The 62,177-nt window shown below is 36.6% G+C and overlaps 3 protein-coding genes across 7 annotated transcripts in view; 2 read left to right on the forward strand and 1 right to left on the reverse strand.

Moving 5' to 3' along the window:
- The first annotated feature begins 30,733 nt into the window (after positions 1–30,733).
- Positions 30,734–47,370, forward strand: LOC126692628 (uncharacterized). Of its 2 annotated transcripts, XM_050388297.1 has the most exons (15): positions 30,737–31,153; positions 31,514–31,641; positions 31,747–31,879; positions 35,731–35,887; positions 35,973–36,051; positions 36,402–36,442; positions 36,591–36,707; positions 36,867–36,947; positions 40,606–40,668; positions 40,749–40,800; positions 42,505–42,579; positions 45,535–45,582; positions 45,770–45,805; positions 45,894–45,968; positions 47,045–47,370. In XM_050388297.1, the coding sequence occupies exons 1-15, from the start codon at positions 30,994–30,996 to the stop codon at positions 47,111–47,113; spliced, it is 1,314 nt and encodes a 437-aa protein (XP_050244254.1). In that variant the 5' UTR covers positions 30,737–30,993; the 3' UTR covers positions 47,114–47,370. The 2 variants fall into 2 exon arrangements, with proteins under 2 accessions (XP_050244255.1, XP_050244254.1); XM_050388298.1 differs by lacking the exons at positions 31,514–31,641; positions 31,747–31,879 and having other exon boundaries at positions 30,734–31,153.
- Positions 47,371–48,133: 763 nt separating this feature from the next.
- On the reverse strand, positions 48,134–53,378 carry LOC126692629 (bifunctional protein FolD 1, mitochondrial). Of its 4 annotated transcripts, none has more exons than XM_050388301.1 (6): positions 53,172–53,378; positions 52,684–52,910; positions 49,903–50,219; positions 49,124–49,360; positions 48,876–49,043; positions 48,134–48,441 (listed from the first exon to the last, which is right to left on the reverse strand). In XM_050388301.1, the coding sequence occupies exons 2-6, from the start codon at positions 52,886–52,888 to the stop codon at positions 48,271–48,273; spliced, it is 1,098 nt and encodes a 365-aa protein (XP_050244258.1). In that variant the 5' UTR covers positions 52,889–52,910; positions 53,172–53,378; the 3' UTR covers positions 48,134–48,270. The 4 variants fall into 4 exon arrangements, with proteins under 4 accessions (XP_050244258.1, XP_050244257.1, XP_050244256.1 ...); XM_050388300.1 differs by having other exon boundaries at positions 52,684–52,938; positions 53,172–53,377; XM_050388299.1 differs by having other exon boundaries at positions 52,684–52,946; positions 53,172–53,376.
- An 8,724-nt stretch (positions 53,379–62,102) lies between these two features.
- The window catches only part of LOC126692631 (protein SCARECROW-like), a 4,534-nt gene continuing 4,459 nt past the window's right edge, over positions 62,103–62,177 (forward strand). The window contains exon 1 of the mRNA XM_050388303.1: positions 62,103–62,177. This exon is cut by the window's right edge and continues 2,677 nt beyond it. The gene's annotated coding sequence lies outside the window, so the exon portion shown is untranslated.

Below are 62,177 nucleotides of genomic sequence, written 5' to 3' on the forward strand. Positions count from 1 at the left end.
TGTAGCATCAGTGAACTGATGGGATTCCAGCAGAATGCCAGCGGTAGAGGCTAGTTAAGTTTGCCCCTTTTATCATGCATTTAAATGAGTTTAAGCCTTGGTTAATAGTTGTAATAGTAGTTGGAATATAGTATTTATTCAGAAGTAAAGTAATCATGTACTTAATGATGTAAATTTAAAGATATGGAAGCAAAGTCACTTATCTCTGATGGTTCACAGCCCAATTGTGTAGCATCAGTGAGCTGATGGGATTCCAACAGAATGCCAGCGGTAAAGAGACAATTTGCCATGATAACTTCAAGATTGAGGGGGAAAAATGGGTGCAATTGGAGGCCAGCTGTATGTAGGGGCTAGTTAAGCTTACTCCTCTTATCATGCACTTAAATGAGTTTTTCCCTTGACAATACTCTTTTAATTGTTGTGAAGTTATGAATAGTATTGCCTTCCATGAGAAGAGCTTTTGTATGGAGTATTTGTGCCTTCTAAGAGAAGGGCTTTATGTATGAGTGTTTGATATCTCTTGAGAAGTGTGGAGATGGTAAAAGATATAGATGTGTTATGGGATGTAGTATTTGTGATATGTGTGATATATGGAAGTATGAGAGGTATGGTGGTTAAAGATAGTAAAAATATGAAATTATAACTGTTGGAGAAGTTGTAGAGATTGCTTTCCAAGAGGAAAGATTTTGTAAGAGAAGAGTATGGAGATGTATTTAGGTATTTGGAGATAGGAGTAGTAAGATAGGTGTAGAAGAGTATTGAGATGTGTTTATGGGTAGCAAAACAATGGAATTTTAGAGTGAGAGAGTATGAGAATAGAGTTTAGAAGAGTTGTGGTGTGTTATATGTAATGGTGTAGTAAGCGCGTATGATATTGTGTGAGAGAAATGGAGAAAGAGATCTTTAGAGATAAGGGCAACAAGATATACGTATTTTCAGAATATGGAGGGTGAGATAATGAATATAAGAAAGTAATAGTATTGTAGTGTGTTTAGCAAAGCTGTTAGGATTTTTTGCTGGGATTGTGTGAAAGCTTATGAATGGCATTTATGAGCTAAGGGCTGAAGAGCTTAGTTCCTAATTTAGAAACTAAAAAAAACTCAGAAGTTTAGAACTTCATTAAGAGCTTCAGAAGATTATTAGAGGGAGAGAGAATAGAGAAGTTTTTTGAGAGAGTTGTTCTTCTCCATTGGTGTCCCTCTTGAGTTGTTGATGAAGGGTTCTATTTAGCTGAGTTTAAAGGGGTATTTTAGCAAATAATATCAGCCAAAATCTGTCCCAAATAGTAATAAATCTTCAAAGAATCCATCTTAAGATTTGACCAAAAAATGAATGTTTAGCTTTAAGGTATTCTTGTTGTTTTGGATAAGAGCTGTTGGGGAAAGAGCAACAGAAAAGGAAGGTATTTTAGCAAAAGAAATGTAGTTTTAATAGTTGGTTTTGGTTTTAGCCAAATGTGAAAAAATCAGTAATGTTCAAGCTACTGGGTCAGCTGTCACAGCTATTCTAAAAAGGCTGTCCCAGCTGTCAGGAAAAGATGTGACAACTATCATGAGACAGTTGTCACAGCTATCATAAGACAGCTGTTTGCTTTGGGTAGAAGCCAATGAGGTCAGATGGGTGATTTCAGACTATTGGAGAGGACATTCAGCATTTATTGGATGGATTTGACTGAAAAAATGTAAGATCTCTTTGAAGGGTATCTTGCTATTTTGGGTATAACAACTGATTGCTGGGATTTCAACATTAAATGGCTGATAATATCACTTCCAGCGAGGTGTCAAGTGCTGAATGCATTGCTGGGGTTCAGTTGGAAATGTTTCCTTTTCAAGTGTTTGTGTTTTTGGTCCAAAGTTCCATTACAACAAATTTCTAGCAAGTAATAGAAGGTTTGGTAGAAGGCTAAGGAAGTTTTAGGAATTTGGTCAAGGTCTCATTGTGTTGTGACATAATCTTAGTGAACAAGAAGAGTATTTAATGCTCTGCTCTGGCAACTGGCAGAGGCATATATGGTTTGATTGTGGCAAACAACAGTTGGGTATAAAAGATATCATGAATATTTTGTATATAGTTAGAGATTAAAAATAGCCAATCAGATTAGGCCATGTGTTTGAGTTGGATTTTAGCTGAAAGTAGTAATGAGATTTATGCAGAATAATATGATGAAGTTTCTAAATTTGTATAGCAACAGTTGGGGATTGAATGAACAATTATCTTCCCAACAGTTAGATGACTAGAGATATTGAGTATTTGTCACATGATGAATATTAAATTTTAGAAAAAGAGCAATGAGGAATTCTATCATTTTAAGTGCTACGTGATAAGAAATGCTTACCATATGTTACCCGTTACACATGGACTCGTCAGAGTTTAGGGAGTTGGAGAAGACACACCAAGCAACATGTTTCTTTTATCAACTTTAAACCGCTGGAGCTTTACTAAACATACCTCCTGGCCCTCCAAACCACGACTCCCAAAGTTTCCCTAAAGAGACTTATGAGCTTGGGTCATAAGTCGAAGATGAGATGACGTACCTCGGGTTTTGTCGTCATTTTGTGTAAATATGGGCTCTTGCTGAAGAAGCCGCTTGCCATGAGTGTAAGAGAGGTAATATAGGCCGTGAGCTTTGATTCATTGCTTAAGCTCAATCCATATGTTGATGTTGATAATGTCGTGGGGTTATGATCCCAATTGATGAAGAGGAAATGTGGACCATAAATCTACCTCTTGAAGTAAGGATCTTGCGGGTCATGTGAGCCCAATCCATGTAGTTGAATGAGATATGAGCTTATTTTAAACTTTAAATAGATTTACCTAAAAAATCAATAATATGTTGATGTGGCATGGGTTGCCAATGAAGTAATGCCACGTAGGCCGAAAAAACGGTCCTCAACACCTATCTCGGCCACCTATCATATCCAGTCCTAGGACGGATGAAGTCTTGTTTTCTTATATTGCGGTGGACCCTCACGCTGTGAGTTTGGTATTTATATGGGTTGACAATGGAGTACAACAACCAGTCTATTATGTGAGCAAATCACTACATGAGGCCGAGATTCGCTATCTACCAGTGGAAAAGGCCATCCTGGTAGTGGTGCATGGTACAAGAAAGTTTCCCCATTACTTCCAAGCACATACAGTCGTCATCCTAACTCAACTTCCACTTAAGGTCATACTTCGAAGTGCTGATTACATAGGAAGGATTGCAAAGTGGGGCATAGTTCTAGGGCTTTTGACATCAAATACATGCCTCATATTTCTGTCAAGGGTCAGGTACTGGCAGACCTCGTGGTCGAGTTCACTGAACCCTTATTATGAAAAACATCAATGACACAGAACATGGATGGAAAATCGGTTGGCACAATCTCCTTGCAAGAACCTTTATTTTGGAAGGTATACGTTGATGGTGTGGCAAATCAAAGGGGCTCTGGGGTAGGGCTAGTTCTAATCTCGCCCAAGAAGCTCACCATAGAAAAGTCACTAAGATTGGGCTTCTCAGCCACGAATAATGAAGCTAAGTACGAAGCCTTGCAGGAGGGAATGTCCATGGTTCAAAGAATGGGAGGAAAGGCAGTAAAGATGTTCTCAGACTCGAGGTTGGTCGTCAACCAGGTGAAGGGAGAATTAAAAGCAAGAGATGAGAGGATGCAAGGATATTTAAGTCAAGTTAGACATCTGCAATCAGGATTTGAATCCTTCTCTCTTTTGCACGCCCCCAAGAATGAAAACACTCACACCAATTCCCTAGCCACGCTGGCGACCTCCTCGGCACAGAGCCTACCTCGGGTTATCCTTATAGAAGACTTATACAAATCCATGGAGGTAAAGGGATAAGCGGTTCATGTTCACCAAATCAGGGTAGAGCCTAGTTGGATGGATTACATATCTGAGAAAAGACATCTTGCCTGAAGACAAATCAGAGGTTGAAAAGAGAAGGAGAAATGCGCCTCGTTTCTGGTTGTCCGAGGACCAAAAATTATACAAATGCTCTTTTTCTGGACCATATCTACTCTGTGTTCACCTTTAAGCGATAGAGCTACTCCTCGAGGAGCTACATGAAGGAATTTGTGGAAGCCACACAGAAGGCAAATCTTTGTCTCACAGAGCCATCACTCAGGGCTACTGATGGCTAAATATGCAGAAAGAAGCACAAGAATATGTGAAGAAGTGTGATCAGTGTCAAAAGTTTGCACCAAACATACACCAGCCTGAAGGAGTTCTTAACCCCCTGTCTAGCCCCTGGCCTTTTACTTAATGGGGCTTAGATATAATTGGCCTTTTCCCCAAAACAGCAGGCAACAAGAGGTATTTGTTGGTCGGCACTGACTATTTCACTAAATGGGTTGAAGCTAAACCTTTAGCAAATATTAGAGATGTGGATGCTAAGAAGTTTATTTGGAAAAACATTGTTACCCGGTTCGGGATCCCTTATTCCCTCATCTCGGATAATGGTCTTCAGTTTGACAGTAAGTGCTTCAGGAGATACTACTGTGAGTTGGGAATTACAAACATATATTCTACCTCAACTTATCCTCAGGGAAATGGACAAGTTGAGACTGTTAATAAGGTTATAGTGAATGGACTCAAGAAAAGGTTGGATGATGTGAAGGGAAAATGGGTGGAAGAACTGCCACATGTCTTGTGGACTTATCGAACCACGCCTCGCAAATCAACAAGGGAGACCCCATTTTCGATGACTTATGGAGCCGAAGCTGTTATTCCCTTAGAGACAGGCTTCTCAACACTAAAGACCAGCTCATTCAGTCCAAGTAATAACAATGAGTTGTTAGAAAGGAGCTTGGATCTTATCGAAGAAAGAAGAGAAAGTGTAATGATCCAATTGGCATACTACCAATACAAACTCAAGCAAGGTTATGATGCCAAGGTAAAGCTAAGGCCATTAGTGCCTGGTGACTTGGTATTAAGGAAAGTTCTGGGCACTGCAAAGAACTCAGCATGGGGAAAGCTAGGACCCAATTGGGAAGGACCATATCGTATCACCTTTATGGCTGGTATAGGGGCCTATTTCCTTGAAGACTTAGATGAATGTGTACTACCGTGCCCTTGGAATGTAAACAACCTGAAAATGTATTATTATTAATGAAAATTTCCTTTATCAATAAATTCTTTTGTTATGTAAAAGCATTGTGCTTCATGTTACTCAATCTGTTCAAGTATTAAATAGAACCTTAGTCCTACATGGCTCCTCGGACCGTAGGTTTAGGGGAGATTAATTACTTTTGACATCTGTTCAAGTATTAAACAGAACCTAAGTCCTGTATAGATCTTCGGACCACAGGCTTAGGGAAAATTAATTACTTTTGACATCTGTTCAAGTATTAAACAGAACTTAAGTCCTATATGGCTTCTTAGACCACAGGCTGAGGAGAAATTAATACTTAAGGGCATCTACATAAGTGTTTAAATAGATCCTAAGATATGTCAGGTCTCTTGGACCAAATGTTTGGGTGAAATTAACACTCAAAGGTACCTATACTAGCGTATAAACAAAACCTAAGTTGTGTCAGGTCCCTCGGACCACACACTCTGGGGAAATCAACATTCTGTAACACCCTTTTATTTTTCACCAAAAGTCAAAACAGATCCAAGGTTATGTTTACATCCTCGGGTTGAAATCTTTAAGCAAATTTAAACTTATATTTATTTACATAAATGATGAGCAAGATGCATGCTGTCTGCCTCTTTTATTTCTTCTTACATGACATAAGTTTATCAATGTCAACCTTCATTACGTAAGATTCAATTCACAATACAAACACTTAATACACAACTTTGCTCCTGGCACTTAACCAAATTACTTAGGCTATTAAGTAAAGTATTATTGTTGGCTTTTATTGAAGGCACAGTAACGGTAGTTCAATGCTATTTATAAAAATAGTAAACTTTAAAGTGCATAAAGTAAAAGAATAAAAGATGGAATGAAGAACATTCTCATTGAATGACAAAGAAAGTACATTGTACGCATTGACATAGTGTCATTTACAAAAAAAAAAAAAAAAAAAACTACAAAAGGAATTAGAAATAGAATCCTAAGTGCTAAACTTTAGTAGTAGGGGCAGAAGGATCTTCCTTCTGGCTCGGTTGGGAAGTAGGAGTGTCCTTGCTCTTGAGGTTAACTTCTTGAGTCTTGACCTCCACTTCCTTCGCCTTGGCTACTGCTTCCTTATCCTTGGCAGCATCCTTAGCCTCGGTGGAGGGTTTTTTCCCTTTGCCCTTACCTTTTTCCTTTTCCCCTTTAGCCCTCTGGCTTTGGTCACCAGCCTGACTGGATCCCTTCGAAACTTCAGGAAGAAGAAGGGCATCTGGAATAGCCAAAGGCTGCTCGGAAGATTCTGGAACAGGGGCAAGAGGAGAGGAGGTAGCAGTGGGAATTTTGCAAATATCCAGATGGTAATATACACTCCCGAGCTGCCTCCAAACAGAATCTGCAGGAACTCCTGCAATGCTAAGGGCCCTATCCCATGTCAGGTTACAGTAATCCCTGCACACCTCTGAAAGCTCCTCAGCGAGCCTTATCTGCATCTCCTTCACGCCAAGCAAATATGAAGCCTTCTTCTCAGCCTTGGTTGCTTCCTTGGCCAGTTGAGCTTCTTCCTTAGCCTTCTGCAACTCAACCTTAAGATCTGTGACCAACTGCCTTTGTACGGCCATATTTATCTCGGTCAAGTGCAGTTTCTGACACTGGTCCTCAGCCTGCCTTTCAGCGGTTTTCAAACTAGCCTCAGCACTTGAAAGGGCTTGGTTCGCCACTTTAAGCTTCTCAAATAGCTCAATCTGCTCCTGCTTAATAGCCCCCAGTGATTTCTCAACATTAGCACAAGTGAGGGCCTTAGCATCGGCCTGTTTATGAGTGTCATGGTACCACTCCTCGGTCACGAAAACTTATTGAGTAATCTGCCCAAAGACCACAAAATAATAATAATAATAATATGAGTAAAAAATGAAAGCATGATTTAACCTCTAAGTTCATAAGTAGATAGATTGTTTACCATAGCAAAGTCCCTCTTCAGGGAGAGAAAGAGGTCATTTTTCGTAAAGCGCCTGTAAGCTTCCATATCCTTAGGAAGGAGTAAGGGCTGTTCCAAGGCTTTAGCTATATACCCCGCTCGACCCCTTTGAAATTCTCAAACAGAGGCGTTCCAAGGGATGAGAGTTCCATCCACTTCCAGCCAAGGACTCCATGTGCATTGTGTCATACACACATCAGCCCTATTTTGTTCTTCTCAACTGTCCACGGATCAGGATCTCTTATCCCAAGCATTTGGGACCACTTTCTGTTGTTTCATCCCCTTCCGATGACACACCTCGCCTTCCTCAAGCGCCTTGAATGGCCTCTTCTTCTTCAAGTCAGGATTTGGCTTTAGTCCGAGGTCAGTGGGGATCTGAGCAGAAGGAGGGGGAAGTTTGGAGGGATCTTGGGATTTGGTGGCTTCTTTCGAGGTTGATCCTTTACCTCTAGAAGCCATGAGTTCTTTTAAACTCTTGTTGCCCTTGTTCAACACCATACTATCTTCCTCTTCTTCAGAGGAGCTGTCTGGGCAAGCAATCACTAAAATAGGGGTATGAATACCGGAATGCCTATCTACTTCGCCCTCGACATCCGAGATGGTGATTAGAGGAGCCTTTGGATTCTCTTCCTCCTCAAAATGGAATTTATCTATCTTATCCTCTAATGATAGACGAGATGAGGCAATCTCTTCCTCGGTTATTGCTGCTACTTCAGGAAGAATCCGTGGAAGTGGCAGTGCAACTGATGGAAGAATCTATGGAATGGGGAGGAGTGCAATTGGTTGAAGATCATCTCGCGCTAAGAAGTTTGGCCACAAAACATCAATTCGAGCCAATCTTGGATCACCCGCTCTTATAGCGTTGCCAACGTCTTAATATATCTCCAAGATTGACTGGAAATCTAAAATTAAGTGGACGACTCGAAGCTACTTATCTTCACTTATGAAAATCTTGGATCTCAACAAATAATTAAAAGCGGCAACGTTGGTAAAGCTGAGCCTAGACGCTATGTGCGTCTTATCTGCAGAGGTAGCCAAGAGACAAAATATGGTTAGAAAGCTAAAATTCATTATCAAAAGAAAGCAAGATGAAAGAGAAGTAACAACATGGTTAGGGTCAAAGAATCTAGATTTCTTGCTACATAACCTAACTCTAAAGTATCCCACCTGGCTCTCCCTCTCGGATGGGGCAAGGAAGACCATCATGCCACACTTCCGAAGCTATCAAATAGTCATCTTTCATACCCTTGTTAGATTTAGGTAGATATGATACTAATTGACAATGTCCGAGTGGGACTTTAGATAATATCCTGCATTTTTGAGGGAGTGACACTCATACATGTGGACCACGTCGTGCCAGGTGAGTCCTAAATTTAGATGCTTATTGAGAGCATCAACACTACCCAGGACCCTAAAGAGGTTGGGTGCGCATTGATGGGGGCATATCCTATGGTTAAGGAGATAATCTCGCGTTATCCTACCCATGGGGAAAGTCATCCCCCCTTCTATGAAAGCTATCATAACGATGATGACTTCCCCCATTTCTCTGTGCGACATATTTGCTCTAGAGAACAATAACGCAGAGCGACCTCTTGTGGGATGTGGTATCTTTTCTTAAAGGCCTCTATTTTAGCAGGGGAGTTTACTAAATGCTTGAATCTACCCATCCGGACAAATTAAAGGACCGACTAAGAAATGGTAGGCCAAGAAAACGAGCCAAGGAGAGAAAGAAAAATTCAAAAGATAGAAACTTACAAGAACTAAGATTTGCTTAAATATCTGAAAATTTTTTAGATAATTTTTCAATGGTTACTCAAAGAAAAGGTATGGGAAATCTAGTAACTTAGAAAGCTCTGTGAATTTGAGTGCTTGGAATCTCTGGGGAGTTTGAAGACTTATGAAATAAGGAGAAAGTGATTTCCCTCAATGCTTTATATAGAGGGAGAAAATAAGTGGGAATACTCCTGCTCAAAATTCTAGGAAAAATGTTAGCCACTTAATTGACACCTCACTATTAGATGCGGGTAACATAAAGCCTCCTGGAGTAATTAATAATGCCTCGTGGGCTACAAAGCATCAGTGACAATTATGAGGCACATAAAACTGCACTCTCGCACGTGTGAATCAAAAAGATCAGTTGATCTTATCTCTCAAAGATCAAAATCCCACTTTTTCTCCTCAGATGGGAGGGAAAAACCTGAATTTTGAGGGGTTATTATAAGGTTAAGGGTCCAAGATCGTATATTAGGCCTTGGGTTTTGTCCGAGGACATTGATAGGTCCGAGTAAGAGCAAATAATTATTAGATGTTTCCAGTTAAAGTCTCACAAGTAGGGAACAAGTGAGAGGATTGTCCGAGATGAATATAATTCAAAGTATGTACTCCATCAATTAGAGTGATCTTCCAATAAGCTCCATTGATAGAGACATGTCTTATGAACATACGAGAAGGAAGAAAACCTAAAAATATTTAAGTGAAAGCTGCCACCATTGCATTAAATGCACTGCAGCTATTTATCTGGTTGCATTTATGTGGAAAATACCTCTGAACAGTGCTACCTTGGCTACCACAACTCACAGAAAACCAGAGTGGGTGTTTGATGGGACAGGTACTCAAGTAAGGGCTCGGATGATCAATAGGTGTAGGATGAAGATGGTCCAAAGGAGGATATATAATGTGAAAGACTCTTCATGAAGGGGGATTGGAAAGAAGAGGAAAGAAAAGACTATGGCAATCTAAATGATCTTGGTATCCAATTGTGATTAATTTATAGAAGGAGGACCTCCTCGGACTGAAAATATATTAAGATCAAGTCTCTTGTTTGTGTTTTACAGTCATTCAAATTAAATCTATCCGTTGTTCAATTCATTAGGGCCTAGTTCTTCAACCCACTCTCTACAAATTTATTGTATTGGGCTCATTGGGCCAACAACCCATACGTTTTGGGCTTGGACTATAAATTGAGACCTTACACCACTCTACAATCAGTATTCATTCTCTTTATTAGCATTTTATCATTTATGATACCATTATTATGAAATCAATTCTTACCCTCTTGCTATTTTCTTCTCCTTTTCCTCAGCAAATCACAAATACTGAATTTCTTACACTATCAACCCCCCTAAATGATCAAATAAAATGAAGACCTACTCAATTTCTTGCCTCAACACTATATAATATAAATTAAACATCCAAAAGAAGAAACAAACACAAAAGAGAAGATAAAGAAGAAACTGAAAATCCAATAATACCCAAATACAAACACATATTCAACCCAAAAAAAAAAAAACTATAATTAAAAAGAAACATATAGAAAAAAAATTACCATGAAGTACTATGTATGGAGTGTGAAAGTGGAAAAGTCATGAAGACCAAGATGGCAATGGAGGCAATCATTGGTAAAGGAAAAGCCATGAAATTAATGGGTTTTTCTTAAAGAGGAGAAAAATAAGATCCAAGGGAATAAATTTTAATGACTTTAGGAACCCCTAGGTGTTTTTGTGATTGGAAAATATAGAAATACCAAATTAAAATGAATAGAAATTATTAACCTTTAAAAAAATATATAGAAGAGCTTCTAAGCACACGTGTGCTCAAAGGCTAGTATTTCTTTTTTGGATTGATTCAGAGGCTATTATTCTGTAATTATCATTTGTATTTGGAAATTCTGTTAATATTATAATCAATTTTCATTCATCATCATTCGAAATTACTAAATTTTCTGAAAGCAAATCTTACTTTATATAACTAACAACTACTTTTCATAAATTGTAAGAGAAATATGGAGATTATGGGATCCTTTGTCCACAATCTATATGTATGTTTGCAAGCTGTTGCAAATCAGATTATTCAAGTAGGGTGTAGTGTGGTGTGTCCAAGAGAAAAATGACATTTTATCAATTATGAATCTTATGATACCATTCTACAATTAGTATTCACTTTCTTTATTAGCATTTTATCATTTATGATACCATCATTATGAAATCAATACATACCCTCTTGCCATTTTCTTCTCCTTTTCCTTAGAAAATCACAAATATTGAATTTCTTACATTATCAACCCCCAAAATGATCAAATAAAATGAAGACCTACTCAATTTCTTGCCTCGACACTATATAATATAAATTAAACACCCAAAAGAAGAAACAAATACAAAAAAGAAGATAAAGAAGAAACTGAAAATCCAATAGTACACAAATACAAACACATATTCAAAAAAAAAAAAACTATGATTAAAAAGAAGACGAAACTACACTGTTGATCCCTGAAATTTACCTTGTGAGCACAATTGGTCCCTTAAGTTTCAAGTGTGCGTTATTAGTCCTTTAAATTTTAAAAATGAATAGTGTTAGTCCTTGTGTTAGATGCCATTAGTAATATTACTTAGGTAGCTAACAGAAAAATGATTAATCATATTTTTAAGGATGTGACATTTTCTTAATGAAAAGATTAACAAAAATGATCTTACACGTAAGAAACAAACTGACCCTGATTACAAAATTAAGAATAATGCTATAGGCACAAACTATTTTACAATAATTTTACAAAATGTTGGCGTGGCCAAACTCTTATTGATTTTCATTTAGGTCTATCATTAATATCACTTTTTTATTTACCAAATTATCACTCACCACATCAACAGTTTGTAAAAATTTTTGTAAAATAGTTTGTAATGATGCAAAGAAAATTAGTAGGCTGAATGCTCCGAACTTCAATGGGCTGGTGGTTGCTTGGAAGACCTTAAAAGAAAGACACAAGATCAAAGGTGACCAAGGTGATCCGACCAAAAACCCTCCGATGCTTAAGTTAGTTTTTCTCTCTAGAACTCAGGAATTCCAACTTTAGGAGTAGTGGAAACTTAACTTCACTTGATGTAGATGAGCCCTTATATAGTAAGCTTTGGAGTGGTTACTTGTTTAGTAACTTCCTCAATGTGTACGGAAGTTAGAAGATTCAGAGTTAACTCCTGCAACTGCTATAGAAGTTATAATGTTCAATCTTATCTTCTACAACTGCCATTAGAAGTTAAGAACTTAGTGGAAAGTTATAGCGTTGAACAAGGATTTTGCTCATACTTCTAAACAGCAGAATGTGGTCCGAATTGTAAGCTTTTGTGTGTAAATTTATTTTGAAAATTTTCTAAGTGTTGCGAGGTCGTCCAACTACTTCCTTGATGGATGACCTTCATACCCATGGATGACCTTTCCACAGTGGATTAGACTTCCTATGTTGAGTTAACCTTCTTGGTCCTGACGACTCTATGGACAAATTGAGATGGTCTGATTTTTGGTTTACTATCAATTGCCCCCTTGTCCAAGGGTTATCCAGAATACTGTAGTATAACTATTGGTTTTTGACACTCGTCAACATTTTTACGGTCAATTGTTGTACCATATGTTGTCCTTACTCTGGGTGAATTTTATTGTTCCAAATTGTGCCACATGTCATAATCTTATTGGTTGGCTGGTCGCGTTGTTTTATTTTTTAAGGAGAATGCCACGTGTCAACTTTTGGTTGGTCCGTGTTACTTCATTGACCCACCTCTGAGCCTTATAAATATGTACATTCTCTCTCTTGCCCTTTTACTGTTTTGATAATTTCCTTTCTGTCATTTCTTCCAAAAGCCTTGTCTAGTCCTCATCTTCTAGTCTCGTCAGGTGCTTCCTTTCCTTCATCCTTAGGTTTTCGTCTTTATTCATTCTTATAACTATGTCTACATCTAATAGTAGCCTAGAGAGAAATAGACGAGTATCAAGACGTGTTCTCTAGGAGTGGTGGCAGTAGTTATGAGAGTAGTAAAGGTAGTATAAGTTATAGTAGTGATAGTAGTTCCTCAGACGAGCATTATTCGTCTGAGGCCCCTGGTTTTCCTTTAAAAGAATTCCAGGAAATGCAACATAGGATGGCTTCTAGGAAAGAGGCTAGCTCGTCCAGAAGATCACCTAGTTCTCCTTAGGACTAAGAGGAGGAGGAAGAAGAAAATCTAAGGGTGTGTTTGTTTCATGTAAAATATTTTCCAGAAAATACTTATTTTCCGGAAATGGTATTTTCTAGAAAGGAAAATATTTTTAAGTGTTTGGTTGCATTTCAGAAAATGTTGTGAAAAATATTTTCTGGTGTTTGGTTGTGTTGTTGAAAATACCATAGAAAACACATTTTCTACTTATTACTCACATTTTCTCACATTTTCTCAGCTACCAAACAAATATATAATTTTATTCCTCAATCTAGAAACACAAATAAAACCTAGAAAAAAAAAATTCATAATCCGGTCGCGACTGGGTTCGATGAGAGGCGAGATCACGCGAAGCCGATTGGTACTACCATCACGATCAGCGCGAAGGCGAGATCGCGCGAAGCCGATCGGTGCTGCGATCGCGATCGGTGCAAAGGCGAGATCGCGATTGGGGACAACGATTTGGGCCGAGGACGATCGGTTTTGGGGTGCGACGCGATCGGGGATGACGATCTGGGTCGAGGAAGATCCAGCGACGCGATCGGGGACGATGATCTAGGTCGAGGACGATCGGTTTTGGGGTGCGACGCGGTCGGGGACGACGATCTGAGTCGGGCTTTTCTGGGTTTTCTGGGTTCTTCCTCTCTCTCTCTCTCTCTCTCTCCCTCTCACTCAGCTCTCTCTCTGTTTTCTGAAAAATGGGTATTTGAAGGTAAAATAAAAACAGAAATCAATTTACACCCGTTGATAGGCCAACTGAAAAGCATTTCCGAAAAATGCATTTTTCGTGCGCAACCAAACACCCGTAAATATGGAAAAGCATTTTCAGAATCACCCAAAACAAACACAACCTAATTTATAATTGTGCTCCTGAGGTAGCATCTACTTTGGACATGCCTAAGTTAAAAACCCTTGTAGGTAGATATCAAATTCCTAGTGAGTTTAGGCCTCGTCTACCTGAAAAGGGAGAATGGTGTTGTTCTTCTTCTTCTGGTTTTGGTGTATATACCTCTTACCTTTTAGCAGGTCTTAGGTTTCCCTTAAACTTCTTTTGTAGAGACCTCTTCCATAGATTAGGTATTGGACAAAACCAGCTCAACCCTAATGGATGGAGGACGATAGTTGCCATGCAAGTGCTATGGCATAAGGCATTGGAAGGGAACCATCCAATCACAGTGAATGAGTTCCTTTACTGCTCTAAACCCTCAGAGATAAAGCAATCTACTGGTTTTTACTAGTTCTCATCTAGGGGCCCTCAATTTAGTTTGATAAAGGGCCATAGTTCTTCTGACAGGCTTTGGAAGAAAGAATTCTTTTTTATTTCTGGAAATTGAGCTAGGGACCTAGTTGATGTAGATAGTGCCCCTTTCCTTCCTTTTACCAGCCCCCTAGGTCGTCTTCATCCTAAGGGTATGTCCTTCTTCCTTTCTTTTATTTATTTTATCTAACTTTTTTACTCGTCTAACCTTCTTTTGTATTGATGCAACTGTTATTCGTCTACACCTGGATAGTTTTCATCTGGAGCGTATTGATAAAGTTTGTGCCTTCCCTAAGAGGTCCTTCCATAACTTAGTGACCTTGAGTCATCTAGCTGTTTGGAGACTTGGTCCTGAGCCTTCTGCTGAAAACCTTGCTCACAAGAAGACCACTCGTCGACGTAAGTATCATCCATTTTTTTTTATCACTAACTTGGTCCTCTTCAACATAAGGGTGGCCACTATGAAGGAAAATAAAGGGAAAGGCGTTGCAAGTGATACTGAAAGTAAAGAGGATGTACAAGTCTTGGACGATGTCACTCCCCTGGTCGTCCAGAAGCCTAGCATCCAGGCTAGAAAGAGGAAGGGTATATCTAGCTTTATGGACTTTGGTGACCTTCTTACTCGTCGAGGTTCCAAGAAACAAAAGTCTAGCAAGACTCCTCCCAAGGTTCCAAAGTTCCCTTCCGCGACGGTACACCTAGATGCCTCGATAGTGAACTTGGTACCCCAGACCACTCCATCCGTCCAGACTATTCCACCCGTCCAGCCTAAGGACCTTCCTCCTATAGCCAAAGCTCTTCACAAGGCACCTCCTTCAAAGAAAACCAAGCATCCTCCCAACTTGGTATTGGACGAGGGTTATGCTTGGATGACGTTTAAATGAATCATCACTGACAATGAGGAAAATTTCTAAGGATTCAAGCAAAATTTCTAACTCTCTTTCGTCCATTCGCAGGCCATGTCCAAGTTTTATACTGCGTCCACCTAAGCTAAGGATTTTTGCCTTTATTGGCTATGAATAACTCAAAGGGTTTTTAGATGGTGGTCGTTTACCCTTCTTTAGCTTTTATTAATGAATGTCTACTTTTATTTTCATTTCTAACTTGGTGTTGAACATGTTATATGCTTTATGAACGAATTTTATTTACATCGTCCATATTATTTATATGGTTTTAAGTGTGGTCCGTCCACTTATGAGGACATTTTATCTTGTCCTAACAATATGAATGAATTTTTATCTACATTGTTCATGTTAAAATAACTTTTTCATATTCAACACTTTTACCATTCTTTACATTTCACAAGTATAACTCGTCTATGAATGGTATCTCTTTTGTTAGCTTTATTCGTCCATATATTTGACTTATAGCTTGCATTATTCTTCGTCCATAAGTTGGACGATCCTTTGTTCATCTTTGGTCAAGATGTTTCCAGCCTTTACTCGTCCAAAGATTAGACTTGTTTGGTTGGTTAAATTCATCAATGGATTTTGAAATACTCCTACATGCACGTTTTTCCTCGTCCATTAGTTAGACGAATATACCTTAGGTTTTACCTTGTCTAGTGCTTAGACGAATATACCTTGGTTTTTTCTTTGCTTTATCCTTACTTTAAGGAAAGCTTATAGACGTTACATCCCTGCATCCAAAAGTTGGAAATTCATACAATATTATATACATTGGAAATCCAAACTGTATGTACATAACATAAATATCGTCCACAAGCATGACATATGCTTAGAAGCTAGTGCCTTAGGGAATTAAAAATACTTATATTCAAACAGATAGACTAAGTACATGACTTCGTCCATCTCAAATTTGTCCATAGACAACACAAAAGTTGGAAACTAATGCACTTTTAGGGAATTAAAATATTTAAAAAACATATGCAGTAGTAGTAATAAACATAAGCAAATATAAGGAAAACAACACATAACACTTCGTCCATGATGCTCGTCTATAGTGATGCTCGTCTAGATTGACCCTTCATTGTTAGTATCTTCTTAAATGCTCAACATTCAAAGGGTGCTCCAGCTTTCATTCATATAGGGCTTCCAAGTAGTTCGATCCCTACCTTTTGCAATTGATAACCCTATAAGGTCCTTCCCAATTAGGCCCTAACTTTTTATGGGCCAGGTTTTTAGTTGCCAAGGAGACCCTTTTAAGCATGAGGTCCCCAATGTTGATCTGGGTTTCACCATTGCATCATATTGCCTAGCCATAAGGTTTTGTATCTTGTTATCCTCTACTTTGCATCCATCTTTACTTTGTCAATAAGAACGAGGTTAAGACGAAGTTGTTATTCATTTTCCTCATCCTGACACTTCATTACCCTATGGTTAGCCATGTGCACTTTTGCAGGTATAACTACTTCACTTCCATAGGCTAGTTTGAAAGGAGTTTCCCTTGTGGGGGTCCTCACAGTTGTCTTGTAAGCCCATAGAACACCTAGTAGCTAGTCTAACCATACTCCTTTTGCCTTCTCAAGCCGTGTCTTGATGATTTTTAGCAAGGATCGGTTTGCTACTTCTACTTGCCGATTTGCTTGTGGGTGGGAAGGTGAGGAATAATGATTTTTGATTCCAAGTAGCTCGCAAAAATCTCTAAAAGGTGTGTTATCAAATTGTCATCCATTGTTAGACACTAGTACCCTAAGTACCCTAAACCTGCATACAATGCTTTTCCAAATTAAGTTTTTGACATTCTATTGTGTAATCTTTGCTAGGGGTTCAGCTTCCACCCATTTCATGAAATAATCAATCTCTACCACTAAAAACTTCATCTGCTTGGTTCCAATAGGAAAGGGGCCCAAAATATCTAATCCCCATTACGCAACAGGCCATGGAGCCATCATTGGGGTAAGGTACTCCGAGGGTTGTCTAAGGATGTTACTGAATTGCTGACATTGGTCGCACACCTTAACATAAGCGTTAGCATCTACTTGAATGGTCGACTAGTAGTAACCTACACGTACAACCTTGTGGACGAGTGCTCTAGCTCCTGAATGATTGCCACATGCTCCCTCATGAACTTCTCTTAATAAATAGTTTGCTTCGTCTAGAGCTAAACACCTTAGGTAAGGTTGAGAGAAGCCTCTTTTGTACAGCACCTCATCTATAATGATGTATTTAGCTGATCTGATTCTTAGCTTTCTGGCCTCATCCTTTTCTTCTAGAAGCTTTCCATCTTTCAGGTAGGTGGCTATTGGGGTCACCTAACTTTTTTCACCTTTTATCTGTTTTATCTTTGGAAGATCTATACTAGGTATGTATTGGACTTCATCAGACTCGTCCACTGGTCCATCTGCTGATGTTTCCTTCGCTAAGGCGTCTGCCTCCACATTTTCTTCCCTTGGGACTTAAATGAAACTAGCTTCTTTAAAATTCTTAACAAGGCATCTCACCTTATTAAGATATTTCTTCATCCGTTCTTCTTTAGCTTCACACGTTCCATTCACTTGACCTATAACTAACTGAGAGTCTCCCTGGACGACTATTGACTTAACCTCTAAAGACTTAGCCAATTCTAGCCCTTTAAGAAGGGCTTCATACTCAACTTCATTGTTGGTTATTTGATACTGCAAATGAACCTTATGCTTCAACTTATCTCCTTTTGGAGATTGCAACACAATTCCTATTCCTTCTACATATAGTGTAGACAACCCATCCACATGGATGACCTATGTTTTAACGTCTTCCACCCTGTCTAAACTACCATGACTTAGAGTGAATTCTGCAATGAAATCTGCTAGAGCTTGAGCTTTTATTGCTTTTCTTGGTTGGTACCTGATGTCAAACTCACTAAGCTCAACAGCCCATTGGATCAGTCGTCCTGCGGCTTCCAACTTGTTCATTACCTTCTTGAGTGGATGATCTGTCATGACATTGATGACATGAGCCTGGAAGTAATGCCTCAGCTTTCTGGAAGCTATTATTATTGCAAAAGCCAATTTTTCCATCATTGGGTATTGTTCTTCTGCTCCCTTTAGCACTTGACTTATATAATACACAAGCTTTTGCACCTTCCCTTCTTTCTTAATCAATGCTAAACTTACTGCATGTGGGGAAACTACTAAGTATAAATATAACTCTTCACCTTGTATGGATGGACTTAGCAGGGGAGCTGTAGCAAGATAGACTTTAAGATCCTGAAAGGCTTTTTGGCACTCTTCCGTCCATTCGAATGCCTTCTTGAGAACTTTGAAAAAAAGTAAACACTTATTTGTAGCTTTTGAAACAAACCTGTTTAGAGCTATAACTCGTCCAGTAAGAGACTGGACTTCCTTAACATTCTTTGGTGGTTCCATGTTCAGTATGGCTTGGATCTTATCTGGATTCACTTCAATTCCTCTCTGTGAAACCATGAATCCTAGAAATTTCCCTAACGAAACCCCGAAGGCACACTTACTTGGATTCAACTTCATATTGTATTGTCTAAGTGTGTCAAAGGTCTCCTACAAGTCGTCTAGATGTTTTTTCTTGTCCAAACTCTTCACCATCATATCATCCACATAAACTTCTACATTCCGTCCTATTTGTGGATGGAACATATGATTAACTAACCTCTGATAAGTTGCCCCCACATTCTTCAAACCAAAGGCATCACCTTATAACAAAATAAACCTTGATTAGTAATAAAGGATGTCTTCTCTTGATCTGTCTTGTCCATCTTTATCTGATTCTACCCTGAGAAGGAGTCCATGAAGCTTAGTAATTGATGACCTATTATTGAATCTACCAACTAACCAACGCATGGCAAAGGATAGCTATCCTTGGGGCAAGTTTTGTTCAAATCGGTGAAGTCTACACACATCCTCCACTTGCCATTTGACTTCTTAACCATCACCACGATAGCTAACCAATCCGGGTAATAGACTTCCTGAATAAATTTTTTGGTGGTTAACTTCTGGACCTCTTCTTTGTTAGCATTGTCTCGCTCAGGAGCAAAGATCCTCTTCTTCTAACGAACAGGCTTGGAAGATGGGTCCACATTCAACCGGTGAGTAATAACACTAGGATCAATTCCCGGCATGTCTTCATGACTCCATGCAGAAATATCAATGCTCTTCCTTAAAAACTGGATGAGATATTGCTTTGTTTTCTCCTTCATACTTGTTCTGATTCTAGTAAACTTCTTGGGATTACCTTCTTCTAGAAGGACGTCTTTCAGTACTTTAAGGGGCCCTGCAACAACCCTTCTATCCTCTATACTCGTTGTCTGCACATGCTTGTCCATAGCCAACATGGCTAGGTAACACTCTCTAGTGGCTAACTGATCTCCTTGCACTTGCCCTATCCCATATTCTGTTGGGAATTTGATTGGTAGATGGTAGGTAGATGTTACTGTCTTCTAATTGTTTAAAGTTGGTCTTCCAATGATGGCGTTATAAGAAGACGAACAGTCCACCACGAGGAAATTCACTTCCTTGGTTATCTGTTGTGGATATGCTCCCACTATTACAGGTAATGTAATAGTGCCCATAGGTTGCACTTTCATTCCTCCAAATCCCACCAAGGATGAACAAACTAGACAAATTTGATCTCGTCTAATCCTTATTTGTTGGAAGGTGGGGTAATATAAGATGTCTGTCGAACTCCCATTATCCACCAACACCTTTCTAGTCGTATAGTCCACAATGAGTAAAGTGATGACGATCGTATCGTTATATAGGTGATGGACTCTTCCAGCGTCCTCGTCTGTGAATGCAATGGCTTGCTCATCCTTGGCGATCGTCTAGAGAGTTGGACATTCCGTACCATCTTCAAGTATGTTTTCCTTAACTTGGAAGACTACCCTATCGAAGTTCCTCCTATAATAACTCTTATCACTCTAAGTGGGGGTTATGATGGCTCTTCTATCTTTCCTTTCAACTTCTCATCTTTATGATCTCATCCAAGAAAATGTCTTAACTTTCCCTATCTGATAAGATTCTCTATTTGCTACGTTAAATCATAGCACTCGTCCGTGTCATGCCCGTGATCTTTATGGAAGCTGCAATCTTCGCTGGCCATTTCAAGGATGGGTCATCTTTTATTTGCATAAGCACTTGATCAAGTGGAGCATTCAAGGGCATATAGTGTTGACTCCTTCCTGAGGTCGACCCTACCTTCTGATTATCTCTATCTTTCTTCTTTCTTGTCCTATACTTCTTTGGACGAGGTTCTTGTTTAGGATGGCACGGGAGGTCTGCTTCCATTCGTTTTGCTTTCTTCCTCTTCTTGGCAATGATTGCATCCTTTGCATTCATGAAGTTTTAGGATGAATGGATGAGTTCAGCCATGGTCTGTAGCTCTTGATCATAGATTTTGTGAATGAACAAATTGGAACTAACTCCATTGTGGAAGGCTACCAATAGCAACTTGTCATCCATCTCGTCTACCGTTAAGGCCTCCCTATTGAAATGAGTGATGAAGGATCATAAACTCTCGTTTTCTCCTTACTTTATAGCCAACAAACTGGACGAGGAGCATTTGTGTCTTTGTCCTCCAATAAAGTTATTAATGAATAACTTGCTCAACTCTTCAAAAGAACCAACAGTGTTCGGAGGTATCTTGCTAAACCACACTCGTTTTAACCCCTTAAGGGTGGTTGGGAAGGCTTTGTGCATTATCTCATTTGGAACTCCTTGAAGGTGCATTGTAGTCTTGAAAGTTGCTATGCGATCACACAGGTCGCGCATTCCATCATATGAGTCTAAGGAAGGCATCTTGAACTTGGAAGGCAGGGGGTGACTATTGATGGAAGCCATGAAAGGGGAATCATTTCGATGAACTAAATCATCTACGTGAATCGTCCTTCTCACATTCTCCCTCATCTCATCCATGACCCTCCTCATTTGATCCATCTCCCTCTCCAAGTGTGGCACTCTTCGTGAAACGGTACTCCTTGAGTGGTTTTCATGCTCAACATTTTCTCTTTTTCTAACTTCTTGACTTTAAGCTTGCCTTTCCACACACCTTTCATTACACTATCTTCTTTGGTTGATCTCTTGAGTCAACTTCTAATTCTGACAGGTTAACTCTGCCATGGCGGCTGCCATAGATTGTATTTGCTGGACGGAAGGCACTTGCACAACAGGTGCTGATTGATGAGTGTGGTTGGGATGGCTGGAGGCGTTCCCACTCTCCTGATGGCCTGAACTAGTGGCCATTGACCTTGTTCGGATCATATAGCCTTTTGTCTTAGGAAGATAAATTGCAAATTGATAATTTAAAGTCTTTCCCACAGACGGCACCAACTGATGATGCAAAGAAAATTAGTAGGCTGAATGCTCCAAACTTCAATAGGCTGGTGGTTGCTTGGAAGACTTGAAAAGAAAGACACAAGATCAAAGGTAACCAGGGTGATTCGGCCAAAAACCCTTGATGCTTAAGTTATTTTTTCTCTCTAGAGCTCAAGAATTCCAACTTTAGGAGTAGTGGAAACTTAACTTTATTTGATGTGGATGAGCCCTTATATAGTAAGCTTTAGAGTGGTTACTTGTCTAGTAACTTCCTCAATGTGTACGGAAGTTAGAAGATTCAAACTTAACTCCTACAACTGCTATAGAAGTTAGAAGGTTCAATCTTATCTTCTACAACTACCATTAGAAGTTAAGAACTTAGTGGGAAGTTATAGCGTTGAATAAGGATTTTGCTTATACTTCTAAACGGCAAAATGTGGTCTGAATCGTAAGCTTTTGTGTGTAAATTTATCTAGAAAATTTTCTAAGTGTTGCAAGGTCGTCTAGCTGCTTCCCTGATGGACGACCTTCCCACGATGGATTGGCCTTCCTATGTTGAGAAAACATTTATAAAAAGAAAAGAAAAGAATGAGTACTAAGAAAATTATGTACCTCTACTCATGTCTTAGTGAACAAGAGAGGCAACTGGCTTATCATTGAGAGAAAAATAAGAATATACGTTAGTGCATAAATTTAAGGAAATAGAAGGAGAAGTTATAGCAATGGTTTTAAGTAGGAGTCTTCTTCTTTTTTTCTTTTTTCTTTTTTTCTTTTTTTTTTCTCCTAAATAAAGAAGAGATTTGAAAAAAAAAAAGTGAGAAAATTATTATTATTGATATATTTTTACCAGGATGTCCTTTAATTTTGTCTCTGTTTAAATTTAGGGGTTTAGGGGTATTTTTGAACTATGAAAATGAGGATCCTAAATAGGAGAAACCCCTTGTTGAGGTACAAATTTTCATGCTTTAAATTCATGAGCCCACTTACTAAAATACTTATACAAGCCCATAAACTATTTTGGGTCCCCACAAATATTTCCATCATATTACCCAAATATTTCTCACATATTACCAAACTTGGACTCTCACAAATATTTCCCATACAAGCCCCATAAATTATTTTGGGCCCTCACAAATATTTTCCATGTTAGAGCATTAGCATTAGAAAATTCCAATGCTACTCTATTTTACAATTCTAAAAAGCCACTTTATCATTATACCATACTATTTTACAATACCTCAACATCCCAAACTTCTATTTTCCTCTTTTACTCATTAAAATAATATATCTACGTAATAAAAAAATATACCTCAAAATTATATCTTTTCTCTCCCATCTCTCTCCTCTCTCTCATTTTCAGCTCTCTTCCATCTGTAACTTCCACCAGAGCCTTCATTTCCGATGAGGTGGTGAAATAGTCCAACAATAACCATCAACTCAAACACCCAAAACTTCATAGATCAACCAAAAATGCATCAATCAACAAAACCCACAAACAAAAAATCCTAAATTTCACAACTCAACTTCAATAAAACAAAAACTTCATTCTCTCCATGATGAGCTCGTACTCGCACTGCTCCGGTTGTGGATCGTGGGTCGTGGATCGCAAATTTGTGATATGGGTTGCGGGTGGCTATGCTCTTTGGTACTCGGTTGTGGGTGGCTGTGCTCTGTGGTCATGGATCATTGGCTGTGCTTGGTTGCGAATTCGTGATATGGGTTGCAGGTGGTCATGGATCGTTGGCTGTGCTCTGTGGTCGTGGATTGTTGGCTGTGTTAGGTTGCAAATTCGTGATATGGGTTGCGGGTGGTCGTGGATCGTTGTCTGTGCTCTGTGGTCGTGGATCGTTGGTTGTGCTGGGTTGCGAATTCATGATATGGGTTGCGGGTGGCTGTTTCGCTTTTTAGGTTCAGCGATGGAGAGACAGAGACGAGAAATGAGAGACAGAGGAGAGAGAGTCAGATAAAATATTATCATTATTTTTACAATACTTGCTACAGTGCAATTCTATGTTTAGAATTGCACTGTAGCAATATTGCAAAAAAAATTGCAATACTGCTGTTTAGCATTCTCCAATGTAGATGGTTTTGGGGCTTAAAATTCCAAATTTCCCTTAGATTTGGCATTAGCATTCTCTAATGCTAATTCTCTTATCTAACTTGGGCCTACACAAATACCTATCATATTATTACCAAAAATGGGTCACAAAATTATGCCATCTCTATAAAAGCCCAAACTCATTTACCTTGTTGGCAAAACCCAAAAAATCCAATAAAACTCTCTTACGAAGTCCATTACTACACGGCACCCTTACGAAGTCCATTGCTATACGACACTCTTATAAAGCCGGTTGCTACATGGCAATATTTTCTACAAAATCTCAAAATATTATTAAAAAGCCATCTACTATTTTGGCATCTATTTACAAAAAGCCCAAACATTATTTTGGCAACTATTTACAAAAAAGCCTAAATACTATTTTGGCAATTATTTACAAAAAGCCCAAATCTTATTTTGGCAACTATTTACAAAAAGCCCAAATACTATTCTGGCAACTATTTACAAAAGCCCAACATTATTTTGGCAACTATTTACAAAAAGCTTAAATACTATTTTGGCACATTCTATTAAAAATAATTAAAAAAAAAAAAAACCCAAAACTATTAGGCAAACAATTATTCTACCAAAGCCCAAATAATATTTGGCAAAAGAATTATATTATGCTCAAAGACCAAAACTATTCATTAGCAAAAACATATTTGGATATACTAAATTCCTTAACTCATGGGAAACATAAATTGCTTATAACATATTACCCATATTTCAAAACTATTTCTTCTACAAAATTTATGGGAACTATGCTTATTTTTTCCATAAGAAACTATAACTACAAAAGCCAATGTATATTACCCAAGACAAAACCATTCATTTTGTAGGGATGAACAAGCCCAAAGAAGCCAAACAACAAGGCTGAGCCGAGACAGCCCAGCCCATGTGCTAATCTCAACAACCAAATCTCACTTGAGTAACTAAAGTGGTTAGACTAGCCACTAGTCAAGTTTCAGGCTTTCAGCACAACTAAGCTAATAGCTAAGGGCCCACTACCATCATTTTCAGCCTGTCAAATTAGATCAGAAGGGGACACATGTCTAGTTGAGCTTACACCTTTCCTTGGCAAGCTGATTTTAATGATTACTAATGTGACATAAAACTATGCTGACAAGACATAAAGTTGTGAAGCTAAAGCCAACAATGCTCTCTCTTTACTTCAACATAATTGGTCAAGGAATAAGGGGTAGCTATGGACAAACCATGGAAGTTTCTGGAATTACTTATAAACAACTCATTACCATGCCAAAATTGTACATTTTCTGGTTCATGAACCAAATACATGAACCCTGATGGGAAAACTTAAGGAACTGTGGTTTGGAGGGCACTAAGGAGATCTCCAGCAGAGGGCTCCAAGATTGATACCTGGCTTGGGGTGATACAATCTACCCTAGGAAGCTCTGATACTAGCAGTAGACAACCAAGATCATTAACCTAATACATGCTCTAATCTTATTGGCTAAGGACAATTAGCATTTAGTGCTAAATTAGAACCTCCAGCTGATATTGCCCAAAACAGCGAGAATACCTTAAACCTAAACTTACCATTCTTGGCCAAATCCTAGGAACGATTTTCTAAGGATTATCTGACGATTGAGACTGATTTTGGCGGAGATTATTTGCTGAAAACCCCCTTAAACTCAACTATAAATAGAGCTCTCCACCAACACCTCAAGACACACTAATAAAGAAGAACTCTTTTATAAACTTCCATATTTTCCTCTCTCTATAATTTTCTTTCGGCTCTTAGTGAGGTTTTGAGCTTCTAAGCTCTTAGTTTCAAAATTGGAAACTAAGTTCTTCACCCCCCAGCTCACAAATACCTGTCACACCTCGACTCATAAGCCCTTGTCCATCCCCAGCAGAAAGTCCCAGCAGCTTTACTAAATACCCTCTCTCTCACTACTTATACTACTAAAATGACCCTAACTAGTCACTACATATACCATATCCATGAGCATACTCTGGCATAATAATGATCTTACTATGCTAGCTAGACTCTCTCTCTCTTTTTAACTCACACTAAGCTCTCTCCATTACTTGTTATAATGGAACTCATAGTGTTTGTTTATTCATTTACTATTGAAGGTTATAATGTAATTGTTACTATAAAGTTTTTCCCTCATGTTCTTGTATTGGAGGACTTATTCTCACTAGAACCTATGGATGATGATTTTGGAAATGTAGACACTCTCCTTAATTTATAAAATAATTAATGGTTAGAGGTTTATTCTGTTCTGTCTCATTTTACTGCTGGAACCTTTGACCACTGGGCTATTTCTTTATTGCAGTAAGCTTTTCTGTTGTGCTGATGTGTCTACTGTAGGAAACGTTTTTAGGCCATCCCATAATTCTTGCTAGTCCTAACCTAGGCCCAAGGCATAATATAAGGTGAATTTCTCAAAATCTTCACCGATAGCCTTTGGGCCGTGCTTCAAGCCCATTGTCGAGTTTCGATTTAGGCCCCTAACCCAACACAAATCTCACTTGTCAGAAGGAAAACTTTTCTGCCCCCAACACTCCTTAAATAGTAGTATAGATAATAGTACTTTCTCCAAAAAAGAAATCTAAAATAATAGTAAAGGTTATGACAAGGTTGAATGGCCTTTCATTAAAGGTATGATGACCAAGATGGGTTTCCCAGCAGTGTGGATAGATTAGGTCATGAGTTGTGTCACCACATTTCCTTTTATGTTCGTATCAATGGTAAAGCTTACGGTAATACCTTCCCATCTAGGGGGCTTCGTTAAGGGGACCCCTATCACCTTATTTATTTCTTTTACGTGCAGAAAGTATGACATCTTTATTAACAAAGGCAGAGGAGGATGGGCGGCTCCATGGTGTTTTGATATGTAGAAGAGCTCCTAGTATATCCCATCTATTATTTACTAACGACTCTTTGCTGTTTTGCCAAACGAATCAACAAGAAGTCTAAGTCATTAATGATACTTTGCAGTTATATGCAGCGACTTCAGGTCAATGTACCAATTTTGAGAAGTCTTTAGTTTTCTTCAGTAGCAATACAACAATTGAATAGAAAAATTGGATAAAGAGCACCTTGGGAGTTAAAGAGGTGTACCGGTTTGATACGTACTTAGGGCTTCCAACATTGGTTGGAAGGTCAAAATACCAAACCTTCTCTTTTATTAAGGAAAGGGTTTAGAAAAAAATCCAAGGATGGAAATGAAAATTACCATCTAGAGCTAGAAAAGAAGTGTTAATAAAAGTGGTGGCACATTCCATTCCTACATATACAATGGGTGTCTTTCAACTATCAGTTAAGCTTTGTGATGAACTTAATTCTATGCATGCAAGATTTTGTTGGAGGCAGATTGGTGAAGAGAGGAAGATCCATTGGAAAAGTTGGGATATACTAACAAAATCTAAAAAGGAGGGTGGATTGGGTTTTCGTGATTTATGGAATTTCAATTTAGCTACGTTGGCAAAGTAAGGTTGGAGATTTTTACAAAAGGATGGGTCTCTTATCTATAGATGTTTTAAAGCAAAGTATTTCCCAAGGGGTAATTTTTTTAGAGGCTTCGGATGTCCCAAATAGCTCTTTTGTGAGGAAAAGCTTAGTGGCAGCACAACCAATCATGAGGAAAGGGTGTTGTTGGAGGGTGGGAAAGGGCTCATTTATTTGATTTATGTAGGACAAGTGGATTTTGAATCATCCAACAAACATGGTGATTCATCCACCGCACAAAAGGAATGGGAGTGACAAGTGTCAGATCTGATTGATTGGAGAATTCATTGGTGGGATCATGAATTGATTGAATCGAATTTTCACTAGACTGATGCAGAAGCCATTCTTCAGATCCCTCTAAGTAAAAGACATGTTTATGACTCGGTCTTGTGGTTGCACAATAAAATTTGGGTTTACTTGGTGTACATAACACCATTAAGGCATGGAAGAATGCATATGTGGTTGAATCTGGACCTTACATGTGGAACGGCGGTGAGCAAAGAAGAGGAAGCGTTGGCTAAAGGATCTTGTTCTTGGTCTATGCTAAAGGTGTGATTGCCTTGGGAAAGAAGTAAGATATGCACTTAACATGGTACTCAAGCACTCACAAAAAAGGAGATAGTGACTTTCTAAGGTCAGAAGCTATGAGGACACCCCTTATTGGTTGAATGCATGTTGGACCACCTTAGAGACATGTGTATCAATTACAGTACTCTTGATGTCTCACTCAATGTTTAGGACTTGTTTCCTAAGCAGTGGCAAAGTTACACCCACGGGTCCCAGTGCCACGTTGGCGCAATTCCTATCCTTTAGTCAACAGATAACATCACAACTATGAAAATGTCCAAAATAAAGAAATGATGACTTGACACCTATCTTCGTACTCAGCCATATTCCTCAGATTATAAAAGGGATATGCAACTATAGTTTTAGGCAAAAACCCAAATAGGTATTTTAGAGAAGAGAGTAGAAAGTTGAGATGGTAGGAAGCATGAACACATTTATTGTATAAGAATGACCTCTTTTCATACATAATACTGATAGGCCAAAAATGAATTGACCCCTTGTGATAAATTAATTGATTAATTAGCCAAGTTTATTAATTAATCAAATTAACATGCAAACACGTGGTAGCACAAACAAAACACCAATAAACTAAGTATGCAGCGGAAAATAAATTAACATGGTGATTTGTTTATGAATGGGGAAAAATAACATGGTAAAAACCCCACTGGGTGATTTTAAGGTCACCACTCCTAAGAATCCACTATTATCAAAACAAGCGGTTACAAGTAAAGAAAACTCAGTACCTTATACTAACCTACAGTTGAACCCTTACCCCAATACCCAATTGAACTTGTTCTGTAGTGACAATCTCTCCTTGTAATGCATAGCTTCTAGTACGTGACTAATCAATTGCGCGGATCCTAGCTCGCGACTTCAATCACTAACTAGAGAAGGTTGTTGACTGCAAAGTTCTTCAGTTCATCACACGATGAAGATCAAAAAACTCCTTGATTACCAAACCCCATAGTACACAAACATAGCACTTTTCTCACAAGAAAGATAAACTAGGGCAAATTTTGTCTCCGGTCACAATTTGCTTAAACAAACTTTTGCTTCACACTTGTGCAACTTGTTCCATCTTTGACGGCCCTTAAAATAATCATTTTATATATCTAGGGTTGTGGGAAAAGAAAACTCAAACATACAATCACGGATTGGAGTAAAAAAAAAATTGAACTCTGTTTTTCATAAACCTCGACAGATACCCTATCTGCCGAGTAGCTGTCAAGTCACGGGCTAGAACAACTCTTCAAGGCTCGATAGATGGCTAGTTGTCGAGCTTTAATAAACAACACTTTCTGCACTTGAATCTTGGACAAACTTACATGGCTTTAACACTTGAACTTGAAACAAGGTTTCTTGAAGCATTAAACATATTCTAGATCTACCAAATTACAAGTAAAGTGCATTTTGTCAAAGGATTAGTCAATTACATAAAATAGTGACATATGTTCCTAACAAGTGAATCACATATGTCCTAACAAATGCAATCTGAGCAAAGCAAGAACATTCTATTCTTGCTCCAACCATGGTTTTTTATCCCTTCTCTAGAGTTTTCCATGTACATTTTGTGTCCTTTTATGTTCTTACTATCACTTCTTCTTTTTCAAGTGTCAAGTCAAAGCTAGCATCTTTTCAAGTTTTTCATGTAAATGTACTGTTAGATAACTTATTTTTTTCCCTACATAAGCGCAATTCTAACTTGGACGTACACTCGATGAAGTCAAGTTATCGCATATCGAGATTGAACTCAAGGGAAGAAAATGAGATGGGAGAGAGCTCGGAACCAATGGCAGGAGGTCAAGTTTAGAGAAAATTGCGGAAGCTTCATGTGCCAAATAAGATAAAGGTCTTTGGTTGGAGAGCTTGCCAAGATATCTTGCCAACATGAGAGAACTTGGTCAAAAGAAGGGTCATAGAAGATGGGAATTGTAGTATATGTCAACAAGTTCCTGAATCAGTTGTTCATAGGCTATGGGAATGTGGTGCCGCACAAGATGTTTGGGTTGGATGTTTGGCTCAAATACAGAAGTGTGCAATGGTCAGGATGATATATTGCAGTTGTTTATAACTATGTTGAACAAGCTGTCCACTGAGGAGTTTGAACTTTTTCCAGTCCAAAGTTGGCTAATTTGGAACCAAAGAAATACGGTTGTCCATGGAGGTAAGTTACAGGACCCGAATCAGCTAAATATAAGAGCAAGGGACTACTTAGAGGAGTATAAGGAGGCTTAAAACCATCTTGCTATTCCGACACATGCAAAGCCTAGGTAGTCGTGGAGGCCACCCTTAGGGTCTGTTTACAAATTAAATTTTGATGCTGCTATATTTACACCGATGGGTGCATTAAGTTGTGGTGCAGTGGTTCGAAATGAGATAGGTTTAGTGATGGTTGCTCTATCGGCTAAAGGATCTCCAGTAATGGAAAACAAGGAGGCAGAGGCAATGGCATGTCGAAAAGCAATGGAGTTTGTGGTGGATGCAAGCTTCTCAGAGATTATTCTTGAGGGAGACAATGTAAATGTTATGAAAGCAATTTCATCCCCATCTGTCAATTTGTCTCAATTGGGTTTGATATATGAAAATATTCGATGTTCATCTCTGTTAGTTGTATTCATCATAGTGTAAACTTTGTAGCCCATTCTCTGGCTCGCTATGCTTGCCAAATAGATGATGATGTATTTTCTCAAAAAAAAAAAAGATGATGAAGTAGTATGGTTAGAAGAATCACCACTATCTACCTTAGAGGCATTGTATTTAGATTCTAGTTTTTTAAATATTGAATGAATGATGTTTGTTTTCGGCTTCAAAAAAAAAAAAAAAAATAGTAAGGGTTAAGTTGGGTTACTCGGGTTGAAAGCCTTTACCAACCCAAACATGAATCAAACTAAAAAAGAAAAAGAAAAAGAACCGAACCGAAGTTACAAAAGCAATGAATACGTGCGAAAGGAACCCATCGATGTCTGTTAAACGTGGGGCCTGGGGTGGGTGGCTAAAGGCACATTGCACACAGTGAGTGTGAGGGGGAAGTGGGGGTATATCTGTAAATAGTACGCTTGACTTATGCTTTCAGATATTCCTTCCTTCGATTCGATACCCGGTTGTATGTAATGGGTGCTCTAGACTTTACTCTTCTTGTTAATGGAAAAGGAATTGAAGTGGACACGGACACGTCTCATCAATTGAACTCTACAAACGCTGACGCAACCCAAGCAGTGCCGTCTCGACTCACTTTCCTCTTCCATTTCAAAAACAAAAGCAGTTGTCCCCGTTCCAGTTCCCATTGGTTAATGGGAACATTGAATGATCGATCAATTTTTTTTTAGTATTTATTTAGAGTTCAAATTCTCCAGAGAGAAAAAGAAAAAGAAAAAAAACAACAACAATGGCTTCTACAGATGGTCTGGTCCCAATAACCAGGGCTTATCTCGCTTCTTATTACGACAAATACCCATTTTCACCTCTCTCTGATGACGTCTCTCGCATTTCCTCTCAGATTCGTTCTTCCGCTAACGATTTGCTCAACCACCTTCCTCCCACTCAAGGTTTCATCCTCTCTCTCTCTCCTTTTTATCTATTAATTAATAACACTATAGATCGATCATTTTATGTGACGGAATTTTGATTTCCTAACATTTTTTTTTGTGTGATTCAGAATTTCAGATCTACCCCGTCAATTACTTACTAGTATTATGATGATGCCAATTGTGTTATTATTTTACGTCTCTCTCTAGCCTCCTAGTTGCTTAAAAAACTTGCAACATTGTTTTATGCCTATCTGACATGAATTTCAAAGCCGAAAAAGAGTAACAAAAGTATGCCTATAGTAGCTGCATTTCTTATTTTTTTGGTTTGTTGAATAATGATCCTCGGCCACTTCACATGGTTTGTCATTGTAATTTTAGATGAAAGCTTGTTGGTACATGAAGCAGACCGTGAGCCTCCCCATAAAATCGATGAGAACATGTGGAAGAATCGAGAACATATGGAAGAAACGCTTTTTTTACTTGAAACTTCTAATTGGCCAGCAGTGGTAAAGATACAAATCGTTGTTATGGCAGTATTTCATTCTTCATCCAATGTGCTTGTTCTATTGGCTTGAGCACATTTTTATCTTGCGTTTCTGATCTGATTGCAGCTTCAGCAGCAGTCCACACCGGATGATGTTGAGTTTGCGACTGTTTTCAGTCAGCTCAAAGATAAAATTCAAAACACTTTGAAGATTTTGGAGTTTTTCCAACATAAGAATTCTGATCGTGTGTTCGATACTGGTTACATTCTCTCTCTCTCTCTCTCTCTCTCCATTTATCTAGCACTCTTTTGTTTGTTGGCTTTGTGAGTTACTTTTACTCATTAATTCTTTGGAGATCTTTTGGTATTATTTCACGCATTTGAGTGCTTTTCAAGCTCCACCGGACACTACTTCTAACAAGTTACTTAGAGACATATATGATCCATAGTATTTTTGATAAGTAATGATATTTCATTAAAAAAAGACATGTGCAAAGATCACAATGAATTTTAAAGAACCACAAAGAATAAGTTATCATGTACAAAAGTATAGAAAATATTCAAAATCAACAATGGATTTACTATTGGTAAAACACCACACGCAGGAACTATCGAACAAAGCATCAATGTTTGCAATCAAGTCACCGAACTTTCAACATATTCAACACTATGGCAATTTTGTTCCCTTCACAAAGTCCACATCATTCATAAAGGAACTAGATTCCGAATATCTGGAAGAACATTTCCCAAATCAATTCCTCCAACCAAAGAAGATATTTATGATCTTATTCGGTAGCACTAATTGAATCCTGAAAGATCTAAAAACATTATTTTTTTACAATTCATGAGCTACAAAGCAATGTACGAATAGGTGATCCATTGTCTCTCTGCTGCGCTGACACATACAACACCATCCCACTAAAGTAAAACCTCGCTTCATGAAATTGTCACAAGTAAGAATCTTACCCCAAGTTACTGTCCATTCAAAAGATGATCCCTCTTTGGAGCCTTAACACGCCAAATACTCTTCCTTGGGAAAGAAACTGCACTGATACCACGTAAGACAACCTAGAATGAATATTTTGGTTAATGTGTTTGTATTAAGTCTTAGGTTTACTTATCAAAGAAAGAATGACCAAACATCAAACTTACTATAGCCATTCAATCTCAAACTCAATCTATAACAACTCTCTCCCCTAGTTATATTCGAGTAAAGAAGACTTAGAAAGGAAGTTACAGACTCTAATTCTCGATCATTAAAGTCTCTATGAAGTCTAACATCCTAGCTCCACACGGTCATCATCAAAAGGGTGTTACTTGGAAGGTGTGCTGCATTGCCTGATGTGGTGTATTTGGAGAGAGCGGAATGCCCAAATCTTTGAGAATTCCAAAGATCTTTGCCTAATCTTAAATTATTTTTCTTGGATTGGATGTTAGTTGTGGGTTGTCATTCTTTGTGTTCGATTTGTGGTTTGATAGATCATTGTAATTTGAGTGATTGACTGTGTTGTCCCCATTTGTATACATCCTTTATACTTGGGTGACTCTTTTGGTATTCAATAAAATTATTACTAATCAAAAAAAATCCTAGCTCCACACCTCCCCCTTTATCTGACCAATTAATGTTAAGTGAATTGCTTTTAGCATTTCTTATTGATTTGTTTGTAATTGTTTGAAGTACAGTGTTCATCATCATGAACACGGCATACTTATTCAGTAAAACTTCTATTACCTAAAAAAAAAAATATTAATGTTAAGTGAATTGATGCTTTGCTATCTAATGGGCTTAACAACTCTAGGAACAACTCCTTTAGAGGATGAGTCTCACACCATTTTTTGTGCTAAACCCATACACGATTACCATCACCGACATCAAAGGACACATAACCATCTTGTTCTAATACTTTTCCCATAGGCTACAACAATGGGTTCCTTTAACAGGTTTCAAAATACCCCCCCCCCCCCCCCCCTTTTACACTATTCCTTATCATACTTTGTAACTATTATTTGCCTCCATAAATTTTCATTTTTTTTCCTAAAGTGCGATTACCATTTTCCCATTAAGGCTTATTTTTTAATAATTAAATTTTCATTGCATGCGGGGGGGGGGGGGGGGGATTCGAACCCTAGTTCTCCTCATAAAGGAAAACAGTTGATCCCATTGAGCAACAAGGCTCTTGGATCCCTAATAAGGCCTGATTAAAGGTTCCTAACTTCTTTGGACCTTTTTTTTGGTACTAGATGAAAAGGATAACACAAGAGTTTAGTCATGGACATTGTTAATACAAGACTGAAAACAATTCGTACCTGTCCAGGTGCAGCCTAGTGGTTGGAGGCTTGGGATGAGCTGTAGAGTCATACATCCTGGGTTCGATCCCCACTAGGAGTTCCCCTGGATTACCTGATACACGATTCTAGCAGGTGGGGTCGTGTATATGTGGTTTATTCTCCATGAAGGTGGATCCAAAGGGCCCTGCCATGGTAGGGTTCCACATCATCCCAAAAAAAAAAAAAAAAGGCAAAAGCAATTCATATAGCACTTAGTAGCAAATGTGGCTATAGTCTTGGTTTAAGTGAGAATCACTCTAGGTATGACTTTGACGTTGATTTGGATTCCTCAATGCTGGAGGTTCTTTAAGTCTTCAAACATTATTGATATTTGCCAAGGGATTTTGTTATGACGCTTCCAAAAGTTTTCTATTTCCTTGCTTCCTACTAGTAGGATGATTCTATGAAATCCTTGCTCTATTGCCTTAACAAATGCTTCCCTAGCAGCTATGACTCTTGTTACTTTGCTGTTCTTATAGTTAGTGCTGTGTCAATCTATAATTTTTTCCACCTTCTTCGGATATTCCAACAGAAGCTATTCCACTCCACCTCTCTTCCTTTCTCCACGCTATATCTGGTATGAGTAAAATTTGCAATTTTCTTGGCCGTGTCCGAGAGAGAGAGAGAAGGGGGGGGGGGGGGGGGGGAGGGAGTGTTGTATTCCTCTTTGGACTTTGAGCATCAGCATAGGCCTTGTTGTACCTGTCAATCAAAGATTCAAAGTTGTAGATGTAAGTAGAGTTTCATGTGCATTCAGAGTTTTCCCTTCATAGGTCACTTGATTTCTGTGAAACCAGATGCTCCAAATGATTGTAAAGACCACTAGGAGACCAGAGCTGTGTCTTGGAGAGTTCTTTCTATCTAGTATCCATTTTGACAACCACATCTTCAGGGAAGATATTCTCCACATTTGAGGTCCTGATGGTTAAGTCTGAGCCTAACCATATGGCTCTTGAGAAGTAGCAATAAAGGAAAAGATGGTCAACTGTTTTACGTTCTTTGACAGAGTGAGTAGGAATCCGAATAGTTGATCCTCCCTCTTACGCATCAATGTTAGTTAATTTTTTTTTTCCCCTCTTTTGTTGTTACGTTCATCATTACTGATAATGTTTATAACTTAATTTCTAAGATTAGTATTACTAACTCTAGTTGAAGGCAAAATTGTAGGTATGATAGGAAAACATTAGGTGTTTTTAAAGCCAGTCAAGCTTAAGCTTTCAAAATTATGATTCAGGCTTTAGAGCCTCAAGGTATTCTGATGCTGGTTGAAGCTAATGAGTGATGAAATGTTGACTAAATTGTTCAAGTAGGACTGATGGGTATTAAAGTCATGACTCTAGTTTGATACAGTTTTTAGAAGGGATGATGGAAAACAGACTAGGACTGGGACTGTGACATCAGATGGGAGTTTAGCTTTTAACATGGAGGTCTCCTCTTGAAGCTGTTTTCTTACTTACAGGCAATGAAAACATCTAAAGAAATTAAATTTCTCCATATGGTACTCTTAAAATAGGAAAAAAGATTATGCTGGAGTTTATAGAGGATCATCTCAATGCTACTATAATGCTATACTATTTCAAATTATGCCCACCAAGAAATGCATTTTTTTTTTTATCAGTAAAGCACAACTAGCGATACACTTAGCAGCTGATTCCTAAATTGCTTCTCGATGCATATCCTTGCTGATACTCTACTAATGTGTATTGAGAGTAGTGTCTCCAGCTACTGCTGGAACATTTTATTGATTTTTTTTTTTATAAGGGATTTTTGAATGTATTTGCAGTTATGACCTATATGCCTCAAGATTTTCGGGGAACACTTATTAGACAACAGCGGGAGCGCTCAGAGAGGAATAAACAAGCAGAGGTTGATGCTTTGGTAAATTCTGGTGGAAGTATACGCGATAGATATGCTCTTTTGTGGAGGCAACAGATGGAAAGGTGAGGCCCTGCGATTTTTTTTTTTTTTTGGCAATTTTGCAAATGCTCTGAATGACCTTATGATGTAATTGTTTTTCCCCCCCAGGAGGAGACAGTTAGCTCAACTTGGTTCGGCCACGGGTGTCTACAAAACCCTTGTGAAGTACTTGGTTGGAGTTCCACAGGTTGTGTTTTTTTGGCCTTTTCCCCAAATTGAAGCCACTTATTTGGTCAGATTTGCCTAGTAGTCAACTAGTCGTAGTACTTGTTTGGGCTTGTGGCTCCAGTCCTGCTTCACTAGCAGAAGCAGGATGATTGTATACTTTACTGCCCCCTTTATGGTTCTCTCATGTAATCCTATGTACTGCTATAGCCTTTTCAAGTACTGGAGGTAGTTTAGAGCAAGTAGTTATACAGTCTAGGTCAATGACTTAATTAAGATGCATTGGGAAAAATATTTATTCTCCTTGGACTTTATTCATGTTCATGAATCAATGGTCATATTTTAATCTTTTGATTACTCATCCTTGTGCAGGTTTTGCTAGATTTTCTTCAGCAAATTAATGATGATGACGGGTATATGCCTTTTGTTTCCAGACTAGCGTGTTATTCTTCTCCTGATTTTTGTAATTTTCCATTACAATGATGATAGATATCATTATGTAAAATGGTTTAGATGATTATGTTAAATGACACTAGAATACTGAAAATTGTTCATTACTAGGCCCATGGAAGAGCAACGGCAACGTTATGGGCCGCCTTTGTACAGTCTTACAACAATGGTTATCTCTATTCGTCTCTTTCTTTTGGTATTATGGGGGCGGTTTGATGCAGGAAATTCGTGAGTATTCTGCAATCTTTGTATCCTAGTGTTAAGTATTATTGATAGCTTCTATGATTATTAGTATATTTAATTGTTTATTTTCCCTGTGAGGGGGTGATGCTTCTTTTGTTTTTTATTTTTGGCTCAACACATCTTTGGTGTATTTGTATTGAGCAGAAAGAGGCAACAGGTAGCTGTCTTGGAAAAAGCTATTGATGTCTATACATCCGAGTTTGAAAGGTTCATCAAATTTATGGGGTATTTGCTTCCTGCACTCTTGTGTGATATGTGTCTAAATTTACTTCTGTTAGTTATTAATTAATAATAGCAGTGTTTTAAGACTATTTACTTTACCTTTGAATTCTTTTTCTGTTGATAAAATTATTAGCCTATCAATGTTTGCGTTCTTAGTATGGTTTTCTGGCCTTTTTAAGTATTTGACTTTATTTATGCTTAGGATCTTGGAGTTCCAGGGATTTCTTTCTTTTAAATTTCGAGTTTAAATGACTGACTGTATGGGTTGTTCTAAATTTGGTCAATAGATTTCTTCATGTCATTAAAGCATTAGTATTTTTAGCTTCATGATGTGTTATTCTAGTATGGCCTTTTGGGCCATTATTAGTCACTTGGTCATCCTAAACATTTAAATATTCTTTCACTTGTCTGAAAAAAGCACTTTTAGAAGATGAGATATGGGCTTATCAACAATACCAATGGAGTGAGGCACATAAAACTTATGTGGCTGTGGTGATTGGGAAGGTGCAAAGCGAAGCAGAAATTCCATCCAATATTAAAGGAAAAGCAATAGATTCGAAATAGATTGCATACAAAGAGGATAGATTTTGGCTAGAATCCAACCCGTGCATGATAGTAGAGTAACAGATGTAGATTCAAAGTATAGGGCTAAAGATAACTATTTCCGAACAAGGGAAGAGGCGAATATTGTGGGAGAGAAATGAAGCAAAAAAGGCTGCATTTAAATGGGTCCCATGGGGTTTAACAAGTTGGGTTTGGACTTAGGTGAGGGGGAACCAATTGGACTTTGACTAGAAAAGAACCCAAGTAACTTTGAAATGGGTGAGAGTTCAAATCAAACAAAGGATTGGTTGAGGATCAAGGACATGTCACATGTCCACTATGTGGGTCGAGAAAATCAGTATATACTGATGACAAAGGTTGTGTCTCGTTTGTTGAAGGATCAGCATCTTGGATTATCTCATGCATTGACTATCAGGAAACAAAAGATTGAGAGGGAGATAGGCAAGGAATTGGTCTTGTACGAGGGCCTGTCTGAGATTGTTCCACTGAATTTCCTACTTGACGCTAGCTTGGGGATAAAGGACCTTTCAAGCCCGGAAGTTTCAGCATGGGTCATGAAGCACACATAGTGTTTCAGTAAATTTCTATAGGTTTTGTTGGAGGGCTTTGAGGATGAGGCTATGAGCTTGTTTGCTGCCATTGAAAATAGGTGGAGATTAAGTTGTCAATTGTTTAGCCAATAAAATGCAACAAAAGATACAGGTAAAGAAACATAGGAACTGATAAATGTCACCAAGCCATTGAAAATAGGTGGAGATAAATTTTGTCAATTGCTTAGCCAATAAAATGCAACAAAAGATGCACTACAGGTTGGCTGCTTTACGAAACCAATCATTTTTTTTCTTTTCTTGATTTTCTAGATTCTTGTAATTTTTGTCCTTGAATTGTTTGACCCCTTGTACACTCCCTGTGTACTAGGGTGTTCCTTTTTTGATATCAATAAACTTATTACTATTTACCTATAAAACAAAAGATACATTACAGGTAAAAGAACGTAGGAGCTGATAAATCTCACCAATTCAGTTAATTGCAAGGTAGTGAGGGGGAATATAGGGGTAATACAACAAGAAAAGGTAGGGGTTTGTTTTTGAAGTAATCATGCAGCTCAAATTGATATCTTGAAGGGGGGAAGAAGCTGAGGGTTGGAATTTAGATGTGGTATGTTTGCAGGGAACCATTTTGTGAGATATCTTTTTTTTTCCCCCATTAGATAAGTGAGTCAACTTTATTAATCTATAAAAATACAAGAAAATATAAGCAGCACCCAGTACACAGGAAGTGTACTAGCAGTGCAGGAAAATTAAAGAAAATTACAGAAATCAAGAAAGTCTATGAAACTTGGGAATGAATGAGATATATCTCGGGAGTCAGTTTGTGAATTGTTTACATTTGCTCTGAATTGGAGCTCCAGGGGGCGTTTTGCTATTATGGGATAAAAGAGCAATAATCAAAATAAATGAAGCAATGGATGAACATCTTTTTAATAAGTAAATTCATTAAAGAAGTTCAAAAGGCTCTGCCCAAGTACACAGTATGCGTACAACATGTACACAAAAATTAAACACTAAAAGTACATTGATCAAGAAAGTCAGGCAAAATAGCAAAAGAAAATAAACCCAAAGCATTATACACTCAAACAAAGTCTTGAGGAATAAAAGCTTACCAATGAACATTCAGTTTCCTGCAGGTTCAAGAATATAGTAGATAGTTTTGTTTGGCTTTTTTCGGGTGTCTACAATCCTATGTATACTCTAAAAGAATTCACCTATGGGAGGAATTGGTAGTGGTGTACATTATAGGTAGACCCATGGTGTATAGGCAGAGATTTCAATGTTACCAGCTTTTGGAGTGGGAGTGGATATTAGTAGGGCAACTTCAGCAATGAGGGGATTTTTTTGATTTCATTTTAGAGCTTGAGTTGGTGTGGATATTCAATTGGAAGAGGGCACTCATACACGGTCCAACAACCATGATCACCTGTCCATTAAGGATCAATGGATTCTTGCTTTCATAAAATTGGGAGGAGCATTTTAGCAGTTCAAATCAGCAAATTCTCCCTTGGTTATTGTCTGACCACTTCCCTATTGTCCTTGACATTGATGACATAACAGTGGTTGAAGAGTAAGGGTTTTTGAAAAAGTTGGGAGAGTGGTGGAACAACTATCAGTTTAATGGTTCATCTAGTTTTGTATTAATCAACAAACTCAAATTATTGAAAAATGATTTGATGAAGAGGAACAAGGAGGTATTTGTAGAGGAAAGGAAGAAAAGCCTAGTAGAGGTGATTTGGATATCAGAAAATGTAGAGGAATAGCAGCAGTGGTCATTCGATGAGAGAATGAGAAGGGAGAGCATTAGATTGGAATTGGAAAAGGTTATGCTTATAGAAGAGACACGCTAGAGGCAAAATATCCAGGCTTATGGTTAAGGGGAAGAGATAAAATACGACTTTTTATGGTGTTTTGTCTGTTTGGGGGAAGGAGATAAAAATATGCTAGAGGCAAAATTGGAATTGTGACTCTGCATGATCTGGTGTTTTGTCTGTTTGGAGTGCACTGGCTAATATGGAAGAAGTTGGTGGAGTTGTTGAGTGTTGGAAGGAGGGATTTGCTAACCATCATTCTGTTGATGTATGGGGAGCCATGCCTCATTGTGTTATGTGGACCATTTGGAGGGAGAGAGATCTTTGGACTTTTGATGGGATTGAGCAATCGTCAGCTAAAATTGTATCTTTTGCCATCTATGTTTGATTGGTTGTGCGCTTTAAGTCGCCAATCTTTTTCTACCTTAGAGGAAACCTTTATTTTATTTAATTTTTAATTTTTAAATTTAATTAATTTTTCCACCTTATAGGAATTCTTGGATTTATGCAGTTTTAGTTGAAGATTTGTTGTATCCTTAGTAATCTGCCTGTGTACCTGGGGATAGTTTTCTTTTAATTTTCAGTAAAGCATTATTACTAATTAAAAAGAAGAAGAAGATGATTCTTGCAAAGTTAGATAAGCCTTTTTTTTTTTATTGGGCACAATTGTTTCTTTGACTGTGTTATTGCTAGGTTTAGCTAGTTATGTATTAATTGCATTTATGTTTTTATCAGTGAGGTCTTTGCAAATTCTCCCTTCTTAGTATCAGCAGAGGTTGCCGGTGCATTAGAAGCAGGGTAAGTTCTTCAAGCTTTCAGGTTACATGTGTGCTGGTACCAGCTTGCAATCTAAAGTCGTGTTATTTTGTTCTGTTCAGGAAAGGCGATGACTACAAAGAAATAAGTGTTCCAGCTGGAAGAACTCATGAGGTTTGTTTTCAAATTGTGAACTCTTTTATGAAGAGGTTATGTAGAAAGATATTTACGGTTCCTTTTTATATATTTGAGGTACTCTAACCTTTTGAGAGAGTCAATATATATAGCCCCTCAAGTTGCTCATGATTGAGCACCGGAAGGGTTGGAGTTCGATAATTTTTAGTCCACAATATTATGAATTGAAAATTTTATTTCATATCCACAAAACATTAAAATATTAGTAGAAATCACGAGCCATAATGTACAGTTTTATTCAATAAAGTTTTCTATCACCTGTCAATACAAAACACTAGTTCTCAAATAGAATATTAGTCAATACACTACATTAGCTCTTGAATAGAATAAAAATAACAAATAAGAATTGGTATGACAAATGATGTGGACACATTCCTTTGAAGGATTTGTACCCCGATCTGTTTGCATTCTGCGGATGGGGAGGTTTTAGTCTTTACTGTGTTGGATTATCTACAAGGTGGTTGGGAGTTAGAATTTGCAGTTCCACAGAGATTTTCATTATTGGGAGCTGGAGTTTGTGTATTTGTTTTTTTATCATATTTATTCTTAGGTGCCTAGGGGGGAGGGGGGGTGATAATTGACAAGATGAGATAGTTTTTGACTAGAAGTGCCGCAAATCATCTTTTGCTCCATTGTGATATTGCTAATATTTTGTGGAGTGAAGTTTTTAAAATGTTTAGGATTCAATGGGTGATGCATTCGACAATTGTAACTCTATTATTTGGTTGGAGAAAATGGTTTGGGAAACATACCTCTGATGTGTGGAATCTAGTGCCTGCCTATTTGATGTAGTTAATATGGAAGGAATGGAATAGTCGTGTTTTTTGAGGATGTGGAGATATCTCTTGATCAGTTGGAGCCCTTGTTGTTTCAAACCTTGTTTGATTGCTCTTGGGCTGGCTTTTATGCATTGTACTTCCATTGTTGAGTCCCTATATTCTCTTTAGATATTTTGTAATTTTAAGGTACTTTGTGTTTATCAACATGAAGATGAAGCTTTCTTTGATTGATTAAAATTCATTATTACTTACTAAAAAAAAAAATCCTGAGAGAAAGAAAAGTGCAGAGAAGAGAGAGAATCAGAGAAAATAAAAAAAAGCTAGCCAAGGGTCGCCATTGCTGGTCAAAGATGAGTTGTGATGGGCTGCTGATGCTAGCCAGTCACTGATCTAAGGTTGGAAATTTTTGGCCCATGAGAGAGAGAGAGAGCTTGAAGCTGAGAAGAAAAAATCTGATATGTGTCTAACCTTAGATCAGTGGTGCAAATCTGTCTTTTTTTGCATGCCTGTGTCTGATCCAAGTCTGCATATTGGCTTGGACATGGACAGGTCACTAGATTTCACCTTTATGTGCTTCCCTGCTCAGCAAATTTCTCCTCATTGTTACCAACTTTAGCTTCCTATGGAAATGGCACTAAATCTAGAATGTGTTTTGGCTTGAGTTGGGATCAAGTGGTCTCAACATTTCACTAATCATGCCAAAACCGTATTCTAAAACCTTTAGAACTTTCCTTTCCTCTTTTGTTGCACCAAGTTAGATCAGTTTGTATGTGTATATTGGAAGATGGCTGGGTTGGGTTCTGTGACCTTCCTTATATCATCTCTATGTTATTCCATGTCTCTTATTTAATTACATATGCTGTTTCCTAATCTTTGGCATTTTATACTATCACTCCCTTTATAGGTTTCTTTGATAGTGGACTCGGTGAACTCATATATTGCTTGGGATTTCTCTTTGGTGCAAGGCAAGATGAACATGGTATTTTTTTCTTAAATGTTGATTGTCGTGTTTACTTGATTCTATCATCTTCCTTCTTTTTGTAAATTGTGATATGCTATTTGAACTTAGTATCTTTTCCTGTTACTTTCTCTCGATTCTTAAAATTGTAGAGCAGAAGGGGTGCACACAGTGCATGCTTCTTATATCTTGTTATCTTTGCATCTCTTTTAGTCACCTCACTGCGGTTACTATGTTGAGTTTGATTGGTTATGGAGATTATTCAAGAGACTGGTGGATGAATTGAGAGGTTTAGATTGTATGAATCTACCTAGTTTTATTCTATTGGGAAGAAGTGCTGTACCATTTCATTTTTTTGAAGAATATATGGTACACCAAAATGTTGAGTTGGCTTAATGAAATTAGATAGATCTTATCAAATGAAAAAAAGAAAAAAGAAATGAGATAGATCTTGAATATATTAGCTTGTACTAAGTTTGAAGATAACTCTAACTAAGTGTCTTAAATCAAAAGTGTTAATATAATATAGAGTTGGAAAATTAATTGGGTCAATTGTACTTCTAGATTGTTGTCTCAAATCTCAATGTATGCCAGCATGATCATTTAAACAAAATTATACAATTAACAACACCCACGTTGAGGAAATTGTTAACTATCTCTCTGTTCTTTATTATGTATTTAAATTTCTAATTTTATTTGCTAGTTTTGAGACACCTAATCCAACCTCATCCCAATTTTTTTTACCACTAAAATGTATACCCCCCAGGGTACTTTGTTCAATTTCTTTTTCCTTTTTCTTTGATAATTGTCATACTTGGACCCAAACCTAATGCCTCTCGATGCTGACTTCTCTTCCTTCTTCATCATAAACTCTCATTGCATTCTAGAATCTAGATGTCAAAATCAAGTTGGTATTTAAGCAATAAACGGTCTTGAACAAATAGCATAATTGTTGTATGTTGTAGGGACATACAGTTGAATGATAATGTTGTTACTTTTAGGTTCTTAATTAAGATCATTGTAGTTGCAGAAATTTTCATTTGACAAATGCACATGCGTGCATGTGTGTGTACTGAAAGGAGGGTTGTAGGACTACATGATGCAAGAAGTTGTAATCCTTTTAGAAAATGGATGGGCATTTGCATTGTTCATGTCTTACAAAGTGACTTATTCATCAAAAGCTAAAATACTAACAAGAAGCTACCCGACATTATGCCCTTTGAGCGAAAAAAAGAAAAGAAAAAGAAGATAAAGTTTTCTCAATGAGTTGACTGGTATTCTTGTGGTATGGTCTATTTGTTATCTCTTCTTCTTTTTGAATAGTAAAAGGCAAAGAGGGGTGCAACCCATGTACACAGGATTTTTTGTAATCTATTCCGTAAAAAACTAATCAATTCATCCATGCAAATGGTGTGGTTGTGGTTTGAGCATAGTGTGTATGTGTGTGGATATCCTGTTAAATTAATGCCTCTGCCGGATTTCTTTTGTATTCCCATATCTTAGAGTCAGTTACTAGAAAGGTAGTTTTAGCATGTGACAAAATTACAAGTCAGAATAATAGTTTTGATCCACTTTTTATACTTCCAAAATAACCCTATTATCTAATTGGAGGTGACTTAATAAAAATTCATAATAATGAGAATACAAAGTAAATTGAATAATCTAACCCCCCCCCCCCCCCCCCCCCCACCTCTCCAAAAAAAAGGACCAGTGTACCTCCAATTTCACTTCGTAGATTTAGTTTTTAATTAAGAGATAAACCAATTAAGATTGAGAGAGAGCCTTTGAGCACATGTGTAGAGTGTGTGCAAGGAGGCGGCTAGTACTAATTATTATTATTTTGATAGGTAATAATACTTTTATTGAAAACACTGAACATCATGTTCATGATAGTGAACACTCTAATGAAGGAGCAAATACAACCAAATCAAGAGCAAAAAGAAAGAGAGTAAAAAATCAGAAATTGAAATACAGCTTGTACAACCCCAAATAAAAGTCCACAGAAACAAAGAACTGAAAAGAAGAGTCTTTAAGAGGTCCAAAGGTCTCTCATTGTCTTCAAAAATGCGAGTATTACACTCTTGCCAAACAATCCACATTAAACATGCTGGGACCATATTCCATATTGTTGATAAGTGCTTATCAAACCAATTTCTCTAGGCAAAGAGAAGAGAGCTAACTAACTTCGGCATTACCCACTGAATCCCAAACACTTCGAAAGTTGCACACCATAAGGCATGAGAAAACTTTCAATGAAGTAGTGATGATCCAGATTCCCCATCACAAAAGTATAAGAAGCATCTATTAACCAGGGACTGACCTCTCTTAATAGAATTATCAATGGTGAGTATCCCATCCCTAGTTGCTGTCCATAAAAAGAAAGACACCCGTTTAGGCACCTTTACACACCAAGTACTGATTAACCAGTGTACAAATTTTAATTATGAATTTGAAAGTGATTTCTTATATCCACTTAAGCAGACGACACAAGCATGTTATATAAACACTTTTTTTTTTTGTATGTACCACATACCTAATTTGAACCTTTCATCTATTATTATAAAACATGTATTAAATAACGCAATATCCTATGTATGATTAAGATTAGGTAGGTATGGGTCATACCAAAAAAATAGAAGTCTACTGCCTATATTTGACCTGGATTTATGGCATTATAAATCATTGATTGAGGAATTTTTGCTGATATTGGTGCTTTGAGGGAACAAAGGAAGGTGCTCTCTCTCTCTCTAAATTTTAGTGTTGTCTTTATGTCAGCATTTTGTTTAATTGTTTTTGTCCTGCATTGCTGAGTATTATCCATGTATTGAATTTTGATGTAGTAAAGACGTTAATATCAGTATCTGATTGTTAATTGTTGATGTGGTCAATGTAATATGGCTTGTTTATAAAAAATGTTTGACATTACAGTTATCAGATCATTCCCATCATTGTTGATTTTTATGTTGTTGTTTTCAGGATATCGGATTTAGTGTGGAGTTTACAAATTCTTCTGGAGAAAAAAGTGTAAGTTGAACTGTTGAACTATCATAGCTTGTTAATTAATATACCATGTTGTGAATAAATTTTCCTACTCCCACTCCTATAGTATATTTTGTTTTGTTCCTCTCCCTTCTTTTTTCTTTTCTTTCTTTTTAACTGTAATTATTTACTTATCGTATTTTACATTGTGTCATTGATGAATGTCCAACAGTTGATATTACCTTACCGGCGCTATGAGTCTGACCAAGTGAGTTTACCCTTTCGCTATGCATCTTAGTCTTAACATGGCTTAGAATATAATGATAGTAATTCTCTCCAAATTCATATTCTTGCAGGGAAACTTCTGCACGTGTATGGTGGGAAACTATAAATTGAGTTGGGACAACTCATATTCAACCTTTTTTAAGAAGGTAAGCAGGCCTGTTTTACTGCTTCCCTAATAGGAGTTGCTTTGCTTTAGGATATTTTCTGTGTACTGGAGCATTGTCCTCTTTTTAATGAAACGATCATATACCTATAAAAAAAATGTATGCTGCTTCCATAGATTTTTTTGGTCTCCCCACTTGAGTTGCTACTTCGTATCATACGTAGCTATGAAGCTTTGGGTATTACGAACTACGAAGTAGTGATAATACACATTTTCTTACCATTTAGTTCACTGAAAGATGTATTTTCCATTAAAGCATAAATTTTACTTGCCATTTTTGACAACTCTAAGCTTTACCTGGCACTAACACACTTCTAGTTGTTGACAGCATTTCTGCAATATACCACCGGGATTCATTTCATTTTGCACTGATCGTAGGAAAGTTCATTTGAGTTATTTTGACATCTAATTCTACCACCTGCCTTAAGAGCATTAAAAAAAAAAAAAAAACTTTTTCTCCCTGCTCAATTTTTTGGCAGTTCTTCTCTTAAGTTAGTTGTCAAGGTTTAAAAATAAACATAAAACTCACTTTTTTGAGTCCCCCCCCCCCCCCCCCCCCCCACACACACACACACACACACACACACACACACACACACACACATATTTCATGGTTCGGAATGAATATTATAAATCTGAAAGTATATATAATTCCATTTCAACTAAAATTTTAAAAGACATGGCACCGTGTACATGGTTAAATACAATAAATAAAACAAAGAGTGTAGAGTCGCAATATATTTCTTAATAAATTTCACAACTGTTTGTCTAAGGTGGTAAATTGTTAGTGGTGGATAATAAAGTAGTGTTAGTGAGGGGGCATATGAGAATTTGTAATAACCTGCCAACTTATCAATTGTGAAATTTGTTGTGTTTATAGCATTTCTCTAAATTAAATCTTCCTCTGGGATAACCTTTAGCTGTTTTCACTCCAAAAGCTTGAGTCCATTTGAGTTGGAGGAATGTTCGCATATGGGTTTTGGCATGTACTTGATGTCATGAGTTTTTGACATTTATTTAATTTTATCTTGATAGTGTATTTATTATTCTGTTACATAGATGCTTCGCTACAAGGTGGATTGCATACCTCCAGTCGTAGAGCCAGTGCAGTCTGTGACTGAAGAGTGAGGATGAGAGGATCTCTCCTTGGATGTATTATTACCCTTCATTAATGATGCTTAATGATTTCTGTCATTCATCTGTATTATTTTTTATTTAAAATACCTCTTTTCATTGCATCTCCTGAGGATTGTTCTTACTCAGTTCCATCATCAGGATTTGCTACAATTGTTTCAGCGAAGAATCTTGTAATGTTTGTATATTATCGGGTAAGCTGACAAAGTTGATTCTTAAATACTAAATGATGATGTCATGTTCTAAGAGCACCCAAGAAATAACTATTTACTGAGGCGCTATACAATTTTTTATGCAGCACAAAATGTTGGTTTTATATATTTGTTATAGAATACGACTTTAGGTTTCCAGATAGATTTTGATCAATAGTTATTCATTAAAAAAGAAAAAAAAAAGTTTAGGTCTGGTCTAAGGCATGGTAGCTTGCTCGCCATGTATTTTATTAGGCTTCTCAGGTTGGCACGGACCTGTAAATTAATGCCTGAGAAATCGCTCTTAATCCTGTTAGTGTCTCTCATTATCATACAGATGTTTGAAGACATTGATACTTGTTGATTGCCATGTCCTGAAGATGAGGTGGTATCTTGTGTCGCTGTTAAATACAACATTCCTCTTAGATAGATGGAGGTTGATACCACGCCATGTGCTCTTCTTCTACGCAAGGAGGATGTAGCTGTAGTACATGATACCACTTTCCCTGAATACACTGCTACTCATCGAGTGCTGTGGCATATTGTTTTGTATTTTTTTGCATTGATTTTCATTGCTTTGTTAAGTTAAACCCTCAAAACAACACTTTTCCTCCGAAGTCAAAATCCTTTCTGCTACCAAAAAAAAGATCCTATAGTTTTAGAATGAACCCTTGGAGATGCAACTGTAACAACGGCATTTTTTTGGCTACTGAACATGGTAACGAGAAGGCCTTATATTAAGATGGTGAAGACCTACAAATTTCTCACGTCTGTTGAGTCTAGTGGACAGTCGTGATCAATTTCCAGCAAAAGACACCCGTGGTTAAACATCAATAAGTTACAATAAACAAAGTTAAAGACTACAAACGTAGTAATTCAGCAGGGGAAAAAATAAGGACTACAAACATTAAGATAAATGCCCTAAAAATATAAAATTTTAGTAGTGTTTAATTTGACAGGTCAAGTAAAGTCATACGCACGTTTGGCAGAGTCAAGAGTGTTGGACAGGAGCATGGCAATTGTCATGGGCCCAACTCCTCCAGGCACAGGGGTAATTAAGGATGCTACCCTCACTGCTTCTTCATAGAAAACATCTCCTCTGAGACGGTAACCGTGCTCACAGCTAGGGTCCTGCCCAATTCATAATCCTATCTTTAAATCTGAAAAATATTGTTTTAACTTATGGCAAACGCACCCCTATAATAGGATGGCATAATCGTTACCAACAAACCCGCGATCAAATGGCACCTTTACTAAGGATGGGTTTAAAGAGATGGAGAGAGCTACTCCAGTTGAGTAAAAGTGTAAAACCACAGGCCTACATGGCAACCGATGGACAAAGAAATAAAACAACATCAACAACAAAGCCTCGGTCCCAAATTCTTGGCTGTGTTTTAATTTTTCTACTTCTCCCTTTTTGTGATCTATTGGTTGCCACGTAGGCCTGTGGTTTTACTCAACTAGAGTAGACTTCATATCCATTTTGCACAAAATGCCACTAGTCTGGCAATGATAGACAGAAGTGACCAAAAATAGGCAAAATAAATGAGAAGTCTGATAGTTACCTCAATTGGATTTGTCCCCACATCTATAACAATTGCACCAGGCTTTAGCCAATTGCCACGAACCAGGTTAGGCACTCCTGCAGCTGCAATCACAATGTCAGCTTCACAGGTGATCTGTTCTGGATTCTTGGTAAATGCATGTATGATGCTGACAGTCGCATGATGCCTCTGCGAAACAAATTGAACACTACTTAAAATCTAGGAGGAGAACCACTGTATGCAGTAAATTGTTAAAAAATGGGTGTCACCTGCAATAGCAAGGATGTAGGCAATCCAACTATGTTACTTCTTCCAATCACCACAGCTCTCTTCCCCATGATTTCCACACCAGACCTGATCAATAACTCAATGCAACCCTTTGGAGTGCATGGAATGAACAAAGGCTCCCTTCCTCTCAGGGCAAGATTTCCCATATTTAGTGGATGAAAGCCATCCACATCTTTTTCTAGGCTCAGCACATCCAAAATTTTTGCCTCATCCAAATGCTGTCCCAGACATATTGTTGTAAGTTATCCATACAACACCAGCAAGTTCTGAAATCATGTATATAGACCTCAAATACTTAATTGCTAATAATGTACAGCTACGAGCTAACGATACCGACCAAGTATCCAGACATTGTATATGATTTCAAATCTGATCATGCCCCATCAAAGATTAGAAATTTTTAGCATATAATCCACGAATATTGGGTCTTGATGATCATTTACTACATTTTCAAAGGATTAAGGAGATCTTTTAAAATTTCAACCATATGATATCACTAGTCCAAAATCACTGCCAATTGGGTTCACAACAGGGCAGATTCTATGGTAGATTCAGATGAGAAGGAAAACGCAAAATTCTAGCCAAAGCATTCTTAAACATGCTCATAAAATGCTTAGACTTCGCCATTAGGTCTACAAATCCCATAAACAGGGAAGCTAGGAATGGACAATCTTCTAAAAATTTGAGATATTCACATTGTTAGCATTCAGATCAGCTAAAGGTCAAGGTTAAGAAGTTATGACACAGTTTAAGAAATTACTTGTGGAAGAGGAAGTTGCACAAGAATACCATGAACTGATGGATCCTCGTTGAATCTTGACAAAGCATTAAGAACTTTGTCTTCTTTACAATGGTCAGGCAGTTCAGTCATCATTGACTTGATTCCAGCTTCTTCACAAGCTTTTATCTTGTTGCGGACATAAGTTTGTGAGTCCCTTCTTTGGCCCACCATAATGACAGCCAATCCAGGAACCTTTCCAATGGATTCCTTCATCCTCTTGACCTCAAAAGCTATTCTTGACATAATTTCCTCTGCCATTGACTTTCCATCAATTATTGCAGCATTCTGCTCATTGGCTGTGGTGAATGTCATGTATCAAACCACAGATCTTAAGCATACAAAGAAGAAGGATAACAAGAACCCTCAGAATAAAGATTGCAAAAAGAGAGAGGAAATCCAAATGATCAAATTTAGAAATCAAACCAAGCTCAGTAGCAGTCCAGAACCTAGGACTGACTGAAAATGATAAACAGGATGTGAATAATATCCCATACCAATAGAATGGGGAATCAGACGACAGATTTATTTATTTTGGCTCGATAAGGTCATTCGGTGAAGAAGATATAATAGGCAAGAAAAAAGATTATTAGAACCCCAAATTCAATCAACCTTAAATTGAATCCAACAGGTTTTAACGAAAATATGATACAAGTAAACCACTTTGTGAATAAAATCAATGAACTCAAGAACAAGCTCAAAGATAGCCAGCACCAAACATGTAGTTACTGCTACGTCTATAGCATGATTAGACAGGAAATATCTTTTTTGCAACTCCAAATAAAGTCCTTTTCTTTACCCTATTAACCCCTAAAACCCAATACTGCCTAGTCACATAAAATTATAGGGACTTTACTACATAACCAACTAGCGAAAAGAGAGAGAGAGAGAGAGAGAGAGAGACCTAAAAAAAAAAGGAGAAGCATGTCAATGTAGAACTAGAAAAACAGACATTATTGAAGCTGTCGCTGATGACAATGACCAAAATAAATAGCACTCATTCCTTTTTTGGAGAAGTAAAGAACTTCATTAAAAAATAGATGTGAAGATACAACAAAAAAACAAGGCACACAGGTAGTGTGCTATAGTTTAGCAAAAAAGTCTAAACTAACTAGTAGTGAAGGTAAAAAAAATCAAGTAAATCATGCAAAATATTAAAGGTAGAAACACTTGAAGCATATGCCCACTCAAACAGAGTTTAAAAGAAAAAAGCTTCAAATCATGAATTGATCTTTCATTCTCTTCAAAAGTATGTGCATTTCTTTCCCTCCAAATACCCCACATTAGACAATGAGGGATCATACTCCAAATCACCACAGCTCAGTGTTTGTTGAACTTACCTGAACAACTAGCTAGAACTCCACTACACCACGTGGCATGACCTAATGAACCCCATATATGAATACATCATATTTCATAACTCTCGAGCTACAGGGCAATGTGGGAGTAAGTGATCAATGGCTTCCCATTCTGCTTACACATACAACACCAATCCACAACAACCACTTGCCGCCTCCACAAATTATCAACAGTTAAATATTTCCTCAATGCTGTTGTCCAAATGAAGAAAATCACCTTTGTAGGCACTTTCAGATATAAAACAAATTATATTTTCTCTTTTGATTGGTAAGTTACACAAGCAGTGAGTTCACCCGCTGACTATTTTTTTGGGAGACAGATACCATTTGAGCGAGAACTCATTCATTGGCAACATTTTGTGTGAAACTAGTCACAAATTTGCTTCAAAGCTCAACATTGAGATTCTGTGCAATAGAAGTGATAGAGTTATATCAAATACAACTAGTGTTGTTATAAGAGTGCTTAAAGCTCAAAGCTTGAAGCCCCAAGGTTTGAGAGCTTCACATGGCCAAAAAAAAGGCTCATTTGATGAAGCGCACTTTAGGCACACTTTTTTGGCGCTTTTTGAAGAAGCACAAAGCATGCCTAGGTGCGTTTTTTTATTTTATTGCTAAAAAAGATATGAATCATCAAAATTAATTGCTTGATCATAAGAAATGACATGGACCAATGATTTACTATACAAACACTATTCTTAAGGTGTATTACACAAACATTTATTTATTTACATGTCAAAAGATATGAACAAAATTAATTTACTATTCTTGTGCCCTTTGGTCTCTAATTTTTAGATGTTGATTGATCCATATACACCATTCAATCATAACCATCATGATTATGTATTTTTATGAAACACGAGAATTATATAAAATGTTATGTTTAAACTTTCTACAACTTGATTATTTTGATATTGTCCATTGATAATTGTTTTCAATCAACTATATAAAAGTTCTAAGAATTGAAATAACTTAAGTAAAATTTGAACTTACAAACATTATACAATTGTTCTTACCTAATAGGTAAAATATACAAATTTTGAGTATTTATATTATTTTATTAAATGTTACATATATTTCTATTATAGGTTAATAGATATTATATTTGAAATATATGTGATTTACTTCAATCAGGTGCACGCTTGTGCTTTGTGTCTAGGCTTCAAGAGGCCTATGCGCTAAAGTGCGCTTGACGCTTTTACCAACATTGAATATGATAATTTCTACAAAACAAAAGGTAACTTTTTCAATCAAAATTCAAAAGAATAAATTTGTTTCCAGGGCAGTTCATAAGACCAGACTACCAAAAGTCATTTACATTGAATCTGATACATGACTATCAACTTTGATGCTATACCACAATGCTGAAATCAGAGCAATCAAATTGATGGGTAAAAGAAGTACTTACAGCATTTATGAGCGGAAGTAAAGTCATGGGGGTTGGGATTAGAAGCCCAAATATCAGGGAGGTCTAATGAGACAAGAGATGGAGATATCAGAATTGGGCAGTTTTCATCCTTTAAGGCATGAACAGCCCTTGCTGCTGTTGATGGCATTCTCATTCCTCCTACTCTCTTCTTCTGCCATGCCAATGCCACTGCCACCCTTAGCATCTTTCTCTTCCTTTTCCTAGTACTACATCATTTCAACATAGTACAAGCAACTGCTATACTGAATTTTTGTGTCAAGTTTTGGCACCGAGGAACAAAACAATCACAGATAAAGAAAAGAAAAAATATGTGAAATTTAAAGTAACCATCTTAATTGCATACATAACTTAAATGTTGAATTGGGTCTTTTGAATATTGATTTTATCAAAAGCGAAAGAAGCAACAAAAGTCTACCAAATAATAATAATAATAGTTTAATTAAATTAGCAACAGAAATGAGATTGACCTGACAAAGAGAACAAGAAATTTGGCGAGAGCTTGAGGAATGAGAAGATATAATACCAGCCCAGTATGTGGGCGATTGCAGTCTGCAACAAAAAAGAAAAAAAAGAAGCAGCAGCAGCCGGCAACTAAAAGCTATGCACAAGCTCAAGCTCTCGAAGGATCAGGTTGCAATGCAAGCGTGTGGAACACTTATTCAGCTTCACTACTATACTGGATTAGGCCCTTTCACTAATTAACTTCATTCTATTCATTTGGGCCACTCGCTCACTTGTTTAGCCCAAAAATACACCTATTCCCCCTTTTATAGGAAAATTTCGATAGTTACAATAGGTGGGTTTTGAACTTATTATACAATGTTAGTTTTCTTTTTTATTTTTATGTAGGCCCACAATCTGTTTATTATATTATTTGACATTGTTTCATAATTCTCTTATATGATTAAAATCACAATTCAACATGTCATGTATCATAATTGGTCAACCATTTATACCAAAAAATATATGTTTGGTTTAATTAGATTTATCAATTAAAATTTCATATTCTTTTAGGTATATCATATCAAACACTATTTTAATTTCTAAGTGCTAAGAGCCTTGTAATTCAACCAACTGACATTTTTTAATTTTTTCAATAAAAACATTTAGAGTTCAAATCCCCCTCAACTATTATAACTATCCAAAAAACACTATTCTAAGTAAAGCTACATTACTTTTTATACATGTGATGTAATTAATTGATTTCATCAGGCTAAATAATCAAATTAGGATTCAATTTTTCAATAGATTTATCAAGTGAATAGCTTCCTATAGGCTTATTGTAAAACCCCCTCGTTTCTTTTGAAGCAACGAGAGGGTTTTACAATGAGCCTATAGGACCAGGGCCTCCAAATCTTCAAAGTATTCATTTTAATTGTAGTAATTAGTAAAAATTTGATAGATGAGGTGTTTTTTTAGTTGCCCAAAATAAATGAGTGTTAAAAATAAAAATATTTATCCATTTACCTTTCATCTTACCCTCAATGTTGAACCCTATTTTCCCCATTAAAATGCATTTCATTATGATTCCTATATTTGGGCCTCTATCAAAAAAAAAAAAAAAAAATTATATTTCCATTGTGGTAGTTAGATTGCAAGGGGATCCCAAAAAAGAGTTCATTTTTAGAGCATTTTAGCTAAAAAAAATTGTGGGTTTTTAAAAAATTATAAGATTATAACCGTATATTCTACCAAATGATTCTTGTTATATTTTAAATCACTATTCATAAAATTTTGTTGACACTTACATGCTACCATTGAATGAAATAAACGATCGCCAAGAGCTTGTGGCTCAATTGACCCATCTAGTTATTTTCACTAGAAATGTTCAAAGATTAAATTCTCTTTCTCCCCATTAAAAGTATCAATTAAAAAAAAAATACTAATCCATTTGATTTGGATGTTTAACGCCCAGCGGCCCAGGGGACAACGCTAGCATGAAACTGACAGTAAAGAGTGGGCACTAGTTTAGAATGTATTTTTTTGGTGACCTGAAAAACAAGTTGACACTTTTGAGAAGAAGAGGCAAAAAAATCATTACATCATATGCAAAATAATTTGGGAGAGAAGATAAGAGTGAAGAGTCCTAGTAATGAATTTATTAGATACATGAAAATGCATTGATGAATAATTGCAAAAATGATTGGAATCATGTACTTACAAACAAAAAGATCCAACCAATCAGGTGTCACTCAAATCAATCAATCAAACATATGTAAAAAGCTCTCCAAATTCATGTGTTATAACTTACAACTTATATATGATATGATATGGGAGAGAGAGAGAGTGGGGCGGATCTGGATCTGGGAGTTTGGCGTAATGAGATTGGGATTACACGCATTCATGATTCTTCTTTACAGGAGTTCGTAGTAATGGTTTTGGCCTATGCTGTTAGCCTCTTCCACTTTTCTCTGTTTAATTTAGATTGACACCGTTGTTTTGTTACATGCAAGCTCCAACGTTTGGTACTACCTATTCCGTCTTTTTCCTATCAAATACAAATGATCGCTTGTGCATCAATTTTTTTTAACTTAATCTGAATTTTTGTTCCATGTGACCTTGCCCCCAAATTTCAACTGCCCCAACATCAACATGCTCACTTGGCCATGCCTGTCTCTTCCCTCCTTTTCCCACCTGTCTCCCTCTTTCTAATCTCCATAATTAATTGTGAAAATTTTCTGCTCAAAAAAAAAAAATTTTGTGAAAATTTCCCACATAATAAAGATATTTGGCAAACATCAAAAACTCATTCACTCTTAATATATAAATAAACTCAACTAAAAAGAAAAAAAAGATCAGTTTTGAATCAAAAGGGTTTTATTTGATATTCAATATGTTGTCTAGTTTCAGTTAATAGTAATGCTAATTCACAATATTCTTATAACAAATCCTACATGGTAGAATAACACCAATTTTTTACTCACCAATGATAGTCACCTAGAATGAATTTGTTTTTTAAATTTTGTTAAAGTATCGTGGATCAAACATTTCTCTTTGGTTAATAATAAGCAGTTTATCTAATAGATTTCAAATTAAAAAAGTGCGTCAATGCATTATGCATGCGTGGTTTGCTTAAAACAACAAGAACACTACCCTCAAGTCTCAACCTGGCCATTAGATTCTCCCAATAGGGTGGGTGAGTTACCCTACATAGACCAAAAGGTCCAAAATCCTGTGTAATCAACGTCTTGACAATGACAAAGCAATTAAGCATGCAACTTCAAATCTAAATTTCAATACTATAAGATGGGTCTGGCTTATTTTCAGTATTTTTTTAAACTAAAATATTCTTTTATTTTAATGAGAAACTGTCACATTACCTATTAACTAAATAAAATGTGAATATCAAAACACAGTACCACTTATGTATTTCTTAGAATCTTAAGCACAAATTCTGGATGAATATTAATGTTCTCCATACTTAAAAAAACATAGAAGATGGAAAATAGGGTGGAAAATAACATTTTTTACTGTTTGGTTGAGAGTGGGAAGGAGAGAGAAAAGTGGTGGGGCCTACAAGTTTTCTCTCCTCCCCTTCAAAATACAATATCTCCAAATTAGAGAGAAAATTGAAGTGAAAAGTGGAAAAAATATATATATATATATATATATATTTGGACAAAACTACCCCACCTCTTTTAATGTTGGATTTTTTTTTTTTTTTTGACTTTTCCTTTGTAACGCTGTTTTTTGTGTTTTTCTTTTTGTTTTTTTTTTTCTTTTTGCTTTCTTTGGTTTTGTCAGGTGGTGGGTTCTTTTTTTTTTTTTTTTTTTTTTTTTTATTATTATTAAAAAAAAAAACACTTTTGGATAATTTCTTATACTATTTTTTGAAATGTCCACTTTCATCTATATACAATTTTTTTAAAAAGTATAATGTATTACTTTTTGTTTTAATTAAAAGGGACATGATGGTAAATTTATATAAACCTTATTTTCAACAAAACCAAAAGTTTTCCATCCCTCCACTTTTCCACCATCTCAACCAAATATAAACGATGAAAACTAAAAATTTGTCTATCCTCCCACTTTTCCATCCCCCTCTATTTTCCATGTTCTTACTTTTCCATCATTCTATCCAAACGGACCCTAAATAGATATAAATTATGCTAATACCACATAATAGGGCACAACTTTATGCTACAACTTACCACATAGCAAGTTGTGAATGGCAAAAATGTGTCAGTGGGTCATGTGGGGACATACCTTTACCAACCACAACTCACCATGTGGCGAGTTGTGGTACAAAATTGTGCCCAATTATGTGGTATTAGCATAATTCAACAGATATACACCCCCTCCTTCCTAAGTGACTTTCAAACAAAAAAAAAATTATGAAATGAAAGACTTTATTGAAAGAGAAACACAGAACTACAAAACAGGAGGCAAACTAGCCTCCTCCCTGAGAATATCACTCACACGAGGGGCACTTGCCTACAAAAGGCAAACTGATTTCTTTTTTCTAAGCATGCAAAGCTTGAACAACTGTATTCAGCAAAACAATTATGCGATTTTCTGTGTGACAAACGAAATTTTTCTATAGTTGAAGATTTCCTAAATTTTTTTCGTTTGATGAATGATGATCACAGCAAGCAAAATTTAAATTAAAAAAAAAAAACTTTTCTTAATCAGTAGAAAATTTTTTTTTTTTTAATTATGGTTTTTGTGTGTATTTTTTATGTAGCTAAAATTTTTTAGTAAAAAAAAAAAAGCTTTTCTTTATCAGTAGAAAATTAAAGGCAAACTAAGATATGATAAGAGATTAAGAGTCTTCAAGACAAATTTCTCTTTTATTTTTATTCTAGATTGGTTTTTTGATCTTTTATATATATGTGTGCGCGCATACTCGCTAGTGTTTCTTTTCTTCTCTTTTTTCATTCAATATTTGATGAGATGGTAATAGATGAAGTACACATTTATAAAAAAAATCTTCATCAACTCTTTTTGAATGGTACCAAATATTCGGTGATGAACTAACGATCAAACGATTGACAATATACCCACTTTATTTATAGAGTGATTGCACTTATACTTAACCTTTTTGTTTTAATTATAACTACAAGCTGAAAATTTTTAGTCATAAATGTTGTCAAAATTAAAATTAGTTTTAATTATAAAATAGAAGATGATTTTTTTAAAGGAATATATATATATATATATATATTTTTTTTTACATAAAAGGTAAATTACTGCAAATTCAATACATAATCAATAATAGATTATTCCTAGAATTTAAAAGAATGCTAAAGTTCGTTTTAATAAATGACTAATTAAAAATTTATTAAAAATAATTATTTTGTGTCCTTTTTCTTTGGTATGTATTGTCAATAGGGTAATAGTTTTATTTTGTATATAGTATACTAGTATATGCAATGCAAAATTTTAATAAAAAAATATTTGTAAATAAAAACATGTATTTTAAGTATTAAATATATATTATAAATTAAATAAAAAACTATTTCAAATGTATCTTAATAATTAATAAAAAAAAATTAATTGATACACCTATAACTTCTAAGACTCAGCTTTTATTATATTTTGAGAAGAAATGATAGTAGATTTTATTCATTTAATATCATAGTATACAATGAGAAAAAGAAAAAATGTCAATAATGACCTTCCCATTCTCTTTTGCAATACTAGCAAGAATTAGAACAAGACAATTACATCTTAAAAGAAATAGTTACCTAAGGATACACTAACAAATAGATTGTTTATAAGTCAAAGTAATATCCTTCAGATCTAGCCACTTCCAAAGAACATATCCTATCTAAAAAGAAGTGACTATTTAGCAGCCAAAGGTCTAGTAGAAACTAGTTGATCATATTGACCTCCATGATCTTTAGCAGCCAAAGGTCCGGTATGTGATTTAATCTTTTAATTCTCCTTATATTTTTTATTCTTAATTAAACAAAAAAGTTTCATATTTTAGCCCCTCAATGATCTTGATTGAGTAATTTCTATCTCTATTTCTCCACCTATTTTGTAGTTGGATGATCCTGATTTAGAGATAAGGCTTTCTGTGATTTTTTATCGTTATCATTAGATCTAGTAAAAGAAACCAAGTACTTGTGTAAACTGAGATGTGGATGTACTTTGCCTAAAAAAAAGAAAAAGAAAAAAAGACCCCAGTTAATATGTGCTCTTATTTTAGAAAAGTTTTTATGAAAAATTGAAAAAGTTGTACAAATAGCTAATTACTTTTTCATTTTTCTATAAAAAATTTTCTAGAATAGAACGTAAATTCCAAATACAAAACTGCGACATCAGGACACATACATACCGCACTTCACTTGGCACACAGGACACGTCACAATTCACAACACTGATAATGAAGAAGTCCTCCATTCTCATTCTGTAGCTAAAATAAATGATACGAGCATATATTCTAAAAAAATAGAAAGAGTTTTACTATAGTAAGTTAGTTTTGAAAATTTTTTATCAAGAATTGAAAAAATTATCAAAAAAATTTGACATTTTCTTAATTTCCAATAAAAAATTTTTTAAAATAAATTGTTATTGTATGCTCTAAAAAGAGCATACATTATCCTGATCTAGAAGAAAATCCAGAAAAAGGGTTGAGCTCATGAGAGAGTAAGGGGGGACCATTTGGACACGAGGGAGGTTTGCAGAAGAGTGGAAAAAAAGAGTTAGAAGTTAGAACAATCAGGCAGATATATAAGATTTTGCTGAAAAGGATTTATGCGGTCGAGATCTTCCTGATCTCGATGGATCGGACCTATTTTGGGAGGAGCAGTCCAGTGTCTCTCTCTCACGTGTTTACTTGACAGACTTCTCTCTCTGTATAGAGAAAAAAAAGGTTGAAAAGACTTCTAACTTTCTACACGCCAAAACTTCTACACTGTATCCTTATTGTTTTCGTACTCCTAAAATTAAATAAATACTGTAAATAATAAAAACTTTCAACTCAACTTTTTTCTTGAAAAGTGTGCTCTTTATTATTTTGTTTCTTTTTCCGGTTCCCTGCGAGTTTCAGTCTCCAATGTGACCTGTCCATCTCACTTTTTCTAGTTCAGTAGTATTTTTTATTGCAATATCTTTGCCCCTAAGGTTGTGCTGGAGTCAAACAAAGTCCAAAGACCTATTAAAAATAAAAATATAAAAAAACATAGTAATATTCAAGGTGAAAAAGTTGACAGGTAATGATGCAGATGAAAGCAAAATGTCAAACGCTACGTTTCAATTTTGGGGAACTGAGAGAATTGACAGCCCTATCTCCTCCTCCTCCTCCTCTACCCCTACCTCGATCACAGCACTACCCCCGATTTCTTTCCTGTCTTCTTCTTAGCCTCCACCACTCTCGTTTGTCTTGCTATTTATTTTACTTCCCAACTTTTTAATGCTATTCCACCCTATCTATTAAAACTTAAAAAGTACTGACTAGCTAGTGACTAGTGAGAGTGAGAGAGCTTTATAACATAAATGAGCACCGTCATTACAAAAAAGAAAAACAAGATTGACAACATTTTTTAGACCCACTTTTTTATTTACTACCATATTAACAGTATGTCAATATACGTAGATCTACGCAGACGAGACGATCCAATTAATGGCATTCTAAAGTCAAGCTAAAGCTTTAAATATTTGCTTTGGTTACTTTTGAAGCCGAGTCATGTGATATGAGGAAAAATCTATACCACAGCAGCTAAGCTTAGGAAATTTTAGTTGGACCGAGGGTTATTGGACAAATCGCACAATTTTTTTTTTGTTGTTGAATAACACAAACCCTTTCAAAGATGATAATATTCTACGACAAAGAAGTAAAGGACTATTATATGTCTTGCACTTTGCTTATAACGAAGCAAAGGGAAGATATTATTATAATTTTTATCTTTATTTTGGAGAAACAAAGAGAAGATAATATTTTGTTGTAAGGGGCTACGTCTCGGAATTAGCACGAGATGTTTTTCGCTATATGCTTCCAAATGTAAATTAAAACGTTTGTGTGGGAAATGAAATCGATAGTGACCTTTATGAGGCGAACACATAAAACTTCGCTTGAATTACGCATCGTTTTCTTCAAGCAAAAAAGTGAAGAGTAGGCATAGCCTTTTTTCACACCCTATTTTGTTTATTGGCCCACAGCTTCACCCCATCCAAAACACAGTGCTTTTCAAATGGCAGTTGCCAAAAATGAATTGATCTTTACATAATTTTCAATTTATTTTTCCATGTTCTTTGACGATTGACGACATTGTAAACGCGAATTGTTGAATAATACTCCGTACAACGCCTTTCTTTTTGATGAACTTCTTTATATGCCTTTCTTTTTTGGGGTGATAACTGACCAGCTATGCCCTTCTAGTTGAAGAATAGCAGACTTGGAGAATATCTCATATATCCATGTAAAAATAAAAAGGAAACAGGTTGATCATTTTACCTTCAGCATGTTAGTCTTATGACACGAATTACATTTTCACTGACCAACTTCTTCTTCTTCTTTTTTACAGCAACCAAAAATTGACCCACTTCTATTGTTTACTATTTATTTGTGATAATCAGGTAGACTTTGATATTTAATGTCTTCTGGTTCTGGAAGTTTCGACCTCAGTAATTTGTTTTTCCATATATTGTAAACAACCTCGCCAGAAAAGAACAAGAGGAAAAAAAGGAAAAAGAAAAAAGAAAAGAAAAGAAAGGTGGGCGATGATAAGAAGACTTGGAATTTTATTATGTCATTTTAGTAAATTGCAACCCAATAGTTTCATCAATCAAATCACCTCAAATTATCCTTTCTCTCTCTTTAAACACATGAGTAGTTTCACATGCTATAGATTCAAAAGGATTGACCTTTTTCATCAAAAAAAAAAAAAAAAAAAGGATTGACCTTTGTCAATCTCAAACCAATTTTCTAATGAATCCATCCATTTTCTATTTGCTAAAAATGCTTAATCCAATGGTTATCCAACAGTAGTTAGCAATGACTTGGGCTTTTTCAAATCAGTGTCCAAACCTAATGGTTACATACACAAAGTAATATAAGGTTTGCCAACTAAATACGTGACATCTGCCGGTCATGATCTATGGTTAAAGAGTGCCAGAAATAAGGGCTTTTTTAAAAAAAACTAGCAAACAGAATAACAGATACATTGTAAGTGTTCGATTACGGCGGGAAGGCAAGTCATACAATTATATTTACAGTAATTGGGGCCTGTTTGTTTATTTTGTTTAAACAAGTTTTGCTCCTTTAAACAACATAGCACGAATTTTTACAATATTTTTTTATCTTCACATATTTTTACGGTACTTAAACAAATTTACTAAAACAATGGTACTTCACGAAACGGCCGGGAACATTGATTGCTTCATTGTTAGGACCATCATTGTAAAAGCACTAAATCGTGATTCATGCATTGTACTTTAGTTTTTATTTTTTGGGCCTAAATACTTAGATGTGTATTGGAAAATGTGTGGAACAGTGTGTGCTGACAGGGGTGACAAATGAAATGGTA

This window comes from Quercus robur, chromosome 7, assembly GCF_932294415.1.
Source record: "Quercus robur chromosome 7, dhQueRobu3.1, whole genome shotgun sequence".
Lineage (NCBI taxonomy): Eukaryota > Viridiplantae > Streptophyta > Magnoliopsida > Fagales > Fagaceae > Quercus > Quercus robur.

Bases quoted from the DNA above. Each gene is read 5' to 3' on its own strand.
- LOC126692628 (XM_050388297.1), top strand. From the start codon at position 30,994: ATGGCTTCTACAGATGGTCTGGTCCCAATAACCAGGGCTTATCTCGCT. The intron at 31,642-31,746 runs GTAAAGATACAA...ATCTGATTGCAG, and splicing joins CTTCTAATTGGCCAGCAGTG to CTTCAGCAGCAGTCCACACC. The intron at 40,801-42,504 runs GTTTGTTTTCAA...CTCCCTTTATAG, and splicing joins CAGCTGGAAGAACTCATGAG to GTTTCTTTGATAGTGGACTC.
- LOC126692629 (XM_050388301.1), bottom strand. From the start codon at position 52,888: ATGCTAAGGGTGGCAGTGGCATTGGCATGGCAGAAGAAGAGAGTAGGA. The intron at 50,220-52,683 runs GTAAGTACTTCT...CATTCACCACAG, and splicing joins TACTTCCGCTCATAAATGCT to CCAATGAGCAGAATGCTGCA. The intron at 49,361-49,902 runs GTAATTTCTTAA...TGTCTGGGACAG, and splicing joins TGCAACTTCCTCTTCCACAA to CATTTGGATGAGGCAAAAAT.